The sequence below is a fragment of the Sinohyriopsis cumingii genome, chromosome 7, assembly GCF_028554795.1.
Source record: "Sinohyriopsis cumingii isolate HCF-2022 chromosome 7, ASM2855479v2, whole genome shotgun sequence".
Lineage (NCBI taxonomy): Eukaryota > Metazoa > Mollusca > Bivalvia > Unionida > Unionidae > Sinohyriopsis > Sinohyriopsis cumingii.
Genome location: NC_142967.1, coordinates 49,244,807 through 49,316,895, shown reverse-complemented (window position 1 = coordinate 49,316,895; position 72,089 = coordinate 49,244,807). Strand labels below are relative to the sequence as shown.

The window sequence follows — 72,089 nt, the reverse complement described above, 5'->3', positions numbered from 1 at the left end:
TTTCATATTCTTTATTCTTATACTTGGGTTTTATAACAAAATTCAAGCACTGTGATAAAAATATTATTGTCTTGGAATTTAAATTTTTTTTATAAATATTGGACCAATAGGCCTTTTAACATGTTTTCCTCTTAAACGCTCCACAAAGCACTTAATAAACGTGTTTATGAGTTCTGAAAATGTATAAGAGAATGAACCAATTCTTCTATAAAACTCTTTAAGGAAGAGGGAGGGAGAGATGTTTCTAGATTTCGTATATACGCTATGAGAAGAGTACCTGCTCAAAACTCAGGACACATTCATCCAATCCACACTGAATGAATGAAAAGAGGAAGGAGCGACTGAGTGAAGCGTGCTTTACATTTCGTCAACAAATATTTTAGGACATTGTGCAACAGACTATCTCAGAATTCAATGAAACAATTAATAACTTCTTTTTTCTTCAGACATGGCGATGATGAGGATGGAACCCACACCCAGAAGTGTCTGATCTGGTGATGTTGATAGCCTTTAAGGCTCTATCAACACCAGGGGATCTTTAAAACGATTAACATCGAAAAAGAATGTTCATGATGGTCCTTCAGACATGTCGTTGGATACACGGTGTAGATGTATGTTGATTGGTAGTGCGACGTAGCGTAGTAACCACTCGGAAATCGTGACTCCACCCTATATTCTGGAGCACCCTGTGCTATCACTTGACCAGGGAGGGATGCTGGCTGATATCTATCATTGTCACTGTCGCGTTGATAAAGCGACAACGAAACAAAATCACGCAACCAGTTGCCAACGTAACAACGCCACAAAATTGCGTGATATCCTTACAAAACTAGTCTTGTAGCATTGGCACTCTACTTTGCAGTGTTCAAACCTTGGATTAGACTGATAGTAGCTTTGCCGTTGATGCGTTTATATCTGGAAATGACAAACATTTGAACATTCATTTACGTTTGGACCATAACTATGGATATTTCTGGAAGCACCACCGAGTTGAAATTGAAACCATAAGTTAAACACTCGTTTTCTCTTCAAAGATGTTTTAGTGAAAATTAATAATGATATTTGAAGGAATGCAGGAGATGAATCGAGTATTGTAATAAGAAAAACCCCGTCATATTCGCTTCACATAAGCTAATTGTTTTGTTTTGGTGGTATGGGCCCTATGACGTCATTAATATTCTGAGTGGTGTCAATTATATAGTCAAATGCGGTAGATATGGAAAGCCTCTTACAGTGCACGTGGATCACTTAGAAAGGTATCATGGACTTGATGAAGTCACTGAAGGAGCGAGGGAATTGAAATCTGAGACTTCGAGAAGTACTGATAAAAAATCAGGGTAATGACGACCCCGATGATGCTAGTCTTGTTGCGACTTATCCCGTCGACTCCATGACAGAAATTCTTCCAGTGAAAGACAGAAACAATAGAGAGTCAAGAAAAGCTAGTGATAAGCTACCCATTAGAGAGAGGAAAACAGAGGAAACTACCCAAGGAGATAGATGAATTCTTTTTGAATTTTTCTAATCCGGAATAGTGAACACGTGTCACGAGAGCTGGAAGTACTGTGAAATAATGACTGCCATTCGAACTGAACATTAATTTTTTGTGATCATTTTATATTGTGTTTTTGCTTTAATTTAACCGTGATTTACGTGATTTTTATTTTTCTTATCTATTCGTAAGGCGTGGTTGTGTGATGCGATAACCCCATGGACAAAAATTTTCGTTTCGTATAAGTTAATTTTTGTTTCGTTAAAGTTTGTTTGACTCACTCGAAGACCCTATCTGGTCTGATAGTACGTGGAATTCCCTTAAAATCTGGTCATGAATATCCGACCCTGTCTTTTTACCAGGTATGGCATAGTTATTTTTGGTATACGTTGAAAATACATTGTTAATTATAAGTTGTTCAAGGTAGCAAGCAAAGCGAACAGTTGTGAAATAATAAGCAGACACATTACTTTCAAGTGGCAATATACATTATAAGAAATTTATTCAACCTTTTTATTTTCTTAATGAAGAAAAGTTATTCAAACACACTATTAGATCGATGCAAATTAGATGACTAATAATGTGTTGTTGTTGTTCATGTTTGGAGCTTAACGCCATTTTTTCAGCTCATGATAAGATATTCATACAACCATTATATCTGGTGTAGCAGGAATCCGGTAAGAACCACCAATATCCACAGTAGGCTATTGGCAAGCTTTATTACATATCCATAGTAATTTGTATGGCATTGTGTTCTCGTCTTACTAATCTAAAGAGGAACATGGGAACAACTACAATTATTTAACGAATGTTATACAATGGACATAAGAGACTATTAATACCAAAATACAATTTAAAACGTCACATATACGTAGAGAAGGAATGTAAATACGATGCTTGAGCTTACAATAATTTCTTTAAATCTTCTTGAAAAATGTCAGTATAAAAATGTGTATTTTAATACTATATTTATCAATATATGGAAAGTAATCGTCACTCCTTGCACACTGGATGACCCCTGCTATCTACGTCCTTTTGCGTACAGAATCGTCTCATTCAAAGTACGAATGCTAGTGCTTTCTTGATCATACTTTTCAAACATTCATTTAAACGATGCACAGGCTGACGAACGTTTAGAAAGATATTTTCCACTATCTAACGTTAAGTATGGAGACATGAAACAAATTTCGGATGTTAGGGTGGAGCATGTGAATAAGCTAAGAAATAATAGAACACATTTCTCTTGGAAAGAAGTTTTCATTGCTTGGAATTATCTTTACGAAAAACAGTGATTATTCGGAGAATAATTAAATCTATATATTTTGATTCATGAATCGTTAATAGTTGCAGATAACAATATGTTCTAAAAAATATTGTTATAATAAGGGAGTGAGGCTTGTAAAGTACGTTTGAAAACTTCAGGATAATGAAGAGGCAAATCAAACAGAATCCACCCATGAGAGTCAACATCGCTTATCGATATAGCTAAATCTCGTCATAGCTTTTCTGGAGAGCCAAAGAATGTACACATATCTTAAATTAGGATCAATTATTGGCAGAGGGGCACAGCTCACTCTGATGATCGACGCAATCTGCGAAGCGATCATTCGAAGCGATCTACGAAGCGATCATTCGAAGCGATCTGTGAAGATACCAGTTACTGTATTTCCACACAAATCTCTCAGCTCGTGTAGAGTTAGCGATTTGTATGATTGCAGTAAGACCAATATGTTCGAGAATTTCAGATCTCATATCTCCCAAGTGAAATTAATTCGCCGTAATGTAAGTTTGACTCCAGAAACACTTACATCTTCACGTTCGACTGCGAGACGTTGGCTATATCAATCAAAGCCTGGCTTTTGAATATCCTAATCCACTGGTTCATCCCTAATCCTTTGCGGTACTTGAACTATCAAACGTAGGGCCAACATAAACATAGTTTCAAGATTGATTGATTGATTGAGTTCGCCCCAGATCTGGGCAGGAGGGTCACAATGGTTCTTAGATGCGAATTAGTAGGGCGGCCACTTTAGTAGGGCGACCACGTCTATTTCTTTAGCGACTTCCCTAAGTAGAACAAGAGAAGGACACACAAAAGGGCTATTGAGGTTACAATAACATTGTGACACAAAAGTCCAAGCTCTACTGAAAGAGCCGTAGTTCACTGGTGCGAGTGGAAATGACTGTTTCCAACGTACGAATAAGGAATTACAGAACCCCCTTGCCTTCGAAAGGATTTGACGATTCTATTAATTATTTATTAATGCAGTATGAAAAAGCTTAAATAAAAGGTTCGTGGGAATTTAAAATCTTTAAGTGTTGAAGATTGCAATAAACGTTTCTCTCTCTGAGAACTAAAATTTCCTTCTGATTGAGTCCATGTCACTTCAATAGAATCAGAACCGGATGAGATCCACTGTCAGCTTCTGAAACACTTACCTCTCATTATAAACATTTCTATAAACTACTATCTGATGTCCAATGTGGATTTAGAAAAGCATTTATTAAAGAAGGACATATAGTCGCCATCTTTGTTATTTTGATGATTGATATTACAGTGGATCTGTCTTATAATACTCCTTTAATCAGACATACAACCAAATCACTTGTTTACTTTGAATTCACTTTCATAAATGGGATTTCTGGTTAAATTAAAACTGTTAAGACTTGCAAGAAGTCAAACATTTAATGGCGCGGCAAGCGATTATGCATCTTTAAAGAGAATAGAATATTGTTCTCCTTCAGATACATAACGACGTACCAGAATTAACATATCAATGAAAATGGATAGAGAAGGGGTTACAAAAGAGAGGGAAGAGAGAAAGAAGAGATGACACATCATAAACAAATGATGACAATCATAAGAACAACTTCAAACCTTTGGTTCGGGGATATGTAAAAGCACTCAAAAAGACATGTGTACTAGTTGCATATTAACTTAGCTAGCCACGCCTGTGTTAATATTTTATTTAATTGTAATCGCATTATGAGAATACGTGTTAGTGTCGTGGACTGATATATTTCAGTGTTCTGCTTTGATTGGATGCTAAGATTAAAGATACTTACATTTTGTTGTCTATTCAGTGTGTAAATATTTTGTGTCCTTCCTCATTTCTAAAGATTCACAAAATTAATTGGATTGTCATTCGATTTCAGATCGATATATTTCTTGAAATGAACCTTATGTTTAATCCTCCAATAATTGATCTGATCTGAATTTATTCAATATGTTCCTCAAATAATTAACGAAAGTTAACCTTTACTAAAAATGTCACAGCATCAACTGACACTGGTTGAAATATATCAGTGTGCAGACATACGCTACTTATCGATATTTTGAGAGACATGTATTGCAGCAACTTATTCCTTCCTGCTTTACCAATGAACTAAATATTGTATTGATTGAAATAATGTATCATAATTGAAAATATAAGACTGCACTATATTTTTCCTTAATGCTGAAGTAGCTATTGAAATACGCATCGAAAATTTGCTCTCCCTATTTTTGATTCCAATCAATAGTGAAACACTTATAGCATTTATGGGTCATTGGAAAATATATTATTTAAATGCAGATCCTGCTTTGTCAGCATTTTGCAGTATTTCTTTGGGCAAGAAGGGTCAATAGTTGGACCAAAACAGCAACTGTCAGTAGCTAGCAACATTTTGTTGGGACAATATCAATTCTTCATGGATTGTGACATTGTTTGACTGTTGGACCAATATTGTTAACATTATCTTCGGTTGGCAAACATGTTGGACCAACAAGAACTCAACGATTTGACCCTACTAAGGGCCGATCAACAAAAATGTGCCGAACAAACATTGCATAACCCACATTGTGCTGGAGAAAAAAACCAGTATGTCATATACCAACGTTGGTATAATAAGTATTTGCTATTTTTGGACCGGAATATATTAAATACATTTATCCTGGCCTATAAAATCCATCTATCCCTTAACCGCAAACTTTTTACTAACCCACCCCCTTTCGTTTTTACGCATTTCATGCTTTCTGGGAACCTCGTTATCATACTGAAACGAAATGTAGCTTCATAACGGATTGTATTTACAAATATTTTTGATTTTCATGCTATTTCTTCACCCTTAAGCTATTCGGATAAATGAGCATCCCAAGCGATTTTCGTTAAGTGACCAGAACTGTAGCCGTTTATTTATACGACTGACCTAACTCCGGTGCTAGATGAGTTTTTGTTCTTTAAATACATTATCCACCCATGTGAGGATTAGGAAGATATTCTGAAACATTTAGCGTACAATCCTATCCACCTAAAAATATACAATTGTTAAGCGTTAAACTTTATGAAAATATTATTTGTATGCAATTTAAATGACATAGTCTTAGAAGGTTACAAGGCTAAGTAGACAGGGTTGCTAGGTATCTTTCCTAATTCAATAATCCACCTCTATGTAGCGAGAATGGAATAGGCGAAGCCTTTCATTAACAGTGCTGACTGTGATGATTAAAGATTCCATTAGAAAATTAAAAGTCTTTATTAAAATGTATAAACTGTTTATATTTGTTGTAAATATTAGTGTTGTTGATTACATCTAGTAGGAATTTTCAGATCAACTTGGAAACCAAGTACTATCTAATATAGAGCTGCAATTGCAAGGGGTGTTAGAATTATGCTTACAATTATTGCTTCCACGTTTAACAAAAGGAAGCTTTGCTAAAGAAGATGAGAACAGATCTGAAATACCATCGCCATTTTTTATATTGGAATGAAATACAATTGTTTGAATTGCAGACAACATGTATCTGAATAATTGGCTGTAACTGGCTTTTTATTTAAAATACTCAACATTAAAATCACTGATTGTTACCGATCAACTTTAAATGAAAATCGATCATGTGATAAGACATACCATATTCCATTAAAAAACGTAATATACATGCAATACTTCCCATGAGGGATTTAATCTCACAGCAAGAGATATCTCTAATTACACTGGTTTTATTTTTAGGTTAGATCGTTGTTCTTGAAGGTATCGAAAGTCAACACAACATGACGATGAGGAAATTATGGTATAAATTCGATTCAACATTCTCGTCTATTTTTCTAAAAGATTTGTATGCAATTTCTGAATGGTCATTATACTATGTGTATGGTAATTGTGGTAAACAATGTATCCAAAGTAACTGTTGTGTATTCCAGACTACTATATCTAGACATTAGTTCAGCCGCTGTGCGACAGTTTCTCTTTTAATATGCAAGGAATGAATCTTCAGAGAAAATAAGCCTTATGTATAAATATATTTTTTACTTATATATAGATTAGATAAAAACAAAATGTATATAATTCTTTAGAAGAAGAACATGCTTGCAGTATTCCTTTCTACTTAAGAAGATTATCACAAAACAATTTATGCAACGTGTAACATCTGAAAATAATGAAAATGAAGTCCGTTAATCCTAATCTAGTTCGAAATATTAAGTGCACAAATATGAGTTTGAACAGAACTTATTATAGACAACACTGATAGTGTTGTAGATAACACAGTTAGTGACATTATATTCAATGTGTACCCTGTACTACAAAGGTTTGAGGCACTCTTGCTCCAGGTATGAAATCGACTCAATAGACTTGATCCATAGCTATCAAGTTGTTACTAAAAAGAAACATTTCAGAAAAATTTAGAGGTCGGTAGATATTTACTTACATCAAATTTTTGTTTTAAATTGCTTAATTTCAGGTTTGAAGCTAATTGTGGTTGTGTAAATAACAGATGGAAAATCAAGATTTAGTCCTCAAATTCACACATTTCTTTACCAAATCTAAAGTACCGAAATCACTAAATTGGATTATTTTGTAAAAGAAAATCGTTATTTATCCGCAACATCTATTATGAGTACAGAGAAACTTAAGAAAATTAATCAACATGTAAAAGTCTATATTTTGTTTCTAATGAAAATCTTATAAGTTATGATTAGAGTGAAATTTAATTTTTCATGACAGATAATGTGTTTTAGAGGCTTGTTGGACAGTCATCGTGTTGCCGTATGAAAATGTTGTGTAGGATATTTAAAACATATTAAATTTTAAAAATTGATTGTGATTGTGAGTTTTCAATTCCTTTCTTTTTTGAATATGCAATTGAAAACTATATGTAAAAAATCAGAACAAAAATGTTATAAGTCACTCTGTGCTAGTGTAAAGTATTCTATGTCGATAGCAACTAAAGGAACCTCTTCGGAAAACCGTTGGAGCTACGACTTTTCGAAGTACGACTTTATTTACTCTTTCTTTTTCCTCAACATATTACACTTATTATTAATTACATGAAATTGTCACGAAAAATGGAAACACGAAACATTCTCATGGGTAAGCTCTTGACCGTTTCACCTACTAAATTCTTTCATTATCAATCGTATAATTCTCAACAAATCTGTTTTGGTCAATGCTAAGTAATTCTGTATATCTTGTAAACACATTAAATTAGACGTGGAGGAAAATATGTCTCATAGTAAAGTCTGAATTGAAGATGTTTAATGTTAACTCAATAAGCGTAAACATTCAACAAAATCTGAAAATATTGTGAAAGTCAGGTTTTAAGAAAACAAAAAAATCTTTTTTCCTCCGTATCAATGCCAGGATCGTGCAAGAACTTACTTTCTCATTATAACATAAACGGAATAAAACTGTATGCTGAAACACTTGTAAATCAAAAGAGAAAGCAGTGTTTAGTTAAGCAAACCTATTCTTAATTCACGTAACAATCAATAAAGTCGCCTTATAAAAACAAAGGACAGGTAGAAATTAAATTAATTTGCTAAAATGTATGCCATTTAGATCCAGAATATCATCATAAAGCATTAAATATCCAAGTCAAATGTTTTCCCGGCACTCTTCTTAAAGAAAGCTTAATTATTCCTTCTGTATTGAGTCTAACCTCCTGGTTAAACTGTTAAATACTGCGTCCAAATGTGACATAATGTCTACTATATACTCAATACAATCCTTCGGACCCGCTAAAGGTCTGGTGTATCTGAACTTTGGTATGCGATATGGATCTTATTTTTTTTAAAATTCCATATGGTTTGCCATTGCCCCCAAGGCTAAATGCCCATGGCGTAGAGTTCCAAGGTCTACAAATGCTCCAACTGTCAGGAATAAAGCTCCACAAATAATCTAGCATTCATGAAATCGACAAAGCAGAATGTCATATAAAGAAATAAATAGTATAGTCTCACTAAAGAGTGATTATTTCAATCGGCATTTTACAATCGCAACATTTGTCATGCACAGGCACGTTTTCATACCTGTATAAAGGGATGGGGTTACGATGACGGGGAATAGACCATGCTGTGGTATACCAATCTAGGGACCATATTTATCTGTCTGTCTATCTAATATGTATATATCTGTCTTGAGGTTCAATAATAATTATCAACAAAAAAAGAAAGATAAGCGTATTTTAATCTGTTCCACACGAATGAAAAGGATGTAGCTAAAATTACTGGATAGAATCTCAGGACATCACTGTGATGGATACAATATTGATCACATCATTTTGAGAAAACATTCACTTCCTTGGTTTCGTTGTATTCTGCAATCCTTGGGATTTTAATAATTCTTAGAAGAACAACAGTCAATGAAAAGTTTAGAAATGGAAATTTGCAAGGGACATTTCTTTGCTTTTAGAATACTAGTGTAAGATCCTTGTTAAAACACTACCACTATTAATGCTACTAATGATAATTCTGACGACATCATATGTTTGTTATTGTCGCTATCCTTTTTCGTTTTGTTGCTGTTTTGTCCTGACTTTCCCTAGTCTATATTGTGTAGACTTTAATCTTCCCAATGTGTTAATGGCTGCTTCAAAACCTTTCTTACAAAGAGACCTGTTTCTCAAATAGCAACTAATTTTCTTGCCGACAACCTAAGAAGTATTATACGATTGTTCAACAAGAAAGTGTACCTGATTACCATACATCCTGATATACGGTCAGAAGAAAAGGTAAGAGTCATGCTTGGATCTTCGGAAGAGACCAAATTTGGGCTCGTTGTCACAAACCGTTTTACCGAAAAGCCTACCGGATCTATAAAGGTACTTGTGAATGATGATAGCACTCTTTCAATAGAGAAACGAGGAGATGATATATTTCGACTTGTGGAGGATATTCGAAGAGACTCTGAGAAAACATATATACCATACGACGACATGCCCGTTATGAGAATAAACTTTAGCTGCGGAATCAAGGAAACTTCAACGGCAGAAGCACTGGTTATAGGAAATACAACGAGAATTACATTATATATATATATATATATATATATATATATATATATATATATATATATATATATACCCTAAAAAAGTCAAGCCTTTTAAATGTAGTTTTATGTAAATGCCTTAAGATAACCTGCAAGCGACCATTCAATTACGTTTAACAAAAACAACGATATTTAGTTCCTTCTGGATTTAATTTATACTGATTTAGTCAATACGCAAGTTTCTTTAGATCATTAATTATACTGAGTTTTAATCATACGGTACGGAAAATTAATTATACAGAGTTTTTATCATACAGTATGTATCATTAATTATACAGAGTTTTAATCATACAGTATGGAAATTTAATTATACAGAGTTTTAATCATACAGTATGGAAAATTATTTATACAAAGTTTTAATCATACAGTATGGAAAATTAATTATACAGAGTTTTAATCATACAGTATGGAAAATTAATTATACAAAGTTTTAATCATACAGTATGGAAAATTAATTATACAGAGTTTTAATCATACAGTATGGAAAATTAATTATACATAGTTTTAATCATACAGTATGGAAAATTAATTATACAGAGTTTTAATCATACAGTATGGAAATCGACTGGTGTCCATCAAAGAGTACTTAAGCATCCATGTGTTATGAAAAAAGCTTACAGACAGACAATGACATTTTGGTAGTAAAAATTATATTTCACAAACGTTAGCAAATACAATTCACTCTACAGTAAGTAAATTAATTGTTTTTCCATTTACAATATTTTAGACTTTGGATATTTTCCATGTTACTCGTATTCATTTTCTTAATGATCTATTAGATGTAATGTTACAACATTTACTGAGAATTTATTGTCAACTGAACAAAATTATCTAGATATGTTTGAAGTACCGATATACCGGAGTAAAATTAAAAAAAATTAGTTCATCCTTATTGGAATTAAAAATGTTAAAATTGAGCACATTTTACTCTCCCATGTTTTTAGTGTATTGTTTATATTTACTTTATGACCATCTTTCTGGAGAAAATAAACATTATTTTACAAGATTAAAACGCTAGTCTCTTTTCTTCAAGCCCAACAAAATGTATTTAATTGCTTTGCTTCCAGAACTATTCAACCTTCTTTCCATCAGTGAACCGTTTCTTTTATAACTTTAACATACAATACAGCCCTTATATATTTGCGATGAAAGTGTCCTCCACGACAGGCCGATTTGTGATGAAAGTGTCCGTCTATGACAGGTGGATTTGTGATGAATGTGTCCGTCTATGACAGACAGATGTGTGTTGAAAATGTCCGTCTATGACAGACCGATGTGTGATGAAAGTGTCCGTCAGTAGTAAGTAGGGATACATTACGTACAATGGAAATTAGCATTACAGAGACCCCTGGGTCAGATTACGTACAATGGAAATTTAACATGGCGAAAACTCGTGGGTCAGATTACGAACAAGGGGAATTAACATGGGAATAAATCGTGGGTCATTTTACGTACAAGGGGAATTTAACATGAGGAATAGAGTTTGGGCTTGTTTAGGGACAAGGGGAATTGAATATGGGATTTTTTTTTTTTAAATTTTTTTTTAAAAAAAAGGGGTAGGCAATTGAAAAGTCATTCTCTTTTCGAGAAATATGCGTGGCCCTGAAAAGGGCCTTTTGTTTTTCTTCTTCTGCTTCTAATTTCTTCGTTTTCTCCACCAATTTCTTATTTTCTCACCTACACTCTTTCTCTTCTTTTTTTTCTCCTCCTCTTCTTTCTTCTCTTCCTCCTCCTCTTCTTTCTTCCTCTTCTCATTGTCTTCTTCTTTTTCAATTTTTTCATTCCATTTTCGTATTCTTATCCTTTCCTCTTCATCCTCCTTCTCCTCCTTTATTTCCTTCATTACACCACTTATCATATCCTTTGCTTTTCTTAAATTGTTAATTTCCATTTTTACTCTATGCGGACTATAAGAATAGTGGTCTTCATTGAGTCGTACTAGCATTTGTTCTATCATGCCCAAATTGTCAAGGACGTCTTGCAATGTTTGAAATTTATCGAGGTGGTTCGAAGCCATCTTCTCTGTAGAATGGTTTGAACGACGAATACTGTGGGTTCTTATACTTAAAGCGCTTACGTGAAGGAAAACATCCCCCTAAAACATAAAATTGATCTTACCTAGATCATGACCAAACAACGCGCGGACTTGAAGGAAAACATCCCCCTACTTTCTCATTTCATATAATAAAACCCTAACTATACTCTCCACATACGCTAAGAAACAATAAAGAAACCCATAATCTACTATTCACACAAACTTACGTGAGCAGTTACGAACACAATCACTAACACACAAACACATACACTTGCATTATTTAAAAAAGAGTTAGTGTTTATTTTCACACTACTCTACCTACACACATTGGCAAATGGATGGTTATTTCTTTTCTAGAGTATTGGGTAGCCCTTAAAAGGGCTGTTTTTTGAACTCCAGATGCACCTATCTAATGATGGCACCTTCCTGGCCTGGCGCCACACACGCATCTTCTTCCCCAGTCTCTTTTCACCTTTCTTCTGGGGAGCGCAGAGGGAGGATGATTCGCTTCAACACCCCAATCCTCTGTCTCGGGAATATTGTACGACATCCTCTCTCCTATTTTCTTTTCCTCCTCTTCCCTCTGTATTCTCTCCTCCTCTTCCTTCTTTATTCTTTCCTCTTCTACTATAGCCTCCGCGGCCAGTTCATTTAACAGGCGCCTGACATATTCCAGATGTATCTGGAGTTCAAGAAGTTTGCTTATTCTGCTATTCATTCTTGTGATGATCAATCAACAAGGGTAGCTAGACTGCCCAGCGAGTTTCAATTTATAGTGAAAGCGCGGACGTGAAGGAAAACATCCCCCTAAAAATATAAAATTGATCTTACCTAGATCATGACCAAAGAAACAACGCGCGGACCTAAAAGAAACACTCACTCACTTTTTTATGCTACCCATTCCTATTCTAAAATTTTTTATAAATCACTTCAATAGACTATTTACATACGCAAAGCAATCTAACCCCAAATCTACACCTCAAACACCAAAAACATTATTTTAATCTGCTATCCACAGCAACGTACGTGATCACTTACAAACACACAATCCTATACACAATCACATACCCTCACATTTTTTTAAAAAAGAGTTAGTGCTTATTTTCACACTACTCTACCTACACACATTGGCAAATCGATGGTTATTTCTTTTCTAGAGTATTGGGGTAGCCCTGAAAAGGGCTGTTTTTTGTTTGCTATGGCAGTCTTTTTTAGTTTCTAAGAATGCGATGTCCTCTGAGGATAGACTTTCTGGCGATAGGTCTGCTTCTTCGGAAAGAGAAGAAGAACTCTTTGGTGTCGATACGACAATCGACAAAGCCTCTGTCAGGTTCAGGTTGCTGCTGCTGTTGTTGTTGTTGTTGCTGTTGCTGCTGTCTTTGAAGTCTGTACTTCTCTGTCCATTCTTCTTTCTCCCTGTTCATTTCTTCTCTGAAGAGCTCTTCTATCAGGTCTTCAGTGACTTTTAACATTCTCACATTCTCTATTTCTTCTGGCTTCGGTATCAGACTGTGTCTGACCCTATGCAAATTCACGTAGGCTTCGTTGAGCTTAGCTAGTTTGGAGCACATCTTCGTAGGAGGATGAGTCGACAATGGATGGTTAGACTGGAAACTGCCCCCGGTTCTTAAAGTCAAAGCGCGGACGTGAAGGAAAACATCCCCCACACGGTTTTCGAGTCGCAACGTTCAATGAGTGTCATGAGAGGGATAGTAAGAAGTGAAAGAGCATCAATCCAACATTCTTATAGCTAAACAAAAGACAAAGGCATTTTTTCAAAACACAACAATTTTTATTCAAAAATCACTTAACACTAAACAACAACTTTAACATATTTTAAACAATAATCCAACATGATAACATCAAACAATTTTTTCAAATCACAAACATTTTTTTCTCAATTGACAGTCTACTTTAAACAGGGCTGACAACGTTGTGAATGAAATTGTGATTTCCACTGTTGGAAATCATTAGGCCATTGATGGACACTACGTTTCCTAGCTTGAGACAAAAGATAAGCATAATGGTCACAAAACCATCGATCTACTTTCACATCGTTTCTTGAAGAAGAACGAGGATCAAAATGAGTCACTAAATGTTCATAAGAATAGCCCAGACTGCGATGATGCAGAAAATACACACAGTACTGTCCACACACCAAGGAATCTGTGCCTTGTAATTTCACATTATTGAATCGGGTGGTTTGAGCATTTCTTCTCATAAAGTCAATGATATCGTCTTCCAAAGGGGGCAATCCGTACGAATCGAAATATTTCACACATCCTTCTTGAGGAAAGTAAACGGCTATTCAGTGGGTTCCTGGGAGATGACTGTCGTCCGTGTTGATCACGTAAGCTTGATGGTCTTGAGGTTTGCGATGAGGGAGTTCATCTTTAGCACAGACGACAGGATTCCAAGAAGCCGTATACGAACTGTGGTTCAAAAGGTAATAAAGTTCCCAGGTATCCATGTTTTGTGGTTTTTTTTCTTCACAGGTAATAATAAGTCGTCAATTCGATCCTGACTTTTTGCTTGAAAATGTCTGACAAGTAACCGTTTCTTCGTTTCGTTTCCTCACTCTGATTCAGGAGAGCTTCGATACGATGGATCTCTTGAGTGGTTAATGGTGGACAAGAATTTTCACGCAAGTCTTTATACCACTGGTGCAACACGTCTTCGTCCGAGATGAGACTCCAAGCTTCGTCCAGATACTCGTCCAATTTTTCTTCTTGACTCAACATCAGGCATTTATCATGTTGAATTTGACTGGGATGAGCGTTTTGACATCCATAGCAATTTTTCTTGATCAATTCCGTCATTTTTTCGACCAAGTGTTTGGCAAAACAGCAGACTAAATGGGCTTCTTGTTCTGGCTATCTTGACTTCATCATGATCACTTCTTCTTCCACAGTCTCCTCACATTTCATGTCCAAAGTTTCTCCACTAGGTAAAGAGGGATAACAGTCTTCCATGACTTCTAGTAATCTAGAATGACTTCTCTCAAACTGTTGATTTCTATGGTATTATCAAATTCTGCATACAGCATGACGTTCACCGTTTCATCAGGGACTCGGTTTGCAAACTGAATTTCCACACGAATCTGGCCGGATTTTATAGGGTGGAAATGTCCCTCGTTGATGCCTTGGTCTGGAGTGAAATCAAAAGCCCACAAAGCATAGCCTCCTACATAATCGTCGTACGTAATGCCGCGATTGGTGTTGGTTCCTAACTGTCCGGTGGCTTCGTACAAGGACAAGTACGATCTCAAGTAATTCTTCTTGGTAAAGTCAGGTTCGAAAGGTCGGGTACACAAGGTCTTGATATCGCGACTGACTTCGATTTTGGACACGCCAAAGTGTTGAAAGTAGAAAGGATTTTTATTGATAGCTCCGTTGAAGGCTTCATTCTCGACGATACCAACGATCAAACGTTTGGGTAACTGTCCTTGGAACAGATGATCTTCGATCATGGATCGCTGTCCCTTGGGAATGGTGAAGGTTTTCACTTCCACGCGTCGTATGGGATACTTGGCGGTCGTTCTGCTCAACGTCTGACTGATGTCGTTACCCACTTTAGGTAACACTTCCACGCGGCGTACGTAGAGTCTGGCTTCTTCGATTTTGGTTTTGTAATTATCGTCAGTATCAGCCAATAAATGGAAAGCGGTACTGCTCCGATTCAGTCTCAGGCGGACATCTACCAAGTTCAGCAAATACTTTTCCTGCAACCACATGTCCAAATGCAAACGATCCATCAGTTCTAAACTTTTCTTGGGTCCTATGATTCTCTTTCTTCGTTCTACAAATCCCTCATTGTTGTCTTTCTTTTCATCAGCTTCTAAATTTTCAAACTGGCCTGCTTCGTCAGCTTCCCATAGCACACAGGCATTGAGATGAGTGTTCTTGGCGTCTATTCCGTACGTCAAGAGATTTTCCAGGTACGCTCGATAAGGGTAAGTATCCATGCTGCTACTGACCAGTTTGTTGTTCAAGTACAAGTCCACTCCACTGAACAAGGAATGCATGAAATTGTTGACGGGAGCTACTGGCTCAGTGTCTATATCACCTCCAGTCTTATCTTGAACTTTGACTTTCAAGTACAAGTAACTGCTATTCAGATCGATGTAATCTTCGGGCTGTCCTTTGATTTCAAACTCGATGGGAGCGGAATCGGTCAGTGAGGAGACGGGCTGAAATTCCACCCACTGGGATTCTTGCATCGTCATCATGGTGGGGGGCATGGCAAACAGATCCAGTTCCGTCTTGGAACAAGCGCAAGATTCTCGGTGCATCATTTTTTTTCTGTGTTTCAATAATCGAAAACGTCTAAGTCTCGAACGGTTCTTCTTTTCTTGGCCTTTCTAGCTTGAAGTCTGGTGAAAGGGTGTTTTCTTCGTCGTCTCTTTCTGCCTTGTCCTTGCTGAATGCCTGACTCGGTAGCGTGCAGGGCATTTATAGGTGTGTCTCGTCGGCCCAAAAGGTCTTTGCCCGTTTGCAGCAAGACATTTTTACCTGCCCTCATGAAAGCTTCTTTAGGGTTTTGTTTGTCGATGATGACATTTTGGAGAAATTCTTTGCCTTGCGTCAGTGCCGCATCTTTCAAGGCGTGTAATCCGCGTGTCACCATCGGTTTCAACACCGGGGTCACCGAACGAAAGGCCGATTTTAACATATCTCCTAAACCGTGTCCTCGCTGTCGAGCAACCCCTCGATACACTGGATACATGACTTACGAGTCGTGAGAGAACCGTTTTCGAAAATGGATATTCACCGTGACTTTTCCTTTGGTGAATGGAATATTTTGTCCTAAATCTCCTTTTATAGCAATGTTGACCGTGTCCAAATACGACTTGCTGACAGGCAAATAATGAGGATGCACAAATTCCCGGTGAACGTGATAGGTGTTTCCACCTTCCTGGTCACTGGTCGTGGTACTATCCACTTTGAAAGGAATGACACGCAGTAACGGCACAGAGGTGTGTCCCACCACGTTATACTCCACCACATCGGAGCACACGAACATCAAATTCAGTCCTTGGTTCAGTTCTACAGGGAATCGAAAAAACTTGTAAAATTCCGTATTGCTGTTGATCTTCGGATTAAAATTTGGAGCCATTTTTGTGTCTCCACCTAAAAGATCAAACAAGTCACGATTGAAACTGATGGACAACGTTTGGGTATCCTGAAATTTCATCAGTAAGCGACGAGCCACTTTATGGTACTCCAGGGTGACACGTTTGTTAGTTTGTTTGTTCAGGGCTTTGCCAAAGGCTAACTCGAACCTGTCCGCAATAGTGTCCACCAAATGTTGGCCACTAAAATAAAACCCTGCCGGAATTTTCAAGGTGTAGATTTTGAAGGCTGGATTGTTGGCTGGTCTTGTTATCCCTGAAAACCCACCGATGTCATTCATTTAGTTTTGTAATTGTTCGTTCAGGATTTCGACCTCAAAAGTGTTTTGCGTTTCAGTGATGTTTTGGATTTGTGTAGGGTGAATCATTTCTACCAAAGCCACTTCCCAATGGGCTTCGTGATCTAACGGGATGGCTTGAGGTAATTTGGCCGTGTAACAGCACAACTTGTTGTGGGGAAACACCTCCATGGAACTGTCACTGGGTAAGGTTAAGTAAAATTGGTTTTCGTGACTCATAATTCCAGAGTTCTGTGGCTGTCCGAGGGGTTAGTGGACGTCAGATGCGTGTCTCCGCCCAAAATGAGGTTCTGGTTGTGATTGTTGTTGGAGTGGTGACTGACACTGGCACTGGACACAAGGTTCCCGTGGTTCCCGTTCGAGGAGAATTTCAGGGAGGGATTGGGAAGCAGGTAACCGATGCAACTGCTCAATAAAATAGTCCACAATTGTTTGTCTCCTTGTTGCAAACTCAAATTGGCAATGGCTGCCCCGATGACACGATACACCACGAAGATTTGGCAGAAAAAGACGATTTGCGTTTTAGGCACACGTTCTCCACACCACACCCACAAGGGTTGTTTTTGTAAATCTTGCACAGAAGAACTAGGTGAAGCAGTGGTCGACGTAGCTGCGTCTGTGTGAAAGGGCATGATGGTCACTTCTTTTTATAGTCGATGACTTGCGAAGCGTCGATCCAAGAATCAAAACTGGGTGGATATCCTTTCCAACGTACTTTGACTTCTTTGACACGTCGTTTGCTCACTTTACGGGTTCTGCGTTCGAGAATGCTTTCGATGTCGTACACGTCGTCTTCTTTTTTGGTGACACGTTGTAACTCGGGCAAATAAAACGTTCCTTTGAGCACTTCTCCGTTCATGTCTTCCAATTTATAGACGGCATGATGACGGCCATGCACTCGTCCAGTGACGCGAAACAATTCGGTCGTCCAGTTAGGTAAGTAACCTTTGTCGAAAGTGCGTTTGGTTTTGCCAATGCGCACCCAATCTCCTACGGCCAACTCTCCACTTTTCTTGGGGACAGCCCTCGTTGGGGACGTACCAAACAGGCGCTCAAACACCAACACTTCGTTGTCGGGAGTCACGTCTTGCGGGGCACGTCCGATGCTTCGATGGTAAGATTGGTTCTACGCTTGCACCAGATGCGGTAAGATGTCGATGTACTTCAGAGTGTGGTGATGCGTAAAATATTTCCACATGCGTTCTTTCAAAGTGCGTTGAAAACGTTCCACGATGCTGGCTTTGGTTTCGGGATTCTCAGTGGTAAAAAAATGAATGTCACGTTTCTTTAATTCTTTTTGGAAAGCTTGGTTCAGAAATTCGGTGCCTTTGTCCGTTTGCCATCGAAGAGGGTGACGACCGCATTGTTTCAACACCCGTTGCAGGGGTCGCACTAACTCGCTGCTCGATTTGGAAGTCAAGGGCACGACCCAGGCAAATTTGGAAAAGACGTCGATGACACAAAACAAATATTTGTAGCCACGATTGTAGCTGGCCAAATGAGAGACATCGGCTAAATCGGCTTGCCATTGATGATCGATGCCTTCCACTCGGGTGCGACTTCTGGCAAACTTGCGTGGAATGGGTTTGTGTAAAGTGTAGGTAGCTTGTTCTTGTAACCATCGTTGCACTTGAGGTAAACGGAGACTTTTCAGTCGAGTTTTGGCAGCACTATACAATTTTTGAACTCCTGCGTAACCTGCAGGATGCGAGGGATCGTAGTAAATGCTGGCTAAGACTGTTTCCATTTGTTATTTTTTGTGTTAATAAGGCACCCACTCTTGGAGGATGCTACTTTTTTCTCTTGGGGTATTTTCTTGGATTGCAATGCTTTGCGTGTGCGACCGGCAATAGGTGTCGAAGAGGAGGATGTCTGAGCGGGGGATATCGGTTCTTGTTTCACTTCTGTCTTCACTTCTGTCTTCACTTTCTTTTTCTCTTGTGATGAAGAAGGGGTGGCCATCATCTTTTTAATCCATCCAATTCTGGAGGTAGGTGGTGTTGTTAACTTGCGTACTTTTTCTGGTGGAGTTTGAAACCCTTCTTCTTCTTCTTCTCCTTTTTCTGTCTTGGTCACTGGTAGTGATGGTACTGGTACTGGTGATGGTGCTGGACTTTTCATCAAGCTCTTAAAATCTTTCAGAGTGGGTAGAGCTGTTTCGTCTAAAGCTTTCTGGTGAAAGAGTTGCAGTCGTTGCAAGAGTTGACCGTACTTTTGCGATTTTTCTGTTTCGGACAAATCTTGGCGATCCATCAAGGACTGCAATTCGTGTTGTAACTGGGACATCTCGCTCAAGTTGGGATTGGGAGGTAAATGCGGGGTGCGTTGTTCTTGCCACCGATGGTATTCCATCCATCGTTTGTAAGGCACTAAAGCTAGTTTTCGTCCCTCCATGGGGTTGTCAGCGGTCGATTCTTAGATCTTGGGACTTCCGAGGGCCTTTTTATCTTGCTCCCACCAGTCCTCCCAACATGGTTCCCAAGACTCCTTTCAGTAAGGGGCCTAACAAGAGAGGTAAAATACCTCCACGTTGGACCAACATCTTCTTCTTTTGACGAATGGGAATTTTCTTTTGAACCATTTGGCGAAGAACGTGACGATGTTTGCCTAAGCATTGTTTCTGGTGTTTGGACAAAGGGATCGTGCCTTTCAAGACGTTCAAACAACATTCGCACACGGTATCGATGACCTCTTTGGAGGCCGATTGAATGAGTTTTTTTCGTAGACGTGGAGAAGCTTTGGACAGGACAGATAACAGGTCCCCATGTTTGACTAAACGTGGTGGTAGTCCTTTCCTTTTCTTTCCTTGGGGTTTTCTGGAGGGTGACATCTTTGAGTCTTCAGGAGCACCAAAAAACACTGATACCCTACTTGGTCACACACCTTTTTTATACTGGAACGCGTCGCCACTGATTGTCTTTACGTCGTATCAACTTCAGGACAGGCATGACACGTCGTGCAGGGGTACGTAACGGACTAAATCGAGCCAGTTCTTGCTTGGACAAATCCAGTAAACTTTGTAACATGCCCGATCTTTCTTGAACTTTGATTTTGGGAGAAGGTACTTTGTGAGCAGCAGCCACTGCCACTAAATTGGAGGGTCCTGCCACTGGGGAAGTTCTTTTGGGGGTCATCAACGGAGAAGTTCTTGGTGTGATCATCGTCTCCAAGTACTCTTCAGTTCTTGGTGTCATTAACGGAGAAGTGGATGAACGTGAGGCTGCCGGAGACGCAGTCACTGCTGTGGCAGGTAGTGGTTTGCGAGTGTAAGGTTGCGTCCTGGCCGAAGTGCCTCTCTTGCGACTAGTTTTCTTCTGTGGACTTTTCTTTTTCTGCGGACTTTTTCTCTGTTTCTTTTTCTGGGGGCTTCTTTTCTTTTTCCGGGGTGGTGGTGTCTGATCAGAGGAGGGTCCCGCCACTGGAGAAGTTCTCCTTGGGGACCTGGTCCTTTTCTTCTTGGGTTTCGTTGGACTTTTTTCTTGGCTATAACTTTGGGGGCATTAGGATCCCATCTTTAGAGAGAGCGAATGATGACCCCTCCTAGAGTACCGCTCCCTCCACGTTTCAAAATGATTTGTTTTTTGGTTTGAGTGTCGATGTGGGGATCGGCCAGTTGGACCAAAGCGACTTTGTTTCGATCGAAAAAGCGTTTGGTTTGATGAGGAATCTGAATAATTCCTTGGAGTATTTGACGTGCCGTCACCGTGAACCATCGTAAGACTTCTTTGAGACTAGCTTCTAAGACACGAGCTCGTGTTTGTGGATTTTTTTCTCGACTGATGCCATACAAGGCACGAATCAATTTGACGGGAAGATGCGACTGAAGGGACGTCATGTTGACGTTGTGTGAGACAGAGGAAAAAGGGTCTGAGGTTTTTACAGATTTTTTTATGGGGAGTGAAATTAAGTCGAGGACGGAGACGTGTACAGGACAGGCCCTCCGTCTTGGCACCAGTGGTGAAACAAGTGGGTAAATCCTCGGGGGTCGTAGGTTTCAAATCGACGAGTAAATAGGCGTGTGGAGTTTGAGTGGCATCGTCGTACGCCTGAGTCAGCCAAGGCGTTCCTAACTGTTTGGCTAAGACTTGCACTTGCGATTTATCTCGAGGGCTTTTAAACAAGACCACGTAATGCGCATTGAGACTGATGGTGCGATGGGCTTTACTTTGTTGAAACAAATTTTGGGTGATGTAAACGACACTGGCATTACGGTGATGCCCTTTGCGCGTGAACCACAATTTAATTTCTTCTTCGTCTTCTCCTAACATGTCGTCGAAAATGACCAAATGGGTTTGACGGGAGTCAGAGACGATGCCGTCGTCTTCTTTAGGAATTCCTTCCACAAACACGATGGAATCGCCTTGACTTTCTCGCAAGAGGCTGTACGCCGATTGCCACTCTTTGTAACACCACACGATCCGTTGAGGTGGTCAATCGATCAAATGATGTTTATGTTCGATCAAACGTTTGACGAATTCGGTTTTGCCTGAACCGCTAGGTCCAGCAATGAGCATGTTAAAGGGATGGCGAAGATACAAAGCCTCCCAACTGGCACGATCTAAGTGTTCGTCGATGACTTTGACAGTAGAGGGAGAGGGAGCAGAGACAGCAGAGTTAGCCATAGTATGAGAAATGTCACTTGTGACACGAAAACAAACAAGACAAGTTTTTATATACTTTTTTCAGAACACGTTTATTGAATGTTTTTTTCAAACATGAATACGAAAGACAAAAATCCATAAAAGCCAAAGGCTTAAGTACAAGGATAAAAGGCACATGATAACCATTAACGTGGAATAAAAACAAGTGTCTGTACAACATGTTTTGGGTAATGTTCTAACCAGTTCTATAGTAGGGGGTAAGGTCACATAAGTGTCCTCCCGAAAGGGTCTTTCAGGCCTGTCCACGACAGTCCCGTCCTGGATGACGGGTTCTTCTGGCACCGTCACTAACACGGGTTGAAAAGTAACTTTTTTCCTTGAACAACTCTCGTGCATACTGGGCCACTTCTTGGGTCCAAGCCTCAAAATCCCATTCTTTCCAGGCACGGACATCTGTCCAATGGGGATGTAAGTCACAAGCTACACACACATCGTCATACACGTCTTGGGTAGCTAAAAGTTGACGAATCTTTTTTTCCCGTAGAGGTCGAGAAGTATCCAGATGAAACCGCAAGGCTTTGAGCAAAAGGAGTTTTTCGTGACCGTTTAAGGCCATTGAGGTGGTAAGTACTGATCGTAAAGAGTCCACAAAGAATCGGCTGGTAAACGAAATCCCAGAAAACAAGTCACTAAGACACACACCACTTGTCGTCCCAAATTGAATGGATACAGTTCTTGTAATAATCGATGGTAATGATCCACGGTTTGAATATGGTCATTGAGTTCCTTCCACGGAATCTGTTCAATGACATGTGACATAAGTCGTGGCATGGCAGCCTGTTTTTATATTCTCTTTTTTTCGGATGCAATACACGTACTTTCTAGCCAGAGATCTTCGTTCTCCAGTAGGGAATTTAAATGTTACATACTGTAACCGAAACGTCAGAGTTCGTTTAGAAGTTTCGTCTTCCGCTAAGCAGATTCCACGTAACAAATGTTGGTAATCCTTTAACTCGTCTTCCTCAGTACATTGCAGTAAGTGAATGTCGAAGTAACCAAAATTATGAACATGTACATCATTGGCGACCTCAAAGTTTTGAACAATGTCTGACCACTGAAACAATTTCTGACGAATCAGTTTTCTTATACCATTCAGGTACCAGTGGTTAAAGATCTGGTGACGTAACGGATGCAATTGTTCTTTACGTTTGACTTGTATTTTCACCAGCTCTCGGTAAATCCTTTCTCTCAACTCCTCAGGCAAGCCCAAAATGTTCTCTTGTAAAGTATCCATAAGTATATACACTGTTTTTGGAATCGTTTGGGGTCGGTCCTCCCAGATACTTAGGCCATTTTCCTTTGAACGATTGAAGACGATTTTCAAAGTCACAGTATTCCGACAAACGCACAGGAAACGAATATTCGTCTTTCACAGGTTCGTTTCGATGAGGGTTGAGTGACATGGGCAGGAATTTGCTCAGGGCTGGATGACATCCGTAGGGGGGTAGACGTGAAGGTGAACATTCCCCTTTAAACCCAGTAAAGTGTCCAAGAGGACGAGCGGCATCACTTTCGCATCCCTCAGGTTTGACACGCACAGCATCACTTTCCATGATAGGGGTCGTAAGAACAAAGTTCCCATGATGCTTTACGGCATCGCTCAGGTCACAACGTACAGCATCGTACCCATCGCAAGGCTCACAATCGCATTCCACTTCAGAAGCCTCACACTTGAATTGTGCCTTTCTAAACAACTTGTTTTGTGTTTCTGTGAAAGTATTCATCTTGTTCGCTCGGTCTTGGTAGTCACAATGAACTATCGATCTTGCTTAGGGTTCCTTTTTTATATACAGACCGATACCGACGTGTCCATCCGGTAAGGTGAAATGATTGGGAAGTCGCACTCGCTTCTGGTACACGATTTGATAGACTTTTTCCAAGGGCCGACTGACGATGTGGTGAGTGGGTAAACGTACAATCTTGTTCGGTTGGTGAGTGGTCACTTTAAAGTTTCCATCCTCTCCCGATTGCAAGGCTTCTTTCAATACCCCAAAGTTGACCACTCGACTGGTACGATAATTCAGAGTCAGTCCTTTCACTTTGCACGTCGTGTGCACTTCTCCTTGTTTGTCACGGTATTCGTAGCCGTAATTTTTGGGACCGCCACTGACGAAACTTAGAATCTTGTCGTCGGGATGCTCGTCTGTCCAGGCTCCTAAACGGTCTCCTTCGATGTCAGGGTGCTGTTGACTCGGGTGATGGATGTAAATGCAACTGTCCGTGTCAAAGTACAGGACGCGTTCTTCTAACAGTTCTAAAGCTTCGTACAATTTTAAGCGAGCATGAGCTGTCACGTAAGCCGCAATGATGACATTTCCAAAAGGGTCGTCTTGTACAAAGTCCAGATCTTCTTCGTAATTGACCAAGATCAAATCCTCTCGAACGACGTCCACGTGTTTCATGTATTTGGTTTTGTCGTGAATCATCTGGAAGTAGCGGGAAGGTTCTGTCAAATATTCCGTCTTGGGTAAACACGGTCGTTGTGCCATTTTACCCCACAAGCAATTTAACATCACTTTGGCAAACGATCGCCTGCCTTCGTTTTTCTCGATGTGGTCTAAAGAGATTCCTTCTTGTTCATAGTATTTCTCTTTGAATTGTATTTGGTCTTCGGGAGTGTGACACCAGGACGGATAGCCGCTGGCTTCTTGCTTCAGTTTCAAAAAGGCATCCACGTAGTCAGCGAAAATGCCTTTCTGACTGGGATCACCCTTGTGGTATTGTTGTGTCTTGGGAAAGTGGCAAATTTCGTACACTTCTAACTGTTGATATCCCATGTCCAGAGCTTTGAACAATTCTACGCTGACCCAGGTTCCCGTCAAGGCACGTTCTTCCTGGGTGTGATGGCAAGGCTGGTCTTGGTTGCACGTTTCGGCACAAGTACGGCACAAGGGAAACATCAGTTTGCCTTGACAATGGTGAGGTAACACGGGATGGTATAGGTTCGTGGGAGGCAAAACTTTATACTTGATCAAACCTTCGTATTGTCGAATATTTTTCAGGTCGATGTGTTCCGTCAGCAATTGCGGGTGCCCTACAGGAAAGCGACAATATTTGCACACGTAGGGATACAGCGAACACACGTCCAAGTATTTGATTTCTTCTCCTTTCTCTTCGTCGGCTTGGTACAGCAAACAGGTGGCATTGGTCTTTCCTCCGTACAAACTATCCCTCGGGTTCAACGGGTCCATGAACTGGTAACTTTCCACGAGGCGTTTAAACTCGGGATCGGTTTTCATACGGTGATCGTACTCGTGTTTCCACATTTCCACCACTTGGTATCCTTCCTGTTCCAACTTTAGACGCCGCTGACATGTGTCCTGGTACAAGTCTTCCATGGTTCGTTGTAAAAACTGATTTTTAGTGCTACGGTCAGGGTAACAGACGGGACATCCGTGAAATAAGCAACCGTTAAACCCGTACACGATCTTGGGGTTTTCTAAGTCCCAGCCATCGACCGAATACGTTCCGATGGTCTTTTCGCCTCCTCCGTTGCGGGCATGCTGAATCCATTTCTCTTCCTTGTCGCACAAGTAATGTAACCAACGTAGGGCTTTGACCGAGTATTGACGTTTGACATAGTGGGTCGTTTGAGGACTGATGACAGCCACGGTGTTTTCAGGCATGAATCGTTGTCGATACACTAAGGAACACGCTTTGGCAATGGTGCAAGCTTCTTTCAAAGGATCGACCCCTCCGTGTTCCATGAACAGTTCTCGAAATGTTCCACAGCAACGCCGTAAAATGTCCACGTCAGAACGACAATACTTTAGCATTTCTTCCTGAAAGTCGAAAGGGTCGGAGGCGTGAGCCTGGTACCAAGCGTAGAAAGCTTCTCGTTGTTCTGTACGCATGTTGTCGGGGTCGTAATAGTGAGCCTCAGGCAAATGGGGTAGAACGGCGTGTTGATTGGCTTCCGTATTGAAAAAGTGAGGAAAATAACCTTTAGCCATTTCTGTCATTCCAAACGTTTTAGGCATTCGACTCAAAGGCATGGCCAAATAGCTCATCGAATCTTTAAACTGTACTTGTCCCACTTGCATGAAAATGATTTTGGCTCCGTTCAAAGTCACTTTAGGACGCTCGGTGCCATGTTCCGTATAGTACCTCAAAAGAAACTGTCCATCGTATCCGGAGAAATTGTGAGCCATCACCGTGGCATGACGATGACAATCTCCGTAACGTTCGATGTCCTCTTGGCTCCACGTCTTGTCGATGGGGTCTAAGACCCATCGAGCGAAATCGGCTAGCGTGTTCGGTCCCCGAAAGATTTTTTCACGTCCTCCAGGAATCTTGCTGCAGTGAGGGCAATGACTGAAGATAGGTTCTTGAATGCACTTCTCGCACGCTCGATGAGCCACGCAGAAATTAGGAATGTGAATGCCGGTCTCTTGCATGCATTCGAAATCGAAAAAGATGAAATTGCCTTTCTTCTTGTAACTGTCCTCTTTCTCTGGTGGGGGTTGGTATTTTTGCACGTAACATTGATGTTCCAAGTCCACGATGTGGTGACAAATGTGACATTTTTTCTTTCCTCGACATACGTGTGCCTTGGCAGTATTGGTACATATACCTTGTCCACAGGTAGGGCACAATCTCAGGAGTTGACAAGCACATTTCTTCTGTGAACCTTGTGTTTTCAAATGTTGTTGGTAGCAGGTAGGGCTGACAAACGTGCGCAGACAAGTTGAACAAGGCACTGGTTCTTCGCTCAGACAGGGTGGAGAGGCCAAACATCCTGAGCATTTCAATCCACAATGCTTGTGTTGCTCTCGATTGTTATAACCATAATCACATTTCTCACAATAATAGCCGTATCCCAGGAATCCGGTGATGGTGGTAATGGTATCGAAATGGTCATCGTGATAATAAACATGAATGTATTTTCCGTCCTTAAAATCTTGGCCTCGAAACAACAGAGGTCCGCGCATTTCTTGAGGGTGCACTTTCAAGGTGTATCGTGGAGCTAGGACATCTTGCAATTTTTGCATCTCAGGAATGCCACAGGGTGTGTCTTTGGACAGGCCAGCTTGTTGCAACAGGAGTTCTGCTTCGTTTCGTTGTTTGGCTCGATAGGAACGTTGAATAGTGTTCCAGGTTCTTTTCCATTCTACCGTGTCGTTCTTGTTGGCATAGGTTCGTCCCACCACAATGGCACGGGCTAAACACATCTGGTCATGAGGGTTGTTAATTCGGACGAGACTCTTTTTGGTGTTGCGAAGATCGTCCACCAATAACATCCTTTTGCGTCCAGTCCCTTGAGGAGGATAGACGTGGGCCATTTTCAGTGTGGCTTTACCATCGGTGATGTCAAACTGATCATTAGATTGTTGTACGTGTTGAATCTTGTCCATGACTTTGGAAGGGGTTAGTTCTGCGGGTCTGCTAAACTCGATCCAAACAGGGGATTTCAAGCTGTCGTGATCTATGGATAGTGTCAAGCGATCGTCTTCTTTGGGTTGACATTGTCGCTTGAGTGAGGTGAGTAAAGAATCCCACATCTCGGTGATAAACCCTTCTGCTTTCTCCAATCGTACGTCAGCCTTGAAATCTTTAAAATTCACTGTGTAGGTGTAAGCCGTGGTTCTAAATTTTCTAGAGGAGCGCTTTTCCGTCTCTCGAATGGAATAGTATTTTTCAGGGTTGACTAAGGGTGACGAACTTGGTTTAGAGGGTTCGGTTTCTGGTTCACTCATGTCCTCTTCAAAATCACTGGCATGAATTTGTGCCAAGTTTTCAGCTCTGGTACGAGGCGATAGATCACGTTTCTGCCTCTTACTTTCTTCTTCTTCTTCTTTCTTCTCGAATGAATAGGATCGTTTCATCTTGAGTGAAAAACGTCAAATGACTCAAGTGTAAACACCATAGACTAATTTATAGTCATGGCAGACCAGCGTATATAAAAGGGTGTGTGTCTTGTCCTTTCACTATTCATTTCACTCTCAAGCCGAGCAGAACGATGGAAGAGACTAACCAAATCGAACGTTTCGTCAGAGCTTTGCGAGGGGTCATTAGAAAATTCTCTTCAGACCAGCCGACGGACTACTCTCCTTCCTTTCGAGATAAAAGTCAAGATACTTGCTATATCTGTCAGAAGAAAGGGCATTGGTCTTCAGAGTGTCCAGACCGTCAAAAAAGAACAAAAACAGGGGCTAAAAAAGACAAAAGTCAAGATACCTGTTATTATTGTAAAGAAAAAGGACATTGGTCTCCAGATTGCCCAAAAAAGAAAGAAGAGGAGTCAGAAGAAAAGAGAAATTCTTCAGAAGAAGAGAGGGATTCTTCGGAAGAAGAGAGGGATTTTTCAGAGGAAGAAAGCAGACAGGTGAAGAAAAAGAAACAGGAGAAGAAAAGAAGAAGGGAAGAAAGTGAGGAGGAAGAAGAGGAAAAGAGTGTGACGGTGAAGAAATTCAAAAAACAGAGAGACTAAACAAAGAGAAAGAAGAAGTCAATGAACTTTTTATTAAAGTGTTGTGTTGTGAATTGTGAATTGGATTGTAAAAATGGATAAAAGAATAAATTAATGATATAAGGTAAGTGTCTTTGAGTTTTGATTTTAAAATAAGAACGTACACTCACGCACTCATACAAAGACACGTACTATAGGGTAAAATGGGCTGTTAACTATTTTTTTTGAGTTATTGGCAAATTGAAAGGCTATCTCTTTTCGAGAAATGTGGGTGGCCCTGAAAAGGGCCTTTTTATTTTGGTGCAGGGGTGAGTTTAAGCAATCAACTTTAACTGCCTTAAGCCTTTGCCACGGCCAAGACCTACTTCTGGACTGCGTAATGTTGATGATGATGATGATTGGGTTGAAATCACTAAGGGTGGTACGGTAGGCTTAGTCACAGGGTTAACGTGTTTAGCTCGGGAAGGTCGTATTCTCTTCGGTCGTAATAAAGAAGTCTGATACATTTGTTTCAGACTTCTTAACTCCGCTAAAATGTCCAACAGTACCGTGACCGTTTGATTTTCACCCTCTTGTTTCTTTGCTGCATCCTCTTCTTGCTGTTGTTGCTGTTTTTTTTTTTCTTACCTCTTCTTCTTGCTGCTGTTGCTGTAGGAGAAAAGCTTGTTCCGCTTCCTCTTGTCGTTGTATAAATTTCTCCAATTCTTCTTTCTGTCTCTGTCTAAAATTCTCCACTTGCGGTAATGAAGAAGGTAACGAAGGTTCCGGAACAAATTCTTGCGAGGTAAGAAAATCCACAAAATCCCAATTCACCTCTTCTGAAAGTAAGTCCGGGTTCCCTTGGGCGGTCTCCCCTGCTGGTGCACCCCAATGGATCGTTTTCTGAGTTTCCGTCATGTTGAATCACTGTCGCATAGATTGACTGCACACAAGCGCTAACGAATCTATATAGACCACGTGACGTCACAGACTGCTCTCTTCGGATTGGATGCGGACTGACTGAATTTTGTAACGCGTGTTCGGATTGGTGAATGAACTCAATCCGTTTCAGTCCTTCCTCTACCTATAAATAAGCGCAGTTCACTGCATTGATTCACCTGTTCTCGTCGCTTCAAGATGTGGACCGATGTGCAATCTTATACGCTTGTGTCTTCAATGATGTTCCGGACGGACATACCCATGTATGTCCGATCCAAGTGGACCGTTGTCCACAGGACAAACACCAGTCTGTGGATACGTAGGATCTACGTAGAAAGACAAGGGTGCCTCAAAGGAGTCCTGATTTACGGGCCAACAGTGAGACGCAGCCTAAGGACAAGAAGAAGACCAATGCGGTTCCCTTTATGTTAATGGATACATTAACATAAACCCAAAGGCCCTTTTCAGGGCCAGCCATATTTCTCGAAAAGAGAATGACTTTTTTCAATTGCCTACCCCTTTTTTAAATTTAAATTTAAATTTAAAAAAAAAAAAAAACCCATATTAACAAAAAAATCCCATGTTAAATTCCCCTTGTACGTAAAATGACCCACGATTTATTCCCATGTTAATTCCCCTTGTACGTAATCTGACCCACGATTTTTCGCCATGTTAAATTTCCATTGTACGTAATCTGACCCAGGGGTCTCTGTAATGCTAATTTCCATTGTACGTAATGTATCCCTACTTACTACTTCCGTCTATGACAGACCGATTTGTGATGAAAGTGTCCATTTATGACAGACCGATTTATGATGAAAGTGTCCGTCTATGACAGGACTATTTGTGATGAAAGTGTCCGCTTATGACAGACCGATAGGTGATGAAAGTACCCGTATAAGGCAGACCGATTTGCTACGAACGTTTTCATCTACGACAGGTCAGTTCGATTTCTAGTAAAAAAAATACCTAGTCAACAACAGGCATAATGAATACAAACAAAAAAGAACAACTGAAAACATTTTGTCACATTCAATAACATAAAAATCCAAAACGGTGATCAAAATCTGGTTAAATATCCAAAAGCAAGACTAATTTTGCATACAATTTGAAGTCGAAACCAAATTCCTGATACGCTTCGTATGGACTTTAGACATGTTCTGGAAAACAGGTAAATAACATATCAAATATCCTATATACACAATTCAATCTTTCAAACCGCAGGAGGTTCAAATTGATGGGACCTTGGTACGCACCAGTTTGTAAGGACATTATAATGCATTCAGTTCAATATTTGAAATCCGTGGCTTAAAATTGCTCCGTTAGTCTAACCTAATACCGAAATAAATTTTAGCACTCCGTAAAATTACCAGGAGGGTTATGTATACTTGTAAACATGTCAAACGATTATTTCGTGCTCGCTGATTGTCTTCGTAGCCTGGTTGGTAGAATTTTTTTTATTTTTAAGAATTAATCAAGTTTAAAGGTCCGGTAAATTTTAAAGTAGTTTATAAACAAAACTGGAAATTTAATATCTTCACATTCCTCGAGGTATTTATTTATTAAAGCAGGGACTGTTTTCAATTTCAAGTTTTTTGATATGTTTACTACTTTTATAAAACAGTACTCATTTTGTAAACAAAATGTTAACTAATTCACAGGGTTTGCTTAGCCAAAGTGGAAACAGGAAGAACAAAGAAAAACAATAAAAACTACAGCAATAAGAAAACTGATGTCATCATCATCATCATTGTTGTCATCATTATTATTATTGTTAATAATAATAATAATAATAATAATAATAATAATAATAATAATATTATTATTATTATTATTATTATTATTATTATTATTATTATTATGTTAAAAAGCTTCTATTTACATTTGGATTTGGCAGTGTTTGGTGCACTCAGGTCGTAAATGATGAAAATATATTTTTTAGATTGTTCAGCCTGAGAGGTGAAGATATTTTTAGGCAAAAGCTGCAGGATGACATTAAGTCGATGGAAAGACTGTGCTTCTATCGATCATTGAAAGTAGAATTTACTTGTCAAAAATTGTTGGAAGATAACGATCTTTGCTACATTATCACTATGCTTAGACTGGGGAACTTGCCAAACAGAAGTAACACCGGATGATATAAACGTATCTGCTATGAGGAAAGATTGTGTCAAATTTGTAACGTTAACATCGAAAATGAATTCCATTTTATTACTGCTTGTCCGCTATATGGAGAAAAACGAAGACAATTCTTACTCACCTTTGTATATAAAAATCCAACTTTAGAAAAATTTAGGTCCTTTATACACGATGATACTAGTAAAATTATGATGACTAATTTAGCTTTGTTTACTATAACAGCCTTAAAGGTTAGAAAAACTGTTTTATCAACTATTCCTGTTACATAAGACTTTAGATCAATATCACAAAATCTTGCTCCACACAAGTTTTAGGGCTACTCTTAAATCCGTTTGTTTGATTACTGTGCAGTGTATTCTTGTATCTCACAAATTCGAAAAATGCAATAATGATTACTTTCATGTATATTACTTCTTATTAATACGATGTTCTTTTGTTACGCACTATAACATCTTTTTGTACCGCATGATGTATGGATATGTATCATGGACCAATCTTAAAAATAAGCACTATTATTATTATTATTATTGCAAGCGATATCGCATAGCTGTTCACCTAATACGGAATTTACCCGCGAGAGTTTCCTTTCTAATTATACACATCATAACGCTGCTCCCATCAAGACATAAGTGCCAAGATATAATTTCCATTCCAATGGAAAGGGGCAGAGAAGAAACAGATGAAAAACAAACTGAATGACTTCTCCAGAAAGATGTGACATATTTTATCCACTGTGGTGACGCTAAAAGACCAACTGAAATAAATTTAGGTACATTTTCTAATTCTTGTGAAATGGTGAAAATGCACTTCTACTACTTTTCTACTCAATGTAATTAGTTGAACTATGGCCTCCATTTTTATTACCATATCTCTTTTGTATTCTTTTCAACCCCGAAATAGATAGATACATAAGTTACAAGTCTGAATGGTCGCACAAAGCAAATCGGTATCTGCGTAATTTAGTATGAAACGAATCTCATACATTACCTACAACCTCTTGTGGTAGAAATCATAAACCAGTGATTTTCTCGACTCCACTATACAGACTCGTCTAAATAAATATATAAACGACACAGGGTATGAATTTCTGGTCAGTTGAGAACTTTTACGCATCTACCCATATCTTCAATTTGTTTCTTAAAGTTTCCATATGTTTGCCAGAAACAGCATTATTTCTCAGTTTTAATTGATTTGAAATTCGTTCACAGCTTTAGTACGTAAATGAGTATTGAGTTCAATATATCTCCGTAAACAATGTTTTTAATTGAATAGTATATATCTCTATGTGTCTTCTTCAATTGTATCCCTAAATGGACATATGGTTTAAGTTTACTGTAGCGAACTTCATAACTTTGCCTGTTTTAACGGATAGACAATAGATAGGGTATGGATGGCTTCAAACCATTTCATCTATCATTTTCTCTGTAACAGTGACAATCCCTCGAAGGTAGGAATCCTCCTTTCTGGAGCTAATGTAAAGTCCCGACACTATTGTGTAAATATGGGTATTTCCAGGTCTATTTCTGTTACCCCTCCAATATAACAATTTTCATTCCATAACATCAACGTTTCTTCTATGCCTCGAGTCTGTGCAACAAAATCCCTCTTTCTCAGTGACGCCGTTGAACGCTGACTTTCTTGCGAACCTATGCAAATTTTATTTTAGGTATATGCCTAAATGTTGTTGTCTGATTACATACTGGCGCAGAATAGGTGTTATACAGTATTTATTACATAAATCATGTAGGAGATTGCATTCTACCCTATAATGGCCAAACTTCAATATGGGGAGAATGCCATCTCATGACTGCTATATCATAATTAAAACTCAGACATGAAATCTTAGTTTTTGAAACAAACCCCTCTCTATTAATAATGACGACCACTCCGGTAGCCTGAGTGGCTAGAGCGTCTACCTCGGAGTTCCGGGTTCGAACCCCGGCCGAGTCATACCAAAGACTTATAAAAATGGTACTATCAGCTGCCTCGCTTGCCGCTCCGCACTGAGAGGTTAGTGTTAGGACTGGTCGGCCTGGTATCAGGAGAATGTGACTGGATGGGACTGATGCCACATACATGCGACATGATGCACTAGTATTAAACATCACTATAAACTTGAACACGGCAGACATCGTAGCGACTTTTCTATCGATGAAAACAACATCTACTTAATCACATGCTTGTATTGATTACCCATTATACTACAGTGTCATAGAGCGTGAATTGAGCATTTGTGAATGATCCGATCACTGGCTTTCGTAAGCGATAGTTCATCTCTGCTGCCACTAAAAATCATGAGCACATGTAAAATTTGAGGTTTTCTGTAATCTGGATATATTCGTTATAGCTGGACGATATATATACAATCTTGTTCTAATCTGACGCCGCTATCTCAGAAACACTTCATTTTCATGGCAACTTTAAGCCACTAATATTTCTAAGAGCAAGTACTTTGTTGGGCGTTATATGGTTCACGTAATACACTGAAGTTGTAGCTACTTATCTCAGCTGGTTTTCGTGCTCTGGTTAGTTTCAAATAATTCGATAAATTTTAATTGTCTGATAATTAACATTAATTGAGGAAAGACAAAAAAGGATTTGAGGCACTTTACTACAATTATCTATGAGCATAGAATAATTTAGTAATTAATATTTTCTTTATTGTATTATTACACCAGACAAAAATTATGATGCCATATTTTGGTGCCTTGGACTCACCGTGAACAATTTATGAGAAAATATAAATATGAAATATTTTTAGCAATGGATCAAAAGTACCAGATTAAACTATAGCTACGATATATGTGTCAGAGGATTTAGAGAGAGAGAGAGAGAGAGAGAGAGAGAGAGAGAGAACTGCAAAAAGAAAACTTGTATAGGCATATATTAAGTAGAATATTTTCATATTGTATGAACTGCGTATTCCTCTAGTCTCCTTAGAACATATCATGATTGTAATACGTTAAATCGTACCAAATTAACTCCCCTACGCCCTGTCCCCCAGTCTGAGATAAATAAAAAATATATTTGTAGATACTATAGTACTTAATTGCACTTGTTGTAAGATATTCCAATGATCATTGTTCTGATTATTTATGAAATTCATCTTCTTTGGAAGGATGACGACGACGGTGATGATGATGACCATGATGATGGTCACAAAACGATGTCACGAGTAAATTTTGACGATCAAATTTTATTTTGTAGGTCTCCGTCCAAATATATTTTACAGATGCGCTTCAAACGTTCATTCAAGGAAGTACAAACTCTATGCACTATGTGCTCACGATATTCTTTGTAATTTATTATTATTGCTGTTATTCTTTTTGTCTAACGTTTCGAAGAAAGACAATCATGCTAACTAATCGATGTTACTATGAAATATATATGTAATCTTTGGTAAACAGTTCTACTTAGCTAGCTTTTACGGCCAATGTATCTTTTTTCTTGAAAGTAAAAGTTAATTTTTTCTGAAATCGGAAGGGTGATACATGCAAATGTGAGTTGTGATGACTCGCTTACATGATCCTTGCTATGTAAAAACAAAAGTCCTAAATTTAGTTCTCTATACAGCGCACTTTGTAAATTAGGGGTTCATACCTTATTAGCCCTCGTCGTCAGGCATGTTAAAACGCAACACAGTTTATCCCATCGAGAACATCGTTACATTACATCAGTAATAACTTGATTTGAAATGAATACTTGTGTAAAGGTCTCGTAGACTACCTTAGGTTGGGGTGGGGTGCTCCCAGTATTATCTTTAATTATTACAAAAGACCCACCCTGGCTCGTTTTTGTTAGAAATTGAAGTAGTGATAGAGATGCAAGCTTAGAGCCCCCAGTCAGCGATGCCGACAGTTAAATTACAGTTGAACCCGGTTATGTCGCCGGCCTAGGGGTTTGCCAAAAAGCATCGAGATAACTGAATACACAAAAAGTGAAGTTCAAATAAACAACAAATTTGATGCCATTCAATAATAGATAGCCCTTCCTCAAATGATATTCAACATTCAAAACCCTATCACTCGTCTTTCACTCTTCCAATTGACGGCCTATTTCATCATCTGTCTTAGTGTGATATATTTTCCTCCTGTCCTGTGTTTTTACTCATCTGTAGTATTTCTTGACTGGCACCCAGTACCCCTTCAGTCCAACAAGCAAATCCTTCACCCTTCCACATCTCCACTTCCGTTCTCTCCTTTTCTTGTCTCCCAGAGACTCGGGACCAACTGTACCAGGGTATTTCCCTTTCTCGGTCTCCTACATCTCCTCCGGTCCCTAAAAGCTTCCTGTCCCAAGATCCTTTGTAATTCCCAGAATAACAATGTTTCCCGCCAATTTCGAATGACGTCGGAGTAGCTTATAACTTCCTCATGTAATTCCCACAAGATGGTTTAGCGACTACTGACGTTTAGTTTCAAGACACTAGATTTAAACTTGCGATTCCAATGGTGGCCACGCCTTGCTCAATTCCGAGTGGATGTCGATTCACCCATGGTCTACATAATTAGCAGACATTGCCCCCTCCTCGGCAGTCTGCCAAGGGTGGATTTACGACCCCCACTTGATGTTCCTTTGAGCCCAACACCGGCAATTAATGCCACTTACCTGTGAATCGCACGCAGCCAAATAAGGCGCCAGTAACAAATTCCTATGGCCATGTTATATACAACTGGCTTCCCACCCGTCCTTTTGATGTCGGCTTACACTATCGTAACATAAGCCGGACGGCCAGCTGTGTACACATTGCTTTGACACTCATTGTTCGCAAGGCTGACATTCGCAACATTTATGAAGCGAATAATTAGCCTCATGGTCTAGCATATACATGTTGCAATCTGGCTATTGTTCCTTACTTATAACGTGACAACTTGTGTAATGTTTCCTTTTCAATATTTGACATAAGAGTTTTGATATGTTACTTTCAGAGGCTGCTTTTTCTCTGGGTATCCCCAAAAATCGGTTTGGTTTCGTTTTATGTTTAATAGCACATCAATACAGGTAGGTTATTTATTTCCGAGGCAGTTGAACGGAAATAGGAGTGTGTAATATGACTGAGACGTGACTGAAACCTTAAATTAATTTAACAGACGAAGTCTCCTGAAGATGCCCATACACTATTTACTCTTTGCTCGCTACTCCGCTTTGGCAACGTGCACGATCCTATGGAGTGTTCTTCATGAGCGTGTTTGCTGACGTCACTGTCGGTATAAATACAATCTTTTCCGCATTCTAGCTGCTGATACCTGCAAAGGGCTCAACAAGAGGTAATTAAACAAGCCGCTGCATACCGTGAGTAAATAGTTACGACCTTTCTTTTTTTCCAATACCCATACTCACATTTCCATTATATATATATTTTTTTAACCATTTAGCTATAGTCCATGACCTAAGTTCAAAGGCTTTATATGAGGTAACATTCATGAAGGCAAATCATACCTATACTTGTATGCATATACTTTTTGATTAATATACTTCATTCTTCACATATTCTAATTCTCAGTACCTTGTGTTTGCATGCTCTATGTTCCTAGGATGTACATTTTTATTTGCAGCTTTACCTCTGACAATATTTCTTACAATATATTTGCATACGTAGTATTGAAATACTGCACTTTCAAATCTTTCAATTTCATGTTAATGCTTTTACATATTTTCAGAATTACACACGTCAACATTCAACACTGAATTATTCCAAATTTATATTTACTCTGTGCGCTTTTATGAAATATGGCAATTACTATACAGTTAAAGGAAATTAAATTTTAAAAACAAAACACGTCCCGGAAGTTCCAATGTCGCTCAAAGAAAATTCTGAGTAAAATGTTAGCAGAGTGAAAGTAAGAATAATACAACCAGCGCCATCTATTGTCAAAATGGGACACTCCAGTCATGCCCCAACACACGGGGCTGTCGTATTTCTTAATGAAAACGATTGCTACTCTTTTTGCTTGGTTTCTAATAAGCACAATAAGATGGAAACACATATTGCTGAATGATATTGTTTTTCTTGCAAACTCTGTTATGGCACATCCCCAAAATTAATATGCAATGATTTATTCTTTCGCCCCCAAAATGGTTTTAAACGTGCATATAAAAGATATAGTAAATGAAAACGGTTTGTAGATAAGTTTAGATGATTTGAAAATTAAATTTTCATCTGCAAATAATTGTACGCGTTTTCTTCGTCTGTTATCTGCAATGAGAGACTTTGGAATTAATTAAATATAAAATTATAAAAGGATATAAGAAGATGCATGATAAACGGATTTAAAAAAAGAAATACCATCTTCTAGAGGAAAGCTAATTTGGAACTGGAAATTTACAAACAAGTAAAACATTGACAGGAATTATTTTTGCTTCAATATAAACTTCTTAAATTTCAAAGTCTGAGTCGGATGAATACATGTTTTTTTACATAGAATTATAACTTCCAATGTCGTAGTTAAAAAAAGGAATTATTTCCAATTCTTTTGTAAGAAATGCTGTTATTAAAATTTAGAGAGAATGTGGATTTCGCATAAGAATTTGATAGAAACTGAACAGTCTTGTAATAGTGTCTTTAAGCTCTTAATATGCATCACAGTACTTAACACAGTACAACCTTGTTCTTATAATTTCTTCATTGTATTGTTTCTTTTAATGCCTACAGTCAAACAACAGGTAGATTCTGTAATTAAGTTTTTGTGTTTTCTCTTCGTTCTTTTTGTGAAATCGGCACATACATATGCTGATCTGCGACCTTGAGAACGGAACTGGTAGAGTCCAAATGTTTTGGGCTGGATTCATACCAGTTTTGCACTGTCGTTCCTCATTTATTTTTCACTTCCCCGATTTCTCATCGCCGTATATAACATCGCATGTGCCTAATGATGACACCCCCCCACTTCATCCTCCTCCTACCCCATTCCATTATCCCTCTCTTCAAGTACAAAGTTAAAAATAGTATATTAGTTTTCCAGATCACCCAAATGTAGTAACTTCTGACCGACACGTGCCAACGCAAATGTATGGACGTAGTTCTGTTGTTGTTTGCTTATGTGATCTTTACTTAGGAAGAGTTGATTTTTTTTACCTTTAAATAAATCAATAATTTTTATTAAACATATTATTTGTATACGCATGTCTTGCAAAATATTTTTTCCAAAGCTTGGATTTTAAAAAAATAAAGACATTTAACAATGTTATAATTTTGTATGATTGCAGTATTACTGGGCAAGAGATAAGATCATGTTTCTGTTTCATGATGATCATCATTATTATTATTATCTCTCTTTCTCTCTCTCTCTATCTCTCTCTCAAAGAGACACACACACACACACTTATATATATCGATAGATAGATGGCATACCAAATTGTGATTCGCTTCTACACTCTCTAAATCAGTTATGAATTTCCAACGATTGATCATTAGCGACGAAAGTTATAACAAATAATGCCAGAGAGATAGGGTGAACAAACTCGCAAAAAAGGATCGCGGTGGTGACTGTGGTGCCGAGACAGCGCCCTCGTTGCTGCTATCAATTAAATTTTTTTTATCAAAACCAATTCGATATCGCGCACGCGGATCTAGCTCTTCATTGTTGGATACCATATTCACTCAGTCATGCTAAAATGTTTTATTTTATAACAGACTTTACGCCCAAAATCATCAACAACTTGTTTCTGAATACGAAAATCTACTGTAATACTCTGAAAATTTAATATGGCCATCGACATACGACCATGATATAGCTTGTCCTCCACTTATGACCATGATATCGCATGTCATCCACTTATGACCATGATATAACATGACATCTTCTTGTTACCATGATATAGGATGCCATCCACTTATGACCATGACATAGCACGTCATCCTCGTATGACCGTGATATTGTATGTCATCCTCTAATGGCCATGATTTAGCATTCCATCCTCTAAGGACAATGATATAGCATGCCATCCTCTAATGACCATGATATAGCATGCTATCCTCTAATGACCATGATATAGCACGCCATCCTCTAATGACCATGATATCGCATGCGATCCTCGTATAACCATGATATTGTATGTCATCCTCTAATAACCTTTATATAGCATTCCATCCTCTAATGACCATGATATAGCATTCCATCCTCTAATGACCATGATATAGCATGCAATCCTCTAATGACCATGATATAGCATGCCATCCTCTAATGACCATGATATAGTATGTCATCCACTTATGTCTATGATATAGCCTGTCAAATTGCATAGCTTTAAGTTAAATAGATTTTGTGTTATCTTTCCACGACAAAATTCTCGTGTTATTGCAGCGGTGGCATAAAAAGTAAATCAAAGATTATACCTACATACCTTCTCCTGTACACGTTTCACTCTGTATATCGAAGATTATAAATACATACGCTGTACAGGAAACATTTCACTCTTTGTATAAAAGATAATACCCACATACCTTGTCCTGTGAACATTTCACTGTGTATAGATGATAATACCCACATACATTGTCCTGTGAACATTTCACTCTGTGTATAGATGATAATACCCACATATCTTGTCCTGTGAACATTTCACTCTATATATAGATGATAATACCTGCATACCTTGTCCTGTGAACATTTCACTCTGTATATAGATGATAATACCCATATACTTTGTCCTGTGAACATTTCACTCTGTGTAGAGATGATAATACCCACATACCTTGTCCTGTGAACATTTCACTCTGTGTATAGATAATAATACACACATACATTGTCCTGTGAACATTTCACTCTATATATAGATGATAATACCTGCATACCTTGTCCTGTGAACATTTCACTCTGTATATAGATGATAATACCCATATACTTTGTCCTGTGAACATTTCACTCTGTGTAGAGATGATAATACCCACATACCTTGTCCTGTGAACATTTCACTCTGTGTATAGATAATAATACACACATACATTGTCCTGTGAACATTTCACTCTGTGTATAGATGATAATACCCACATACCTTGTCCTGTGAACATTTCACTCTATATATAGATGATAATACCCATATACCTTGTCCTGTGAACATTTCACTCTGTATATAGATGATAATACCCACATACCTTGTCCTGTGAACATTTCACTGTGTATAGATGAAAATACCCACATACACTGTCCTGTGAACATTTCACTCTGTGTATAGATGATAATACCCACATACCTTGTCCTGTGAACATTTCACTCTATATATAGATGATAATACCTGCATACCTTGTCCTGTGAACATTTCACTCTGTATATAGATGATAATACCCATATATCTTGTCCTGTGAACATTTCACTCTGTGTAGAGATGATAATACCCACATATCTTGTCCTGTAAACATTTCACTCTGTGTATAGATAATAATACACACATACATTGTCCTGTGAACATTTCACTCTGTGTATAGATGATAATTCCCACATACATTGTCCTGTGAACATTTCACTCTGTGTATAGATGATAATACCCACATGCACTGTCCTGTGAACATTTCACTTCATGTATAGATGATAATACCCATATACCTTGTCCTGTGAACATTTCACTCTGTATATAGATGATAGTACCCACATACATTGTCACATACCTTGTCCTGTGAACATTTCACTCTTTGTATAGATGATAATACCCACATACCTTGTTCTGTGAACATTTCACTCTGTGTATAGATAATAATACACACATACATTGTCCTGTGAACATTTCACTCTGTGTATAGATGATAATACCCACATACATTGTCATGTGAACATTTCACTTTGTGTATAGATGATAATACCCACATACCTTGTTCTGTGAACATTTCACTCTGTGTATAGATGATAATACCAACATACATTGTCCTGTGAACATTTCACTCTGTGTATAGATGATAATACCCACATGCATTGTCACATACCTTGTCCTGTGAACATTTCACTCTTTGTATAGATGATAATACCCACATACCTTGTCCTTTGAACATTTCACTCTGTATATAGATGATAATACCCACATGCACTGTCCTCTGAACATTTCACTCTGTATATAGATGATAATACCTACATATATTGCCCTGTGAACATTTCACTCTATTTTAGAATTAAATTAAATTTCAATGTTGTACTGTTTGCTCTTTGTTTTAGAGAGTGTTTTGTGGGTTTTTTAAAGAAAGGCAAAACCTCGATTTTCACTACATTTCAAATTTATCTTCAAGTGAAGCATAGTTTCGCCCAATGCTACACAAAGCGAGTCTTTATTAGTTATTCTTTCCTGGATGACTGTTTGAATTTAGGTTACTTTCCACAGCGACTTTAGAACTCTCTCTCTCTCTCTCTCTCTCTCTCTCTCTCTCTCTATATATATATATATATATATATATATATATATATATATATATATATGGATGGGTGTGTAGATATGACAACAACTAAGACATTAAGTACAATGTATTTGTTACACAGTGAGGAAGAGAGTCAATAAAGATGCAAATTAAGATTTAGAGCATGGATTTTCACATTTACACTGGGATGAGAAGGAGGTTTGATGGTACCGTATCATAATCTAATGTCTAATGAGTGAATGGGACACTCAGCAATTTTCACGCCTATTAACCCAGCAGTGTGAACTGTGAATCTGACCAATGTTTACCATTAAAACTCGATCACTGACATATGTATGCATACGGGACTCTAATCTATTTTGGGTAATGTGCTGGGAATTTTTCACGATCCAAAAATAGCTTTATGCTCTGAAAAAAAGTATACGAGGATATCGTTGTCCAGAATTGAAAGTCTGCGTTTGAAATCGGATTAATTTGACCTTTGGGAAAAGAGTATTTCTTTAAGTGCCTTTCACCTCTGAACTTTATTTTTATTTTTAAATTGAGACCGCTTAGATCGCAGAAGGAAATACAAGGTCAGTAAAGCCATTTCCTGTGTCTTCATAGTTGTCTTATACCGCATTCAGTTATCAGTGTGATATATATTTTGGGGATAAGGAACAATCTTTTCAGAGCAGAAACACACACACACACACACACACACACACACACACACACACACACACCGATACCTTACGTAACATGCAATGATACCGGGAAACGGACAAAACTTCACAGGTAAAAAGGTCTCTGGTATAAAGTCGCTTTTACGTAAGGAAAAAGGTCACCAGTAAGTTCAGATGAAAAAATAATGTTGTACAGGATTCAATATTAAGGATTCATACATGAATGAACTGATGTAGTAAAGGCATGAGGTACACATAAAAGTTACATAAAGATGCCGGTATACGTAATGTACCGAGTATAAAATTTGCAGAAAATATAGTGTTGAGGATTTGTTCAGCCCTGAATACACTTTTTTTTTGTTTTGTGTTTTAATTTATCATTTATATGAACTTTGGTTAACGATAAAGTAAGTGTTTCAACAGGTTCATAGATTACAAAATGGTTTTCATAATAAAGCTATTAGATTATAAGCAAAAATTAATTTCAATTTAACTTGTATTAAATAAAAATTAGTATAATTAGTAGTTAATAATTGTGACTTTTTCCTGTGACTTTCTTACCTGAATCATCATACCAAAAAAATATAAAATAATAATAATAATAATAATAATAATAATAATAATAATAATTACATTAAATTTAGTCCAAAATATAACAAGAGTTCGCGTAATTTCACACGGATTGCTTACTATCATGAAACAACCGTCTCGATATGTAGCAAAATGTTCTTCACTTTCTTTATTTTAGTTTTTGTTTTTCTCTTCCTTCTCTGCTCCATTTCTTCTTTCGTATGTCAAGACGTAATTCTTACGCACAGTAACAGACACGTATAAACCGCACGACATTATTGTATAATTAAAGACATAAGCTATCTGAAAAAAATATAACGTTGATTAACTTTAATTGCCATGACAAATTCCAAAGCTTGTAAGCATTGTGCTAGAAATTTTGCGATCTCGTACCACAAGATACGGTTTAGTGAAATTTCACCAAAAAACCCAGTTCCCTTAAAATATACTTCGTATTTTGTCATCGTTCTACCATCTTTTCCTTTTTTCATGAAGTAGATATAAATCGATAGGAAGACGGTAAATGTTACTTGTTTTACTTATTATATTTATCATTTTATGTCATAAACTGTTTTTGTATCACCTTGGTCAAATGTATTCGAACTTTACGATTCATGTGAATTTTCAACCGCAATTAAATATTACTTTATAAAATACGATGTGAAAAACAGCATACTAGTTTTTAAATCCAATGTGAAAAACAGCATACTAGTTATTTAATGCGATGTGAAAAACAGCATACAAGTTTTTAATGCGATGTGAAAAACATAATACCAGTTATTTAATGCGACGTGGAAAAACAGCATACTAGTTATTTAATAAAGATGTGAAAAACAGCATACTAGTTATTTAATGCGATGTGTAAAACAGCATACTAATTATTTAATGCGATGTGAAAAACATAATACCAGTTATTTAATGCAATGTGGAAAAACAGCATACTGGTTATTTAATGCGATGTGTAAAACAGCATACTAGTGATTTAATGCGATGCGTAAAACAGCATACTAGTTATTTAATGCGATGTGAAAAACAGCATACTAGTTATTTAATGCGATGTGTAAAACAGCATGCTAGTTATTTAATGTGATGTGAAAAACAGCATACTAGTTTTTTAATGCGATGTGAAAAACATAATACCAGTTATTTAATGCGATGTGGAAAAACAGCATACTAGTTTTTTTAATGCGATGTGAAAAACAGCATACTAGTTATTTCAGAAATTCCTCAGATTTCTTTCAAAGTGCTCAACTTTTAGTCACATTGCACTTTAGAGACTAGTTATTTAATACGATGTGAAAAACAGCTTACTAGTTATTTAATGCGATGTGTAAAACAGCATACTAGTTATTTAATGCGATGTGAAAAACAGCATACTAGTTATTTAATGCGATGTGAGAAGAAAATTAAAATGAAAATAGGAAATTTGATAAAAGTTTCCAAGGACCGTTCAAAACATTTAACAAATACGGAAATAATGGCTCTATGTCAAAAGGAAAGATAGACTGGAACTGAGTTGGATAGAACAATAAAGAATACAAGTACGAACACAGATTGACAATACGTTTAAATTACATTTGAAATCTCTGTTCATTTGACGTCTAGAATCTAGCTTTTGATCGCATTTTCGTTAAACATAGAAACCATATTAACCTTCAAACTGTCCGATTTTCTACTCTAAATGCAGTGGTTGCGTCCAATAAATCTTAAAATTTATATTTTAAAATAAGATGATATTGTATTGTTGTAGTTATCTTTCATTCATAATTCTAGGCAAAACTATCTCTTGCAATTATTTAGCATTTTAATTTCGGCAATGTTATTGATGAAAAACAGACTAAATATAAACGAATGATGCATTAAATCGTTTTCTCAATGTACTGATAAATTTATTTTGAAACAGATTGCTTTTAATTGTCACGTAAATGTGTGGAAACAATACAATGGAACGAATCTATGTCCAGATACTTCCGAATCACGTGGGAGTGTCAACTGGTTCTTACGTTTGTTGGGGTACAGGAATATAGCTTTCCCAAAAGTCTTCAATAATGTCAATAACCAGCCTATCGGCTATGTTCCGCCCACCCGTAGTAACGCACAAAACAATGATTAAGCTGGCAACAAACCATCGAAGTGTTCAATATTAAAATATGACTACAGTACACAAAGAAGTGTCGATCCTTTCACCCATCGAATGTTTTAATTTGCAATGAAAGAAGAATCTCACTGAGATTTTAGAACACTGTAAGACTCTCTCTCTCTCTCTCTCTCTCGTCAACACACACGCAATCCTAGACGCATTAGTTACAGTGGCATGAGTCTACATTATATGCAGGCCTAAAAAATCTCCGGAAAAAAAACGGAAACTTTTGGGAGACGTGTATATGTAAAACCAGTGAGCAAGTTGTCACCCTTAGAGACCCTATATGTATATATTTAATTATTTTTAAATACTTTGTAGAGGTTTGGTAAAAATCTAAATAACTAAATGTTCTTCTTTTAGATTTTGGGTAAAATTTAGCATTTCAAATTTTAGAAGTTTAAATATCTGATCAAATGTTTTTAAAAATTCGAACATTTACTTTTTAGAGATTTAATTAACAACCCAGTGATTAAAAGATACGCAGTATATTGTCTTCTTTTCATTAGGACCGAGTGCCCATGGGCTATTTCCAATCTCTCATTTGATATTCCCATTGATAGTTTTTCTTGCATTTTCAAAATGCATTTGTTTGGTCATATCTCCTATTATGGCGTATCAATGAAATATTATAGATCAATTAGTAACTAGAGTTAGATAAAAAGTTTACAGTTTTTCGATGGCATTAGCTGCATTAGTTACATTTTATACGAAATTGAAGCCTGTGCTTATTTTCTTGTTATTTGATATATTTCATGCTACCAAATATAACGCGCACACAATCATGAGTCACAGAGACGCATTATTTACAATGGCATCAGACTACGCTATGTGCAAAACCAGTCAGCAAGTAATCAACTGTAGAGATCCCTTATTCATAAATTTAGTTAGTTTTAATGATTTGTAGAAGTTTGGTCAAAATCTAAATAATTAAATGCTCATGTTTTAGATTTTGGTCAAAATTTGGAATTACATATTTTAGAAGATAAGATATCTGATCACAATTTTTAAAAATCGAACATTTACTTTTCAGATTTTTGATCAACAATCCAGTGATTCAAAGGTACGAAGTGTATTGCCTTCTTTTCATTTGGACCGAGAGTGTCCACTGAATTTTTCAATCTCCGATTTTATATCTCATTTAATTTAGTTTTTCATTTATAAAATGCCTTTATTTGGATATATCTCCGATTATGGTGTATCAATGAATTATAAGAGATTAATAAGTAAATAGAGTGAAATAATAAGTTTACATTAAAATCATTTTTTTTTAAATGGCATTAGCTGCATTTGTAAATTTTATAATCAAGCCTACAATTATTTTCTTATTATTTTTTTCATGCTAAACGCGTACCAAATATAACAGAAATTCAAAACTAAAAAAAAAATATTGAGGTGATTATCGTTTCTTTTTCATAATATTATTTTATATTCGCTCCTGAAAACCATACAACAAAAGAACAAAAACAAAGAGAATGACGACCTGGTTTTTGGGTATTTCAGTGGGGGGGGGGGTGTAGTCAAGTCCATTTGAAGATATTGCCGTGTATGCATCAGACATGCATGGATTAATGCGACAGAATTGTGATTCATACTTCCATATCTATTTGCCGGGTGGGTCAAACCTTAATAACTATTTCAAAGAAAATGTCGTACAGAAAAATCACCGACACTATTTACCGGACATAACGAGTTATGAGAGGAATTTATTCCGTACACATGTTTAAGTCTCGTCAAAGTTAGGTTTTGCCATTTCTTCATTCAGCTTTGTAGTTCCTAGAAACTGTTTTATTCACAGAACATTAAAATACACCTTGGTCTCCGATAAACCCGTTATTTATCATAAATACGTTTTACGTCTTCTAAATTACTTCCACACTCATGAGCAGAGGTTATGCAAGATCTTAAGTTTAAAAAATTAAAACAAATTTCTAACGTAAAACACCCAAATATGTCACTGACATAGCTGTTTGGACGTACATCAGAACTGGAAAGAGTATTTTGAACAGTTTTTCTTTTTGAAGCTTTATTGTCTGTTATTAACGATATTGTTATTTCCCAAGCCCTGGTACTATGTTGGGGAATGATGTGAACACTGTCAAATAATGATTTCTTGGTTTGCATTGTATTTTAGACTCTGTAAATTTATCCATAGTCCATAATAACATTCAAAAATATATATTTTTTTATTTGGAATATTGGCTCCTAAACGGTTTATTACACAAATACTTTTCTTTAATTTGGACTAGAGGCTTCTAACAGTTTTATTTTTTTTACAACAGCAATGTCCCAGTAATAATAAACTTCCATAAAAGTACTATAAACAGCAAAGATTATATATTGCAATAACTGAATTACATGCAGCCCATTTTAACGGAAATATTGTATGGTGACAGAATTGACGCTATAGGAAATGCTTCTTTATTGATGGTCGAGACGAGTGTAGTTGGTTATCAGTCCACTCTTCGTCCAGTTTCTCTTGCATCCAGAAAATGCGTTTTAGTAACATATAATTCTGCCGTTCTTTTAGACTTACCACCCACCCCCACCCCCAACACCACCAGTGTTATAAGCGCCAGGCCACTTTGATGCTCTTCGGTCGCAAGAAGAAATACATGTATATCACCTGAGACACGGACTAAGAGAGAATATGAAACGTCCACACAAATCCTGAGAAAATAAGCTGATTTCGAACCAATTAGGAGTAGACGGTTTATCATTGTCAAACTCTTCATCGCTTTTCAGTTGTTGTAGGTACTAGAACTAAAGTGCAGTTAAAAGCACGTAGAAGCTGTAGACCTAGCAAACACCTACAATTAGAACACGCATTTAATCATTGAACTGTTATATTCAGCCCCAGTCTTCTCCTTTGGAGTAGTAATCACTAAACTCTTACTACACTATTATATTCAGCCCCAGACTTCAGTCTTCTTCTTTGGAGTAGTAATCACTAAACTGTGACTAACCTATTATATTCAGCCCCATTATTCAGTCTTCTGCTTTGGAGTAGTATGTCACTAAACTGTTACATTCAGGCTCAGTCTTCTCCTTTGGAGTAGTAATCACTACACTCTTACTAAACTATTATATTCAGCCCCGGTCTTCATTCTTCTCCTTTGGAGTAGTAATCACAAAGCTGCTACTAACCTATTATATTCAGCCCCAGTCTTCAATCTTCTGCTTTGGAGTAGTAATCGCTAAACTATTACATTCAGCCTCAGTCTTGTCCTTTGGAGTAGTAATCACTAAACTGTTACTAACCTATTATATTCAGCCCCAGTCTTCAGTCTTCTCCTTTGGAGTCGTAATCACTACACTATTATATTGAGCCCCAGTCTTCCGTCTTCTCCTTTGGAGTAGTAATCACTAAACTCTTACTAAACTATTATATTCAGCCCCAGACTTCAGTCTTCTACTTTGGAGTAGTAATCACTAAAATGCTACTAACCTATTAGATTCATCCCCAGTCTTTAGTTTTCTTGTTTGGAGTAGGAATCACTACTTACTCTATTGTATTCAGCCCCAGTCTTCAGTCTTCTCCTTTGGAGTAGTAACAACTTAACTGTTATATTCATCCCCAGTCTTCTCCTTTGGAGTAGTAATCACTAAACTATTACATTCAGCTTCAGTCTTCTCCTTTGGAGTAGTAACAACTTAACTGTTATATTCATCCCCAGTCTTCTCCTTTGGTGTAGTAATCACTAAACTGTTACTATCCTATTATATTCAGCCCCAGACTTCAGTCTTCTACTTTGGAGTAGTAATCACTAAACTATTACATTCAGCCTCAGTCTTCTCCTTTGGAGTAGTAATCACTAAAATGCTACTAACCTATTATATTCAGCCCCAGTCTTCTGTCTTCTCCTTTGGAGTAGTAATCACTACACTATTATATTCAGCCCCAGTCTTCAGTCTTCTCCTTTGGAGTAGTAACAACTTAACTGTTTTATTCATCCCCAGTCTTCTCCTTTGGAGTAGTAATCACTAAACTATTACATTCAGCCTCAGTTTTCTCCTTTGGAGTAATGATCACTAAACTGTTACTAACCTATTATACTCAGCCCCAGTCTTCAGTCTTCTCCTTTGGAGTAGTAATCACTGCAGTCTTATATTCAGCCCCAGTCTTCCGTCTTCTCCTTTGGAATAGTAATCACTAAACTATTACTGACCTATTATATTGAACCCCAGAATTCAGTCTTCTCCTTTGAAGTAGTAATCACTACATTATTATATTCACCCCCAGTCTTCCGTCTTCTCCTTTGGAGTAGTAATCACTAAACTGTTACTAACCTATTATATTCAGACCCAGTCTTCAGTCTTCTCCTTTGGAGTAGTAACAACTTAGCTGTTATATTCATCCACAGTCTTCTCCTTTGGAGTAGTAATCACTAAACTATTATATGCAGCCTCAGTCTTCCCTTTATGGAGTAGTAATCACTAAACTGTCATATTCAGTCTCAGTTTTCTCCTTTGGAATAGTAATCACTACACTATTATCTTCAGCCCCAGTCTTCAGTCTTCTCCTTTGGAGTAGTAACAACTTAACTCTTATATTCATCCCCAGTCTTCTCCTTTGGAGTAGTAATCACTAAACTATTACATTCAGCCTCAGTCTTCTCCTTTGGAGTAGTAATCACTAAACTGTTACTAAACTATTATATTCAGCCCCAGTCTTCTGTTTTAGAGTAATTCATCAGTGGACTGTTGTATTCATCCTCAGTATTATAGTTTATTCCTCGAGTACATAATCAATGGACTTTATATTCAGCCGCTGTCTTCTCTTTCATAGTACATAATCAATGGACTTTATATTCAGCCGCTGTCTTCTCTTTTATAGTACATAATTAATGGATTTTTATATTCAGCCGCTGTCTTCTCTTTTAGAGTATATAATCAATGGATTTTTATATTCAGCTCAGTCTTCTCCTTTGGAGTAGTAATCACTTGACTCCTCATTCCTCTGTTTTAGAGTAATTAATCAATGGACTTTTCTATTCATCCTCAGTATCATATTTTAGGTCTAGAGTATATAATCAATGGACTATCATATTCAACCGCAGTTATGTCTTTTAGAGTATATAATCAATGGACTACTATATTCAACCGCAGTCTTCTCTCTTAGAGTATATAATCATTGGATTTGTATATTCAGCCTCGGTCTTATGTTTTGGAGTATACTCAATGGAATGCTATACGGGTATTCATTCTCAGTCTTGTATTTTAGCGTATATAATCAATGGACTTTTATATTCAATATCAGTCTTATATTTTAGAGCATAAAATAAATGGACTAGTATATTCAGCCTTATTCTTATTTTTTAGAGTATAAAATCAATGAATTATTCTATTCATCCTCAACCTTTTTTTTTTTTTACAGTATTTAATCAAGGGACTTATATTCAGCCTCAGACTTCAGTTTTAGAGTATTAAACGATCCATTTGATCGCTCCAATCAGATAGATGGCGTATGATATATGCCTCTGCTCAAATGCATTCTTTAATTCGCTATATCTCTTTTTTCCTGTCATTTCACTTTTTTGTTTCTCAGACAGTGATTGCTTATCACGTCTATCATCCTGCATGTATTTTGATAAATTCTTACTACGCCTGTGAGGAATAGTCTTTTCGGGAAAGGAATGGAGCCAAAAAATATTTTTTACTGTCCTTAAAGCGTTTGTAAAGAATTATTTTCCGCTTCTTTATTTTAAAACGTTCACTCTTATTTTTATCTAGAAGCATTAGAATGTACAAACTGCTGATCAGCGACTGAATGATCCAGTTAAAATGTTATTTGTTCTGTGCCAAAATATATAATTTATGCCCGTTTAATAAGACCGAATAAAATATGCCCTTGATGAAAAGTAACTTAGACAGTTTGCAAAACGAATACAAGTAGAAGTAATAAAGCTTGTAACGTGCTTCTAAAGAAAATGGAAAAAAGTATAAAGAGCTCCCAGCTATCTCAAGATACGAAACCTTGATCCTTCACAATAATATCACACAACTATCGATTAATAGCAGTAATTTGGATACGAGTCGGGTGGCGGCAATATCTGAAGTTCACTTTAAAACAATTTATTTCACACCAACATCTTTCCCGCCCCTTTATCCACCATATCCTCATAAACCGATAACAGACCTAGAACGTTATTGCCTGAAGAACTTCTCAAGACGTTTTCAAGGACTTTCACACAAGATTTTTCTTCTTGAAATTTAACTATCTGTATATGTACTTTGTTTATCACTACGTAAATCTGAACAAATGAAAAAGAGAAAACATAGTTAATTAGCCCGACACAAGAGGGATGCTACTCCATGTGATAACTAACCGTGTCGTATATCGTCTGATCCACCCAATTATATCCCATTTCTTATGTGTATTTATTTATTCATTATTTTTGTACGTAAAGAACAAGAATTCGGATTTTAAAGTAGTACGTCTTATTTCATTATTATGTTTTATTTCCTTGAATAAATTAAATGAGTTTTAGGAAAATATCAAGAAATTATTTAAAAAATTCAAGGACTCTTCAAGTTTTAAATAAATTACTTGAAACTTTTAAGACAACCTCTCAATTTCAAGGAATTTTCAGAGCTGCATGTGCCGTGTAATACTTGACTTATATGTCATGCATCTAACCTTTAAACTACATAATCGTTTTCCGCAAATGTCTCGCAGAATTAAACATTTGTGAGAATTGAGAAAATATCGTTTCTGTATATTTTACAATTGATGGGCTGCAAAGGGTTTCTTTTTGTGATATTACCAAAGCTTATGATGAAATTTTCATACGTTTTAGAAGAGTTTGCACTTTTATTTCCACTTAATATCTGCAGTGATTTATTTGAAATGATGTTTAGATGTAGGAATTGGAATCCTAGCGGATGTTTGATGCGAAAAAAACATGCGTTGGAAATGTAGGTGACAACTGAGCCTACGGTTAAAGGCACGTAAACCTTGCCTAGAATGAATTAAGTGCGAGCTCCTAGTACTATTCATTTAGACCTTCTCACTAAATTCATCATTTAGATTTGACTTCCGGTACACGCGTGGTGTTGGTCATGGTAATTATTTTCAATAAAGTTTCCTAAATTATTTAAATAATCATGCTGAAATGTGTTTACTTTATGCATCAAAACACGCAATATAATTAGTTGATACATTCTTGAAATTACCATAAATTTAAATTCTCTAGAACATTGTGTTTAACCATAAAAATTTCATAAACACTATTCAATTTCAAAATAAACTTGCAATTCTTGGATTTTTCTTGCCGTCATTTGTTTTAGATTAATCAGGAGCAGATTCACTGGGAACGAAGGAGGGGCGCTAAATACCTGCGATAATTTTAGGAAATCAGACTGAGATATTTGTCAAAATATTCTAAAAGATTCGTTTGAATTCTGTCAGACTTTGCTTGTTTGTTTTGGGGGAATTAGTGAGAAATTCAGATACGTGTTTTTTCTCCTTTAGATTAACTGTTAATAAACTGAAGCATAAAGGTATGGGCAGACAGTGGATCTAATTTATGTTGGGAGGTCAGAGTATTGCCTTCACTGAAAATGTCACATTCTTCGTAAACACGTGGTAGAGACATAGTGGTTAGGAATAGCATGACTAAACCACATTATATCGTGTCCCCCGTGCGTGAAATCTACAATTATGAATTAATCTTCTTAAGAATTATGCCATATTTACCTTCGACAATGTTCTGCTAGTTAATAATATACGTATGTTACATCCGTGGCCGCATTGACAATCCAGTTATCCAATTACATGTAGTAATGATATTCGCATAACAAGTAGTTTGTATTTTTTGGAACAGAAAAGTCGAGGGGATTTTAAAGTTGTTTGGTGATTAATAGCTTTCGGTTTGTGATCACCAAATGACACAAGAGCTATAAATTCAGCAAATGGGTCATTGGAAATTTTAAAAGCTGAAAGCAGTTTTTAACAAATGAATTAAAACTTTAAATTTTAGTGGTACACAACAGTATAAGACAGTTCGTTGGCTTTCTTTGTCCATTTTCCCTTCCATGAAATACTAAAACTTGCGCTTGAAAAGAAAATTATCCAGATAACGAAAACTAATTGACTGGTGTATATTCAATTGTAATTTTGAATACAAATAACTTTATAAAAGTAGAACCCGTCCGAAATTTCAATCAATATTTCAAGAGAGCAGATACTGTGGTGGTTTTGTATAAAAAAAATTATATCCGAAGTAAACTTGTCCACAAATTTTCACTTGCCTGGTGCACGGACAAGTTTGAGGCTAGATGGTTTCCTCTATGGCTCAGTTGTTTTTACCAAGACTCTATGTTCATCTAGCCAGCCATCCGTAAAGGCAAAAACAAAAGGAGGTTGTTCATGAATAACAAAATACCCATAACGTAATTTAATGTAAAATGGACACTGATACACAATACCTATTCATCATATTTACAGTCGTCAAAATACGCACTGATTGGGTAAAAAGATTACAAACTGTGTAAAGATCAATATGAGAAAAAAATGTTATTAGAGATTAATCGACTGAGTGTTACTGAAAAAATGAAACATTTACCATAGGCGTAAGCAGCTACAAACGAAATCCATAATTTGGTGAGACAAATTGTTGTATAGTTGAAAACTTAACATTGGTATTTGGACACGAATGCCGGAATATACATGCCTTTGAATGCCACTGTCAACAACACCACTACTACCTCTACTACTACTAATACTACTAGTACTACTACTACTACTAATAATAATAATGATAATACTTAAACATGTAGTTCACTACACAATGTTTTTAGGATAACTTTTTCTGCTGGAAATTAATATTTTTATGTGGCTGAAATTTCGAAAAATTTAAGACTGCATGCCGCTGACAATATGCAGTTTGTTGTAATTGAAACTGAATTTTAAAATCTTCTTGATCGTTAATAATTAGCTAAATGAAACTATGATATTGTACCTTTTTACTCTTTAGCGATGTACATATTTCTCCTGTCACAATCAGGTGACTGATAGCTAAAAGTGTGACCTCCATTTGGTTAACTTGGTATTTGTGAGTGGACTTGTGGATAGCGCAATTGCGGTGTTTCAAACTGAACCTCGAAAATTACCATTTCTAACATCGCTTAGTCACCTAAAATGTAATATTTGTAAAATTTAAACTTCGAGTCCACAGGTAAAGGTGATAATTACGATTCGTGACATTTACCTGTAACATTCTGGAACATAGTTTGAATCTTTTGAATAATATGTTGGGAAAGAGCTGACTGAAGTAAAAACAATATTACAGATGCTGATTAGATGAAGTTCGCTGTACAGAACTTGTATACATTAAATAAACGTGTAAATTATGTACAAATACAGGTAAAAGGATCATGATAGGTAGATACGTAGGATATAAAAAAAACATGGATCACGCATGAAATAGTAAATTCTCGTAAGACAGAACCATAGAGCAGTACGCTTCAGATTCCTTGTTTTCGTTCAAGAGCATGATAAAATGTTACAAAATTTGTAAGGGTTTCATTTGACAGTGTCGTGAGAGATAACCGTAACTGCTGAGTATTCAATGGCTATGAGTGGAATATGCTCAGATTACGAGCGGAATACGTTAAAAACACTTGAGACTGGCTTAATGATCAGAACATGGAAATGTTTCATATTTTCTGTTGTTATGTATGTTTCCATTGTATTTTTTAGTTTTTCCTCCATGATCCATATATTATATATAAGTGTATTTTGGTCTTGACCTTGTCTAAAATCAAGTTCATTGTGTACCTGACCAGTAACTTTTATTTTGTAAACAAATAATACATAGTTGATATTTCTCTATGAATGAGTGTTAAATATTTGGATTATTATCAATGGAGATAAATATGTTTATTTCTATCTGGGCCTAGGACATTGGAATTCCCGTATGAAAAACCCGTTGTACATGATGTTTCCCATGTTCTTTATTATAATTTTAGTAATAGACCTGTCTTGTTCACAACTTCGAATATTCTGGAAATTAACGTTTTACCCTCTACATTTGTGTCTTATCTCTTATATAATGTTCTTTACTTGAGATATTCGACAGTTGTGAGCTACTAAATGCCTGTTATTTGATCTGTAGACGATTGTGGACTACTAGTTAGATGATTGCTACTTGATCTGTAGACAGTTGTGGACTACTAAATAAATGCCTGTTATTTGATCTGTAGACGATTGTGGACTACTAGATAGATGCTTGCTATTTGATCTGTATACAGTTGTTGACTACTAGATAGATGTTTGCTATTTGATCTGTAGATGATTGTCGGCTAATAGATAGATCAGATAACATACGACTAATAGATAGATGTATGTTATCTGATCTGTAGACAGCTGTGGACTACTAGATAGATGTTTGTTATTTGATCTGTAGACGAGTGTGGACTATTAGATAGATATTTGTTAATGATTTGTAGACAGTTGTGGACTACTAGATAGATGTTAGTTATCTGATCTTTAGACGATTGTGGACTACCTTCTAAAATGAATATAAGGTAACTACAATTGATGAAACCATTTTATTTAAAGTAAAAACCGATTTCGTGGAAAGAAAATAAGTTTCTGGAAAACTTACACGTTAATACTTGACTACATTTTTACACTTTGTTTTGATTTACAGTTTGTTTCTTTTCTTGACAATTTAAAGTGAATATTGACTCCGTCTCTTTTTGTACTGATTTGGCATAATTTGCTCGTAGAGTAGCATTTAATGTTTTTGTTACCACGAAACAGTTTTACTTGTTTTCTAACTCTTTCTCCTTTTTCCTTGACCTTTTCTAAGCAAAGCGGGGGTGGGCTCAGTATCCGCGCTTCCATCTTTCCGTCACACTTTCCATTCCACCCACTCTATAACTTAAAGTCGTTTGAGATTACTAGATGGTCTGAGATAAATAGAACGTGTATTGCATATCTCGTTTGAAATCCTGTATTCAATGGCAAGGTCATTGCTGACTATTTTACATTACCATCTTACTTTCCTTCCGCTCTGTAACTTTGAAACCATGTGAGACTGTGATATATCACCTGGTTACTTGTACATTATTCATAGTCATTAGATGTGTTACACATCCACACTTCGGGTGCTGCTTCAAGCCCGAGTTGTTGGCTCAATATTTTGTTTCCGGTCACATTTTCCCTTAGGCCACATCACAGATTGGTACCGGTACGGAAATAGTTAAAATCAACTCGCACTACAGATGCTGAGTTTTTCCTAACAATGCTATTGAGGTTTGCATCTTCTTTACTTTTCATACGTGACTGTAGGGAGGGAATTAGTCAATCAAACTCATTTTCTTGGCATTCGATAGCCAGTAATGTGTTACAGGCGCGGTCCAACAAAAACCCCAGCCTGATCTTACCAAATAAGTAAAGAAAACTAATTCTTCCTTCCTGGCATGTCCCCCCACCCCATTAATTTGAAACTTCTTACCTCAAGACAACTATGCGAAAGTTTACATTTTTGTGCAAATATGCGTACTTAGGATTTTTTATGGTCACATGTACAGCCGACTGAGGTGGATAATTTGGATGCCTGCCAAAAATAAGGATTCTGTTCATAAAGAAAACTTAAATGCTTGCTTAACTCACAAATTCGAATAATTATAAAGCAGTGATATGCCTTCTTGTAGTGCTAGCATTTTTATTTTGTCCGACCTTCCGTCCTAAGCAGGGCCCAATTTAGACACGCTATAGGAAGCTGTAGGGACCATATCTGGTAAGTGTTAACAGAGAATAAAGGCTGTGTAACAACTGAACTTGGCAATTGTTTGCTACTGCTATCAATGTAAATTATGTAATTTTAATATAATATATATTGCATAGATAATAGTGTACATATGCAAAAAATCACGGGTGAAATTATTACTAAAATATATTTTATAATGAAACTGTAACAAACTAAAAATAATTATGATATTTTGAGAGGCCCCTTCAGAATGTGAGGCCCTAAGCTATAGCTTGTTTATCATGAACCTAAATCTGGCCCTGGTCCTAACAAGATTTCTAAAATCAAAAACACTCAGCGCAGATTATGACTAAAACTCCAATGAGGTCATATATGTGTGCGTGTGTATATGACCTCATTGGAGTTCTAGAAAATCGTAGTAGCTTTTAACGTATTTAATACACATTTTATAAACATTTTTCTTCTGGGTTTAGACATTTTCGAAGAAAATATTGTTAGCACTATTAAGCAAAAACTACTTGAAGTAGACAAATGAAATTATATAGGCACGTGTATATAATCTAATCCGCTTTTCTGCAATATAGCAATTCACAGATTTGTACAAAAGACAAGTGTTTTTTTTTCTCTCCTTTTTTAAAACCTTTTTGTTATTGAGAGCTGTTTCTTCTGCAGTGAAGATACATGTTAACGGGTGGATTTTGAAATATCTTGCGTGTGGGTGTGCGTGTGTGTGTTAAACCAGCAGGCCAGGAGTCTGTGAAAGGCAACCCCTACCCCCACTTCCACAAAAAGGCGTATGATGGTGAATCTCCTGCATCTAAGGGTCCCCAGAGCATAATTTTTAATATTTCACTATTAAAAAAATACTTACTCTAGGAAGCGTCCCGTTTGTTTCGCCCTCATGTGAAATTTTTTTCGGGGGTGGGAACCGCAGGCGTCGCCCCAGACCCCAGACTCCACATCTGCAATCTGCTCATGTATATTTTGTATAGTTGTATGAAAATTATAGTTTGTTCTTGTCTCCTTCTTCCTTAAAGAAAATAAGTATATATAAGGAAAGTGGGCGTATTTATTATTTACTACATATTCCAACTTAAATTACATGCAATATTTCACTTACATGATGTATTTAAATGCGATTAACATTTTACTGTCCGCACTTTTCTTTCATTTGTGTCCATATGAATTCATTAATAATAATAATAATAATAATAATAACAATAATAATATAAACGGTCAAAGAGTAGATTCACCTTTATGAATTGATATATTTCATATTTAAATAATTATTTGGTCTTTATATGTGGGAAGTTGCTAAGGAAAAGAGTAGGTAAAGATTATTACTTCTTGAAGTAGAAACCTTCATCATTGAAAGACAATAATCTGTTGTGAAATGTAACACACACACACACACACACACACACACACACACACACATATATATATATATATATATATATATATATATATATATATATATATATATATATATATATATATATATATACACACGCTTGTCGATCAGTTTCAATAAGCTTTATGGGACACAGTTTATTACCACGTATCTAGTTATCTAATTCCAATTGGTGCTACGTCAGTTGATCGTTGTGCAATACTGGGTTCCCAACAGACAAGTTGCATGGTAGATAGAAATATGTTATTGTTAAAGGAGCTTTAAGTTTACTGAATTCAAGGGTAAATATGACTCTTGCTCAATTATAACCTATTTCATGTTACTTTAATTCAACTAATCATTAGCGTTAAACAGTATTATAACAGTAAAGTTGTATTGTATTTTCTACATAGAACCGAAGTATAAACAGTGGCCGAAAACGACGGACAAATTCTTTGATCGTCACCTGACTCAGTGAGGTATCTACTCTTGTGAAAAAAGTGAGCCAACTTTCGTACAAAATCGTTTGATTTCTTCATTGTTTTAGACATGCGTTTTTCTTTTCTTCTTCTGTTCTTGTGGTTATTACTGTGAACATAACATAATATCTCCTTTTATTTAACTGCGTCTGTTTGATATGTGCATAATTTCAGTCATCAAATAATTTAATAAATCCGTTATTGAAAGATTAAGACTTTTAAATTCCAACATATTAATTTCCCTAAACTACATTTAGAACAAATTCTCTTACAAGTTACAATTTTTCGTTACAGGAATACACACACACACACACACACACACACACACACACACACACACATATATATATAATGCCATGATTTATAATATAAAGTACCAATAAATCATTATAATATTCGAAAAAAAACTGAACAAATTTATTGATATGTACTCATGTAAACTTCCGGAGAATCCCTACATATTGATGAATTGTAAAATCGCTATTTGCTTTTAATTTTCATCACCGTATGTGTAAATTAGGTGTAATAGTCGGAATAATAATAATAATAATACCTATATATTTATGGTATTACATATGGTAATTTTGTAAATCAGTGCCGTCCGTGGCGATCCAGCCGCAAGAGCATATAATCCAAATATCGAATTCCAATACAGTTGTTGCCTCATCTCGTCGTAGAATATTTATATTATCCAAAGATAGTATGAATAAGAATACACGAATTAATTTTTTTCTTTCCTGCATAAAATGCATGTTCATTCAGAAATAACTGGACGGTTTCACAAATTTCAGTAAATATTCCATTAAGATATACAAATTCAAGGTAGGAAAGCAGTCTATGCCTGCAACGTTTGTTCGCACTGGACAGTTTGTTTGGTGAATTTTCATCGGATTAAGCCAGATACAAATACACCTTAGGCAATGAATTATTTGCAAATGCTTGTCGGATTTTGATTCAGATATTCTGGTTAATGCCTTGTACAAATGATAACATATACTCTAAGCCGACACTACACCCAACCCCTCTTTGCTATGTTCGTTTTAAACAGTAAATAGCTGTTTTGAATATTTGCCCGTGACAAGGTGGCTCAAACAATCGGTACGGAGCTCGTGCATATTTAAAGTTTATGGCATGCTTCTAATCCAATCTTAAGCATCTCGATTTTGAGGTATTTACGGCTGTAGCAGACGTACATAATAAATACGTAGACCAACGCGGCTGTTCATTTGCAGCCCACGTGACGCATTTGATCTCCAGTGCTATAGTGCACGCCTACCCTCCCGTTTGTTTGTGTCCCCACTATCGCTCATTAAAACGAAAAGTATCAACGATACGAAAAATGCAACAAAAAACAACTTAGCCATTTCATTCCTTGAATTTTAATTTCTAACCTGATTGTCTCCAAAGGGTCCCTAACAGTTTCGAATTATTGTCGTTTCAAGTCAGTGTTCCTTGTGTAAACAAACAAATAGACTGCTCGTAGTCCATTTCTTGTTTCTAGAGTAGTCTGTTTCAGTAAAACCTGTGTCGTCTGCGTCCAATATTTGCAATGTCTAATTTTAATATTTCTAAAACAAATTGAACAAATAAATAGGAGGAACATTTGTATGCGTGTGTTCAAAGAGACGTAATTCTAAAATTTACGGAATGATTGAGATTTTCAAAGACTGTGAACTACATCACATCTGTTGTTTGAAAACATAGACCGGCCGAATCAAATATGGCGACCGTGTTGCTAAGGAAACTCTCTTTTGATTCGGAACGCCAGAAAGTCGACAGTGTTTAGGTCCCCCCAACCCCCCGGGCGACAATCAGATAAATAAAATGGCTAACTTTTGTGCATTGTTTTAAATATCTTTGATGCTTTCTGTACTGTTTATTTGTTTTTTAAATCGGTGGGGGTGGGGGTGGGGGGTTACAAACAAATGGGATGGTCGGAGAATACTATAGTCTAGCTGTGACAAGCAGTCGCCAACCTATCCAACCAACTTTCAAGCCTAACTCATAGCAAACGTAAACAAATTTTCAGATTTAATTTATGTGTGAATTTATAAACACAAGGTTCGTGCTTTTCAGCTTTGTGCCTTCGCATCATAAAGATTAAGATGGGTGTCAACATATGAAACAATACAGTGAGACATCATATCTATAATCGAGCGATGTATCTATATAAAGTAATCATTGGGTAATTTTACGGTCTATATTTAGAAACAGTTATTTTTAGTTCAGTCAGAAGCAAATTTGACCCATTACCAAGCTAGCTAGTAGGGACCGGTTTACTGTCTGTATTAATATAACCAGTGAAGGAACAAAAGAACTGGCTGCTCATTGAACAGATAAACGCTCTTGTAAACTGATCTGCGTGGTGTTAAAGTGTTCCTTTTTCCAACCGAGTTGAAAACATGATCGTTATTTTCATGTAGTTATCAAGCATATGTCCTGATTTTGCAGTACGAAGCAAATGCTATACCTGAATAATGTTATAACGGTGTTATTGAAGGGCATTTCTTCACAAATTCAATTCCCTCATGGAGATTACCTACGTATAAGGAATTAATGTTTCTGTCAAAATCTTGGTTCGTATACAGGTAAAGACTGAGTCATCCACGTCACAAAACACTATTGTTTTAATATGTATGGGGAAAATAACAAACATAGCTTTTGACATCACCAAGAACAACTCTACCTATATTAAAAGATTGTATTCAACTGAAAACCTAATTTCTTTGAAGTAAAATAAAAATAACAGTAGAAAACAAAACGTATTTTCATTGCTGATACATCTCAAGAACTGTGTAAAAATAATGGAATTATAAAGTGCGTAAAACTGCATGTTTATGGCCACTTTTTACACAACAGAACGTGGGACAAGTTAGGAGTTTATTTTTCAGTACTAAGCAAATTCATTTTACGCTTAATACTGTTGTAAAGATATTATTGGAGGTCATTTCTTCATAAATTTGAACACCAACAGTTAGATTAATTACGTATAATCTGTTAACTTTTCTATCAAAATCTTGCTTCACAGACTGATAGAAATCGATACCTCAAGAAGAAATATTTAGTTCCTGACTTCACCAAGAAAAAGACACCTGTATAAAATATATATTCAACTGGAACTGAATTATATGAACCGAAAACATATATCATGAAAAAAAGTAATAAATTTTCAATTTATAACAGGAATTATGTAAGAAAGTAACAGGAACCTAAAGTCTGTAACGTGCATTTGTATAGCCACATCTGTCAGAAACATTTTGGATTCTGTTATCTTTTCCATCTGCGTGTATTCGTGAATAATGTGTAACACGACCTACACTTTCTGAGATAGCGCTTTTAATTCATTGGGGATAGTCTGTCTATTGAAGTGAGCATCAGAATTGTCGTCTATGGCATGGAGGCAGAACCAGTAGAGGCGATGACGCCTGTGTATATATGTGTAATGGGGAGGGGAAAATTATAACAGAAACGTTAGGCCTTGAGACTGACGCTCACAAGCTAACACTGTACAAGTTACATTTATTTTACTGCTATCTGAAACAACAAAAATAATCAATTTCCTCGCTGCCAATATTTTCTTGTCAAAATTCAATTTTATTTAAATATACTAGTGGATATTGAAAAGAATACTGATTTTTGCAGTTGAAAACATTACATCGAAATGTTTTGAGACAGAAAAACTTCCATTTGGAGTTTTAAAAATACATGACGATGACATTTATACAATGAGTTTAAATGGAATATCTGCTATTCGTGGCTATATAGTCACTAGTAAGCTTAAGTATTTCCCAAAATTTTGCCTGTATTAATTGCTTCTTCAGGGATCTAAATACAATATATAAAAAAATTCTAGTCTAAGTCTCACAGCATGAGAAAGGTTGGAGTCTAAAATCACACCATGGTAGCCCCAATCCTTTAATCAGGTCTATCATGAATCGTTATTTAGCAATGAAATGTTATAGTGGTCTAAGCATAATTGCACTTGGCATAGATATTTAGTCCAAGTAATAAATGAACTGAAATGCACAAAACAGTGACAGATTAAACGAGACCCGAATTTTTAGAAAAGAGTCAAAATTCAGACAAGGAGATTCCCACTCACTGCGATCTCGCCTCTGTCAGCGTGGTTTAGAGTAGCAAGCTTAACTAATGTGGGTTAGAGTATCTAGCTTGGCTAATGTGGATTAGAGTATCTAGATTGGCTAATGTGGGTTAGAGTATCTAGCTTAACTAATGTGGGTTAGAGTATCTAGCTTGACTAATGTGGGTTAGAGTATCTAGCCTGGCTAATGTGGGTTAGAGTATCTAGCTTGGCTAATGTGGGTTAGAGTATCTAGCTTGGCTAATGTGGGTGCGTAATAAAGCTTTCTAGCAACTTAGTGTGGGTTGGTGGTTCTTATCTGGGTTTTCCCTGGTTCTTCCTTATGCTGGCCGCCATGTCTAGCCTATCGAGTGCTGAAATATAGCATTAAACCCATAACAACAATAACAACCATTAAGACAAAGAGTTCGCAGTGAGACGTTTGCCATCAAAGCTGCAAGTGACTTGCCCTTCATCAAACTCTTACGCAGGCATTTATTTGTAGCATCGATGACGATGATTAAAAAAATCTTAGTGATTCTATTCTTCACAATATGACATTTCACTTCAAGAACATAGATGACATGTATTATGAACAACAACAAAATCAATACGAATAATAATAGAAAGATTGAATATACCAAAAGTGTTTTAATTTTTAATGAGATCTGCAAATAAATATCAGCCATACGTGTATAACTTTCTCGCATTATGACATTTCATATTAAGTTTTGAACTCATTTTCTTTTCACATTGTTACAATTGAGGGTCTTTTCTCAGAGTGTGGATATCTAGGATGGCATTGGAATTGTACTGCTGGTTACTAGATATGGTCCAATGACAATTATTGATATGATTAATTATTTGGTTTACCAGATTGCCAGAAAAGGTCTGCACTATGCAATTTTCCGTTCTGGATCTAGCCCTGAATTTACATTTGCTCTTTACGCTCTAATTCTAGTCATCACCCATCGCATATCTAGTTTAATTGATTGTATTACCTTTGGCTGAAATATTTTTTTTTTATTAAAATAATTGTGTTAAGGCTAAATTAGTCCATGAGATGTAAGTGATTGATGCGCGGTTACATCCTTGACATTTTATTGCGATTTGGCAGGTAAAAGACAATCGGTAAAAAGGAGGTTGCGTTCCGTTAATTTACTCAATAGGAGAAGGCCATTGTTGCATTTGCCATGATCATAAGCTTTTCTGCCTTCTGAACCAATTGTATGTGCAAATTGACAGTTTCACTCATGTTGTACATAGATATTTGCAGTGATAGCTTGTGTACAACGAGCAAGATGGTCAGCGTCAATTGTACTGCATTCATATGTTAATGAAATAATAATATTCTAATAAAGATTTTCCATCTAACCTAGTAATATCCAGATCTAATGTCCTGCAGTCCAGGACAATATTTGCTGGGAAAATAACACATTGTATTACTTGCCTTATGAAACATCGTACTTTTGTGCATTTTCATGAAACGTTAGAATAGAGGCAAGTAAACCATTCAAGTATTTTAGCACAAAACTTAACCTTGTGTTAAAAACTCCAGAACCAACCAATCAAACATAAAATGTTGTGTCTTCATTAGGATATGTTGTTGCATGTAGAGAAAGATCAGCTTGTTTTGCTCCAGATACATAACAACCTTATGCGAGATCTATAAAACGTACAACGGGAAGTATTTCTCCAAATGCTGCTTTACTTTCACCTGTACATTAAGAATTTTTTTAAATCAGTGGAAGGATATTATACATTGATATTTTTTAATTTATTTAAGCTTTATTCTTGATTCATTTTAATGAATAGTTAGTGGCCTGTATGAAACTTTAATGTTATAATGAGGTTAATGTATTAAAGAAAAAGTTTTATATTTGTTTTCTGTAAAACGGTCATCATCAAATAACACCCCTTTTAATTATAGTATTAATTTCAATAATGAACTGTTATATTTCTGCCAGCAAAATACATCTAATATTTCTTCCTCGCAGGTTGAAGAAAATTCAGAAGGAATAAGATCAATATACACATGTACAGTACGTACTTGCCCTTGTCATCATATCTGTTTGCAAAGTATAATTAATGCCAAAAGCAATTTTAGAATGAATCATAATGTCTTTCCAGCAGAAATTCTAAATGGGAAGTTTACTGTCAAGAGACATAGAACCTGAGGACGATGATGCCTACCAGTACAGGCCGCCTACAAGAAGGCGTGGTCCAGAACAAAGTCAAAAGTTGCAGATTCACCGCAAGCAAGTTAAAAATGCATTTGGAGGCTGGATTTTTCAGGTTGATGACATGCAGCGGGCCCGGCGCTTTCTGTTCATGGGATGCGAAGGAGGTACCTATACGGCTTCCGACCAGCAGCTAAAGCGAGAAAATGCAAAGTGCTTTGATCGGTACTTGTATTTTAGTTATATACATTCAGATAACCCATATAAGGGACTCTTTGTCAATGTTTTAGTAAGGTGGTTTGTCTTTGAGTTAGAGATAATTTGATGACCCACAGGAGAACTCAGACTAGCGTATCGTGGTGAGTGCTTCCTCTTTATAAGGTTGTTCTTGGGAGTCAGAAAAATGACATGTATTAGGAATTAACGAACCTTATACTGCGAGATATTCCAACAAAATATTTTAACCGGGTATACTTAATGATATAATCTTATATTATGATCATTATCTTTTGTCACAATTAAAATGAACTGAATCAGATTACGTAGCAACGATAAAATAAAATAATATAATATGGGATTTATGACCATGACCGTATTTTTAAGAGACGTAGCGGTTTAATCAGCTACGTTATAATGAGAAACCACTGTGTGTGCTGAAACCACCGAATCCAACAAAGAACCATAGAAGTAGAAACAGAGCTTATTGCACATACTGTTGCGTCACGGGAAAGGCAGTCACAAAACAATAGAGATCAGATGTCGAATACAATTGTATGGCAATATTTATGTAGCATGTAATTCTTATATAATTATTCGACTTGATAACCCAGGATCATGGCGTTCATTCTCGTTGTCAAAATGATGAAGACGGCAAGTTTATAATTTAATCGGATATTCCATCAGGCAGATTAAAAATTAAGCAGTTTAAAGAGATTCAGTGAAGCGCAACAAATACTTTATTATAATCTTTAGTACCAATAATAGGGATTTCAAACTGGAGCCATTGCCAAGATCATCCAACCAATTATAACTCTACATTGAAGTGTCAGCTATCTTTGGCTGTTCAGCAGACATACATTTTGCATGGACAACTTAGTTGTATGGGGAGTTCATCAGGTGACAGTAGAAGCTGTTTGAGAATACATGAAAACTCATATTTTAGCCAAACTGGTTTTTAAACACAAGTCAACCTAGATACCCAAGATTTTAAAAATCCTGTTACAGAAGATACGAAACATTTTTACTTCGCCAAATATAAATATAAATAGAAATCAAGATCTGTCTTACTCAGTATACAATAAAGATGAATTTGGAGTGGAGTAAACATCCGATAATATGAGGATATATATATATATATATATATATATATATATATATATATATATATATATATATATATATATATATATATATAATGTTCTGGAAATTCTAATTTCACTATTTTTGTTCTTCAGGTTGATTTCTGAGGGGAGAGGAAAAGAAATTGTTACATTGATACGAGAAATAAGCTTTGAAGGAAGAGCTGCAAAGCAGGGACCAACCCTATTTGCCTTGGCCATATGTGCAAGATCCAATGATCAGGAAACCAAGAAAGCAGCTTACGAATGCCTGAATGAAGTCTGCAGAATTCCCACCCATCTTTTTATGTTCGTCAAATATGCTGAAAGTGAGAGCAATGGGACCGGATGGGGAAGAGCACACAGAAGAGCCATCAGCAACTGGTACGAAGAACTTGCAGAAGAAAAACCAATGGTATTGGCCTTGCTCATCACAAAGTACAAAAAACGTGAAAAGTGGTCACACAAAGACTTGCTTCGTCTGTCACACATCAAACCGAAAAATGATTGCTTGAAATTCATCACCAGGTTTGTTATCAAAGGACTTGAGGCAGCGAAGAAGTTGCAGGGTGAACTTGTGAATGATGAAAATCAGCAGCAAATCCTTGCATTCTTGGAAGCAACGGAAAGAGCAAGAAAATGTACAGATGAGACGACGATGATACAACTGATTGAACAGTACAAGCTTGTCCGAGAGCATGTTCCGACCACGCTCTTGAAGTCTAAAGCGGTTTGGGAAGCCCTTTTGAAGAGGATGCCAATGACTGCAATGATCCGTAATCTTGGAAAGATTACATCCATGGGTCTTCTTGATGCTGGATCGGAGTACGAACAACCAATTGTAATAAAACTGAATGAGGAAGATTCACTGAAGAACGCCAGAGTCCATCCCTTCAATGTTCTTGTGGCTTTGAATCAATATAAAAAGGGACATGGTGACAAGGGACACATGAAGTGGACTCCTAATGAAAAGGTGTTGTCTGGTCTTGACAGTGCTTTTTACTTAGCCTTTAAAGCTGTTAAACCGACTGGAAAGCGGTATTTGCTGGCTATAGATGTTAGTGGGTCCATGAGTGTACCATGCATGGGAACGGAAAGCCTCACCTGCCGCGATGCTGCATCAGCCATGATGATGGTTACCCTTCGAACTGAAGAACATTGCGAGGTTGTTGCCTTCTCACATGAACTTCGTCCTATTCCAATTACAAAGAAAGACACCCTTAATGAGGTCATTGAGAAATCATCCAAGATACCTTTTGGTGGTACTGACTGTGCTCTGCCCATGCTGTATGCAATGGAAAATAAAAAGAAATTTGATGTTTTCATTGTCTACACAGACAATGAGACGTGGTATGGGAAAGTCCATCCCTTCAAGGCCATTCAGGACTACAGAACAAAAAGCGAGATCTACAATGCCAAGTTGATCGTGGTGGGCATGTCCTCAAACGGATTCAGCATCGCTGATCCGGATGACCCTAACATGTTGGATATCGTTGGATTTGATTCGGGGGCTATTGAAGTCATGAACAGGTTTATTCTTGAGCAAGCGTAAGCAGTGAAAATTGGTATGGTGGAATTTAAGACAATTGTCTCAAGAATATGGGATAAAATCCTCTGGCTGGATGTCATCAAGAAAATATGCACACATTTAATGAACATATTGATTTACACGTGTTGTTATGTTGTTACTTACGCTGAGATAGAATTCATATACTATGTATGTTTTTGGTTTAATATCTATGCGTTATTGTAATATTCTTTTATAGATTTTTCTGTATCACGTGTTGTCATGGACTATCTTTTATAAAGATCTTACATATATATAATGCTCTACATTGAATTTCCAATTTTTGTTTGTCTGCTTAAAGACTTAGAAACCAGAGCAAGGCTCAATGGCTTCTTTCATCGTGTTTACAATAATACTAATTCAATTCAGTATTTCAGATGGATTTTGAAAACACCATGTGTTTTCAGCTCCAATAGTTTGAGGAAAGCCTTCGAAAACGAATGAAAAATCAAAATAATAAAATCTGGTCTGATGATAGGCAGAGTCTAATAGATAGACAATATGCTCTGGATCTCATATCGGAAGCCAACATCTCAAGTGATTGAGACATACATCATTACAGCAAATACTGAAGCCAGCTGAATTTTGCTAAAATTAAATTACGTATAATAACCTTTCAGGGTTAATAATTATGTTTGATAATGACTGCAAATTATTGCCTTAACGAAATTTTCTTCAGTAGTTTGACTTAATGGCATTGAGGACATGGCAATATGGTTAAAGAAAAATCAATGGCGTTGCCATGAATAATTGAGATTTTCTGTCAATTTCTTAAGGAAGAATTCATCAAACATATACAGGATAAAGAACGCATAAAAACTAGATTGTTTGAAAGGAACAATAATTGCTTCAAATATGCACGAAGAATACGGAACGATCATTATCTTCGCTACTGTTAATATTTTTGCATGGGTCCGGTGTATACGCACCAACCTCGTTGGGTGATTGTCATACAAAATAATCGTATGCCTATTAATAAAGAAAGTAATAAACATGGTGTATACATTAAAAAAATAATTGAATACACTTTACAGGATAATGGCTTGCCCAGCTTTGGGGGAGGAGAGAAGACAAAGTCATCGCCACCAAATAAAATTATTAAACAACAAGGAAAAAAGACAATTTTACCCAATAAATTAAATAGATCATTTCAAGATTGATACATTCAGAGATACGAGAGCAAGCCTATAAAATTTTAGCTTATTCGTTGAACTGTACTGCCTTCATACAGTTCCTACGTTTCCTTGTCCATGTTAGACAATTCTTATATATGATTGTCAAAAGGGTATATTGCCCTCTTGGCTATGAATGGGTTGGGAACAACAGCCTTATATACTTGAAACGTGTATCTAATATATAATTTTTGTTGTCAACGGAATCGGTGACTGTGCAGTAATAAAACATACAATGTCGGCTGAAATGGTGGTGAGCGTTATTGCTCTCCCTTCTTCTCCCCTCACCCATTCTTGTTCTTAAGATTATTTACTGTTGGGGCTTGGCAACCATTTATTAGTTCACACGACCAGAATATAAACTTTCAACTGGCAAGCAATTGAAATATATTTGTTATTCTACAGAGACCATTCTGAGCTGTACAAACTTTTCTATTTCTTATTCCCTGAGTTGAGATTTAAGTGTCACCCCTTATGATAGATAACAACAGTTCTTGGATAGTAATAATAATAATAATAATAATAATGCAACAGTTATTATTATTATTATTATTATTATTATTATTAACTGTTACATTATTTTATACATTGCATACCCTTCCCTTTGACATTTGATTAAACGTCACTAGCTTTATATTAAAATGGCAAAAGGGATAAAGGAAAAGAAATATGAATAATGTTGACGCATCTTAAACGTGGTGGTATGATAGTATAATCTGTATTATGAAACGTAAATGAACGTAAATGAACAGTTAATTAATTTATGACACTGATTTTATTTGTTACATATGTTTTCTTATATATTTACTCTTTTTTGAGAAAGAAATGAAATAAGTTCCTCCGGAGAAAACAAGAATTGCATTTGAAATTAATAACCTGAATTAAAATGCATTATTCTTGGAACATTTTTGTTGTACAGTACCTTGCACCCTTATTAGTATTCCTGGAACATTTTTGTTGTACAGTACCCTACACCCTTATTAGTATTCCTGGAACATTTTTGTTGTACAGTACCTTACACCCTTATTAGTATTCCTGGAACATTTTTGTTGTACAGTACCCTACACCCTTATTAGTATTCCTGGAACATTTTTGTTGTACAGTACCCTACACCCTTATTAGTATTCCTGGAACATTTTTGTTGTACAGTACCTTACACCAGTATATTTTGTGCGTATTTTATGTAAATAATTAAATTCCAAGATGTGATTTTTCTATATCTGGGCCTATGCATTCTTTTAGAGGTAATCAGCAGAAAAACAAGCATAGACCATGTTCTGATGACGCAGTATGCAGTTTGTTTCGACTTATACAAGAGTATACAAGGTACTTAATTAATTACATGTATTGAGCTTTTTCAATTGTCTCTTAAAGAAATGGATGTTCACTGTCGAGCATATGACAGATGCTTCTGTTGGCTAACGTTTGCTGAGGAATATTGCCTTTAAATAATCAATCCAATCACAATTGTTTTTGCAAGTCGAATTCGCTTGTGGTTTAATAACTCAACAAACATTCGCGTGGAAGGTTAGCAGCTCCCTTGACAGTTTTGACACAAAATAAACTGTTTGGAATTAAGAATACGGCGAACCATGCTAACATAAACGGAGATGACATACAATATGTTTAAGTTTCTGGTCAGGGGTGAACAACTTGGAGAACGTTGACAGAGAGAAATACAGAATCACGAAAGGAAAATGTTCGATTATATTTTATTTGTTTAACTCAAATACAAGTGTAAACTTGAATCCCTTTTTGAGTGAGGGCCTTTTGTCCAATGTCCGACAGACATCCAGCATCCATTAGCACGTTTATTATCGTTACTCCTTCTACACAACTGGGAGGATTACCGCAAAATTTTACAAACACATCCAAGGTCTACTAGTCCTTAGATGAACCCTGCGGTTACTGCTAACGCTATTACTACAACTACTATTACTGCCGCTACGACTTAAACTTAAGTTATACTGCCGTTACTAATACTCCAACTGCTACTATTACTAGGGGACCAATCCGGTTGCCTAGTGGTTAGAGCGTCCGCCTCGGATGTGGGGGTTCGTGGGTTCGACCCCTAGCTGAGTCAGACTAAAGACTTACAAAAATGGTACTAACAGCTGCCTCGCTTGGCGCTCAGCATTAAGAGGTTAGTGATAGGACTGGTCGGCCTGGTGTCAGGATAATGTGACTGGGTGGGACATCATGTTACATGTCTGCGGCATGATGCCCCAGTGCTAGACATCACTATAAACTGCCACATTGCAGACATCGTAGCGATATGACTGAAAAATTGTTAAAGCTACGTTAAAAATCCAAATCACACACACACGCACACACACACAAACACTCTTACTAGGGCTACTGCTACATTTACTACTAGTATTGCCGCTACTACTAATACTGGTATTGCCGACATTACTACTGCTACTACTAATATTAATGCTGCCGCCACTACCTCTACTACTACTACAAATGTATTTACTACTACCTCTACTGTTCGAACTGTCACTACTACTAGTAGTGTGTTACTAATACTACTAGTGGTATTACCGTTATTAATATTACTAATACTGCCGCTACTACTACTAATAATACTACTATACCACAAATGAAGCTACTGCGACTATTGCCGATATTACTACTTCTGCCTCAACTGCTCCTTTTTGATGCTTCTATTACTACTGCCACTAGTACTTCTATTACTCCTACTGGTACTAAGGCTACTACTACTACGCTACTACTACTACTACCGCTACTATTGCTGTTACTATTACTACTATACTACTTCTGCCACAAGTACTATTACTGACGCTAATACTACTGCCACTAATACTAATACGACTACCTACTACTACTACCACTACACCACAACTGCCGCTACTGCTACTACTACTACTACTACTACTACTGCCGATTCAGCTCTTCCTACTACTACTACTGCTATTACTACTACAAGTGCCTGTACTACTACTACTACTACTATTAATATTGCTGCTATCGCTGGTACTACTATTACTGCCTCTGCTACTAACACTGCCGCTATTACTACTACTATTAATATTGC

At 36.8% G+C, this 72,089-nt stretch overlaps 1 protein-coding gene across 10 annotated transcripts; it reads left to right on the top strand.

Annotated features, from left to right (window-relative positions):
* The first annotated feature begins 42,148 nt into the window (after positions 1-42,148).
* On the top strand, positions 42,149-69,931 carry LOC149795180 (RNA-binding protein RO60-like). Of its 10 annotated transcripts, none has more exons than XM_089964907.1 (5): positions 42,149-42,299; positions 46,133-46,162; positions 58,626-58,712; positions 64,906-65,177; positions 66,407-69,931. In XM_089964907.1, exons 4-5 carry the CDS (start codon positions 64,915-64,917, stop codon positions 67,839-67,841), a joined length of 1,698 nt encoding a protein of 565 aa, XP_089821033.1. In that variant the 5' UTR covers positions 42,149-42,299; positions 46,133-46,162; positions 58,626-58,712; positions 64,906-64,914; the 3' UTR covers positions 67,842-69,931. The 10 variants fall into 10 exon arrangements, with proteins under 10 accessions (XP_089821033.1, XP_089821029.1, XP_089821034.1 ...); XM_089964903.1 differs by having other exon boundaries at positions 64,903-65,177; XM_089964908.1 differs by lacking the exon at positions 42,149-42,299 and adding an exon at positions 45,104-45,203.
* The last annotated feature ends 2,158 nt before the right edge of the window (positions 69,932-72,089 follow it).

Coding starts and splice junctions, on each gene's coding strand:
- LOC149795180 (XM_089964907.1), top strand. CDS start 64,915: ATGGGAAGTTTACTGTCAAGAGACATAGAACCTGAGGACGATGATGCC. Junction 65,178..66,406: donor AATGCAAAGTGCTTTGATCG/GTACTTGTATTT, acceptor TTTGTTCTTCAG/GTTGATTTCTGAGGGGAGAG.